We start from the raw sequence: 72,089 nt of genomic DNA, 5'->3' as shown, positions 1-72,089 counted from the left end.
TCCACTCCTCGTAAGGACCAGGAAGGTAAGACACGAGACATTAGATTAAACACAACTGCGAATATGGACAACCATCAGCTGTAGAATGGAATGATGACAATGAAAATTTGTGCCGAACCGGGAGTCGAAGAGGGATTTCCCGCTAATCGCGACAGGTTCGCCTTTCCTTTTAACTATCCGTGCGGGACTGACGGCCAGACGCAAACTTCCATATGTCGTCAACCATGTGTCGACAACCGGTACTCGAACATCTATCATGTATATTCCTGTACAGGTGAGACATTTTACTTCAGAGCCGCTCGCCCTGTGTCGGGGGATAAATACGATATTGCAGTTCCACTATTACACTGAAACGATGTAAAGTTGTCCAAAGGAACTTTGCATCGCATTCGGAATAACATTGGCACTGCAATATCGTACCCTCGCTGCATTTGCGAGTGGAACAGGAAAAGAAACGACCAGCAGTGGTACTGGGTACCCTCCGCCACGCACCGTACGGTTTCTTGTAGAGCTTGTTTATAGATGCAGATATAGATAAACGTGCAAGAAAGGTAACTGCAAAGAAGCTTTGAGTAACAGAAGAAATACTTCAATTCGCCGATGAAAGAAGGAAGCACAAGGTTTGAAACTTTGCTTAAAGTTTGTTGGAAGTCGCTAAGTGTTATTATTATCAAACACTGGGTGAGTATTATCTAGGTAATTTTCGCTACGTTTCAATCAGAAGCAGCCATTTCATTGTTTAAGATGTATGGTAGAATTAAATCATGTGATGCTTAAGGAACTAAATTAGGAAACCAGGCACTTAAAGTAATAGATGAGATTTGTTATTTGGGCAGCAAGGTAACTGATGACAGTTGAAGTAAAGAGGGTATAAAATGTAGACTGTGTTGGGAAGGTACCAGAGCTCCAAGCGCTAATAGAAAGCGCTGATGCTAAAATCGTTATAGGCACTGAAAGCTGGCTAAAACCGGATATAAGCTCAGCCGAAATTTTTGCGAAGAACCTAACTGTATTCCGAAAAGGCTAAACACTGTTGGCAGTAGTGTGTTTGTTGCTGTTAGAAGTAGTTTGTCTTGTCGCGAAATTGAAGTAGATAGTTCCTGTGAGTTAGTATGGGCAGATGTCATTGTTGGCAACCGGAATAAAATAATAATTGGATCCTTTTACCGAACCCCCAATACAGATGATACAGTTGCTGAAAGGTTCAAAGAAAAATTGAGTGTGATTTCAACCACGTACCCGGCTCATACGATTATATTAGGTGGTGATTTTAATTTACCCTCGATATGTTGGCGAAAATAGATGTTTAATTCCGGAGGTAATCATAAAACACCATCCGAAATTGTGCCAAACGCATTCTCTGAAAATTATTTCGAGCAATTAGTACCTGAGCCCAAGTGAATAAACGGTTGTGAAAACACACTTGACCTCTTAGCAACAAATAATCCTGACTTAACAACGAGCATCAAAACGGATACAGGGATTAGTGAACACAGGGTTGTCGTAGCAAGACTGAATATTGTAACCCCAAAATCCTCCAAAAATAAAAGAAAAATATACCTATTCAAAAAATCAGATAAAAATTCATTTGACGCCTTCAAAAATGGCGCAAATGGCTCTGAGCACTATGGGACTTAATATCGGAGGTCGTCAGTCCTCTAGAACTTAGAACTACTTAAACCTAACTAACCTAAGGACATCACACACATCCATGCCCGAGGCAGGATTCGAACCTGCGACCGTAGCAGCTGCCGCGTGGTTCCAGACTGAAGCGCCTAGAACCGCTCGGCCACTGCGGCCGACCACTTGACGCCTTCTTTAGAGACTATCTCCTTCCATATTAATAAGTGTAGACCAGATGTGGCTTGAATTCAAAGAAATAGTATCGGCAGCGAATGAGAGATTTATACCAAATAAATTAACAAACGACGGAGCTGCTTCTCCTTTGTACACAAAACGGGTCAGAACCGTGTTGCAGAAACAATGAAACAAACATGCCAAATTTAAACAGAACCAAAATCCCCAAGATTGGTGACCTTTTACAGAAGCTCCAAATTTATCGCGGACTACAATGCGAGATGCTTATAACAGTTTCCACAACAAAACGTTGTCTGGCAGAAAATCCAAAGAGATTCTGGTTATATGTGAAGTATGTTAGCGGCAAGAAACAATCAATGCCTTCTCTGCGCGATAGCAATGGAGATACTATCGAGGACAGTGCTGCCAAAGCAGAGTTACTAAACACAGCCTTCCGAAATGTCTTCACAAAAAAAGACGAAGTAAATATTCCAGAATTCGAATCAAGAACAGCAGCCAACATGAGTAACGTAGAAGGAAATATCCTCGGAATAGTGAAGCAACTTAACTCACTTAATAAAAGCAAGTCTTCCGGTCCATACTGTACATCAATTAGGGTCCTTTCAGAGTATGCTGATGCATTAGCTCCATACTTAACAATCATATACAACCGTTCACTCGATGAAAGATCCATAACCAAAGACTGGAAAGTTGCACAGGTCACACCAATATTCAAGAAAGGTAGTAGGAGTAATCCACTAAATTACAGGACTGTATCATTAACGTCGATTTGCAGCAGGATTTTGGGACATATATTGTGTTCTAACATTATGAATTACCTCGAAGAAAACGGTCTATTGACACACAGTCAACATGAGTTTAGAAAACATCGTTCTTGTGAAACACAACAGCTCTTTATTCGCATGATATATTGAGTGCTATTAACAAAGGATTTCAGATCAATTTAGTAATTCTGGATTTCTGGATGGCTTTTGACACTGTACCACACAAGCGGCTTGTAGTGAAATTGCGTGCTTATAGAATATCGCCTCAGTTATGTGACTGGATTTGTGATTTCCTGTCAGAGAGGCCACAGTTCGTAGTAACTGACGGAAAGTCTTCGAGTAAAACAGAACTGATTCTGGCATTCCCGAAGGTAGTGTTATAGGCCCTTTGCTGTTCCTTATCTATATAAACGATTTGGGAGACAATCTGAGCAGCCGTCTTAGGTTGTTTACAAATGACTCTGCCGTTTATAAACTAATAAAGTCATCAGAAGATCAAAACAAATTGCAAAACGATGTAGAAAAGATATCTGAATGGTGGGAAAATTGGCAGTTGACCCTAAATAACGAAAAGTATATGGTCATCCACTGAATGCTAAAAGGAATTCGTTAAACTTCGGTTACACGATAAATCAGCCAATTCTAAAGGCCGAAAATTCAACAAATACCTAGGAATTACAGTTACGAACAACTGAAATTGGAAGGAACACACAGATAAAGTTGCGGGGAAGGCTAACCAAAGGCTGCGTTTTATTGGCAGGACACTTACAAAATGTAACAGATTTACTAAGGAGAGGGCCTACACTACGCTTGTCGTCCTCTTTTAGAATACTGCTGCGCGGTGTGGGAACCTTACCAGATAGGACTGCCGGGGTACATAGAAAATTTTCAAAGAAGGGCAGCACGTTTTGTATTACCACGAAATATGGGAGAGAGTGTCACAGAAACGATACAGGGTTTGGGCTGGACATCATCAAAAGAAAGGCGTTTTTCGTTGCGACGAAATCTTCTCACGAAATTTCAATCACCAACATTCTCCTCCGAATGCGAAAACATTTTGTTGACACCGACCTAAATAGGGCGGAACGATCACCACGATAAAATAAGGGAAATCAGAGCTCGTACGGAAAGATATAGGTGTTCATTCTTTCCGCGCGCTGTACGAGATTGGAATAATAGAGAATTGTGAAGGTGGTTCGATGAACCCTCTGCCAGGCACTTAAATGTGATTTGCAGAGTATCCATGTAGACGTAGATGTAGAATTATACACAGTTCTTAACTGTAATACTTGTTTACTGTGTTATACCTTCCACATAAGATTATACCTCTTAGTGAGTATATTATGTCAGCAGTTTAAATTCGGTCACTGTTTATGTGAACACTGAAAATCAAATTTTTGATGTCCCTGCAAGCCGTTACATAGTCAACCGTGCCCCGGCACAGTCAAGTGGCTCTGAGCACTATGGGACTCAACTTCTCAGGTCATTGGTCCCCTAGAACTTAGAACTAGTTAAACCTAACTAACCTAAGGACATCACACACATCCATGCCCGAGGCAGGATTCGAACCTGCGACCGTAGCGGTCGCGCGGTTCCAGACTGTAGCGCATAGAACCGCTCGGCCACCCCGGCCAGCCCGGCACAGTCTTCTATAATGGAAGTCACGAACGATGGCGGTCGAGTTTAGCCTTGTTTCGCGCACGTCATTTTCTCCAATAGCCAATAAGCTTTCAGTAGTGTTCTGAGAGCTCTGCTGCGAACATCGTAGGCAGTACGAGTTATTTAGTGAGTTTTTACCATTTGTTGCGAGTTGTCATCGCTGACGGTGGTGGAGAGCGAGACATTCTGCGATAAACCAGTGAGAGAAATAATTTGCAGGATAAACGCTTTCTTCAGACGTAAAGCACGTGTATGCGTCTACCTGTCACTTGAAACTGACAACAGCCCCGTCCGTGCACTGGCCTGCGCAAACCACTAGCGTTCGTGAATCGGATTATAGTAACAGAGACGGTAGTTATTACATGAAGTAGAACGTTGTTTTATGCCCAGAGGACGGCACCCGATTGGATGAGCAAGGCCCTCTGCTGCCATAGTTTACGATTATGGTAGCGTCCAGAAAGACGGGCAGCGCTATCACTCGTAACAGGTGGTAAAACTATGCGAAGTCTTCCTCTGCGACTTTTGTTTTCGTGTGTACGAGCCCTCTGAGCATAAGAATGATCGTCTCAGCGATTTCGCGACAGACAGACTTAGTCCCTGACGACGACAGTGGAGAAAGTCTTCGAAAGTATGGGATTTTATCGGGATTTTACGCATCAAGTTACCCGAAAACATTTTATCCTTATGTTACATGTGCTTGCAGACTCTGCCGAAGACGTTTATTTCAGTCACTTTGCCAGGTGTCCAGAATTTAAGTAGCGCGCCCAGCGATTATAATTTTATTCGAGGTGTTATTGCCGGAGTTGGTCAATTTCGCCATCACGGATACGAGACAGTCAGTGCTTGTCGGGACCGGCCAAGTAGTTAAACAATGCCGTATCGCAATGTAAATAACGTTATCTGGAACATGGTAATGCTTCTGCTAGTGCTTGGTGCAATGTGCTTTTAATGTTCCGAAGAACAGGACGAAAGTATTTTTATAGAAGAGTACTGCATTCACTAACAAATGAGAATTATAGTTTCCTGCAGTGTACACGTCAACACTTATTACTCGTATTATCAAGTATCTGCCCCACCTGTGCGGCTTGCATCTGCTCACACCAAGCAGGTTGATACTGCAGTCAATGAAACTGTCCGAATCCTATCGGGATGTAGAAAGCCAACTCCCGCCGACAGACTCTATCCAATTGTTGGATTAGCTACCACCAAGATGTAGAGGGCGGTTGCTGCCGATGCCCCGTCATACACTATACTCATGCATGTTCTCACATGTGATGTAATATTTACGAAGAGATCTCCAGGGTTGTCTGGTTGCCCGGTTACAAACGATATCTATTAAGAACAGTTGCCAAGATAAGCAAATGTAGACATCACTTACGCCCCCCATCCACGGAAACTGCAAGAGTGTTGGTTCCGATTAATGCTACGACAAAACAACTTAAGCTGCCGTGCATACCGGCCAAGCCACCTGGGTTTGTTCAAATGTGTGTGAAATCTTATAGGACTTAACTGGTAAGGTCATCAGTCCCTAAGCTTACACACTACTTAACCTAAATTATCCTAAGGACAAACACACACACCCATGCCCGAGGGAGGACTCGAACCTCCATTCGGCTAATCCTGCGCGGCACCTTGGTTTCAATTGCCACGAAAGATCTGTACGGTTCTTAATCGAATGAGTACCAATGCTGGAAGATGTGCGGCCCCTTTCCACAAGTGGAAGAAAAAACTTCGCAACGTTGTGGCTGTGGTGCTGAAAAGCAGACTTTTCGTCATGTAATTCAAGAATGTCCTCTGAGGGCTTTCCATGGCGATCCAACAGAGTTCCTGTTGATTACAGAGGGACCAGTAGAGTATATTGGTGCCTTGGATATTAGTTTGTAGTTTGAGATAATTGTAATATTATTTGTTTGTGATGTAGCCATAGGCTAAATAAAATAAAATCCCCTGTACGAGCGTCAATCTGTACTCATAGATTGTCGAGTGAAATCTAGAAAGTGCTTTATTGTTAGGACTTAACCACTTGAGGAAACACAGGTGTCTAACAGCATCACCAAGCCTCCAGGTTGGACTAAAATGTGGAAACACCGTGGGAAATGCACGCTTCAATATAAATGCAGATGCTAGCCAATCCTGCACGTGGCGTTGTGAATTTTACCATGAAAGGCACCTGTGAAATGTCCTCAATACGTTGCAAGTGTCAGTCAGTCTGGGTCAGAACTGTGTTCTGTACAGTTGTGGGTGCATTATGTCAGACATAATGAATTTGAACGCGGCAAATTGCTGGTGCACGTATAGTTGTGCTTCCCTAACCAAGGTAGCCGAAGTGTTTGTGTTTGAAGATGTACCATATTGAAGATTGACAGCGCATACACGGAAACCAGAAAAACATTATCCGCCAGATTCATTGAAATTCCTGGCTAAGAGGCCGTGGTCGAACAGTAGAAATTCTTCCTCCTGACGTTTCGTTGCTAGCTGCGGGTAACATCTTCCGAGGTGAATCAACGACATGCTGCTGGGCCGTAGAGGTCCCATTTATACAGAGTGCATAGAGGGCGCCACAACTCGTCATGTGCTGTCGACAGTAAAACTATCTCTGACTAACGTCATGAATCTCGATAAAAGGTAATCGATTGTCACATCGTTGGTACAAAGTCGACTGCCATGTCTTATCTAACTTAAAGCCTTCTTTTCTGTTAAAATATTGTGGTGTTTGTAAATCTCTATTTCTTCTCTGTGCATACGTGCATAATAATGCGATATCTTAGCTAGCACGCTTGTCTCAATAAATTTTATTTCATGATCACCGTCTTCAAATATATGTTCCGCTACAGCCGATTTGTCGGAGTGTCCTTTTGTGTTCAGTTCGGCGGGTATTAACACTTCTTTTCTTTGTTCCAATATAAACCTTACCACAACTGCAGGGAATTTTATACACCCCAGGGGTTGAAAAGGATTCGCGAGCCCTGCCAGAATCAACGTTTCAGTTATCCCGCATTTATTCTCCGGTTAGGCGTTATTACGTGTTCGTACAACGCTTTTTCCGCGCTGTTCCGAGAACAGCGGTTGCTAACAGGGGACTGTACAACTGGCCATTAGTAGTGTAGCGATATGTCAAAAATTTGCTGTCAAAATTTCATTTTCTTGAATATACCGGGAAGATAATTTCTAATCTTCCTGTTAGTCGTTTATTTCCACAGTGGTAGCCTAAATCTACGGATTTCGCTAATAATCGTAACAACTCTTATCGTTTGCACACCCAATCAACCACATGAAGAAACAGCGATTGATATTCACCTGTTCGGGTTTATTCGGCTCAGCTCGTATAGATCACGTCCCCTTTTGTCTGCGGGAAAGTTTTTTATTTCTTGATGTGACGGCGCTTGCCCTGGCAGACACATCACGTACACCATGCACGCATTCAAAAATCAACTTAAGATTCGTTCAGAAATTAACTTAGGATGCGTTCATAAATGTTCTAAAACATCATATGAATAACTGATAGACCAACGTGCGCTTGATGCTAGGCGCTTTTGAAAAAAAAAAAAGTTTTTTCCTTCAAGAATATGAATTTGGCGCCCCTGAAATTGCCGCCCGGCGCAGATACCCCGGTTTGCCCCCCTCACACCCCCCCCCCCCCCCCTGATGCGGGCCTGCCAGTCCTACACATATCAGTCTCCAGCGAGCTGTGTGGCAGGAGATATCAGGGTACCCTCCTCCATGCACCGTGCGGTGGCTTGAGAAGTATCTGTGTAGATGGCAGATACATGCAGTCCTTTATACGACCAAGGAGCACCGGGAGCTACTTGCAGACACGGACCAGCGCCGGCGGCACGCAGGAGGCACGGAGGACAATTTGCGGTGACCGCGGCAATCAGCGTGCACAATGGCGTCTCGCAGACCGCGACAAAAGACTCGCCACGGTAACAATGAACCGGCTCTGGTGGCGGCGGCGGGGGCCGCGGGGAAAAGATTAGGGCCCCGGCGCCGCTGTTTTAATTTGCGGCCTGTCACCCGCACGGCTGCCTTTGTTGTTCTAAACGTCTAAACTGTTGCCGGCATTCTTTCCTCCGGCGCCGAAAGAGCCCGCCCCTTTCGTCGCTATTATTCTCCTTGTCCTCGCGGGCGTTTCTCGCCAAGTGGCGCTGTCGTTGGCGTCCTGGCTTGTGTTTCCTGTTTCCAAGACGAGAGGCGGGGGCGTAAGCACAGCGTGGCTTATAGGCTGCGAAAATTGCTCACACTTCCCCTCTGTTTATTCTCTGACGTCACGAACATACACAGCTGCCGCGCTAGCGGTACGCAAATTTTGTTAACCGAGGGCTCTTTCGAGAATACGTATTGCCAGGAGGTAACATATTATTACGCTTTTCCTGTTGGTGCATATACAGGGTGTTAAAAAGTGTCCAGTAATTTGAGGTATGCTGCTACTAATGGAAACAAGATGAAGAAGGTCCAATGAACAACAGTTCGTAAACTTATACTTTCTGAGATTTGGACAGCTTGTTCTTAGGAAAAGTATAAGTAACGTTCATCCACGGCAATAGATCTTTCTGTCCTTAGGCCTAGGATACCGTGTTGCTATCAAGCACGTGGAGTTAACTGCTTTTCAGTCTAAAATTTCCGGATTATTATTCAGTATGAATCGTGACTGCTATAAGAGGCTGCCACGAAAACAAGCAACTCAGGGTCATCTCACTGTCTTACGACACTGCCGGTTTGTGAGTATTCCAAAAGTTAGTAAAAGCTCCGAAAAAATAGTAGACCACTGTTTTTAGTCTGGAATTTGAAACAGTACTTTCCAGAAGCCAGTATTTTTTCCACCTCAACCAGAAAAAAAAGTAAAAACTACGTTACAAGAAATTTTGAATTTTGAAGAAATTTTCAACCTGTTGATAAAACATAACCACTGACATATTTCGATCGAAAAAAATATACGAACATTTCGAAAGTTTATATATGCATCTGATACATATTTTCTCGCGGAAACATAAAACTGTTTCGAGATAAAAAGTAAAATATTATAAGGAGTGAAACTCTTCCTCCTGTTTAACGAAAAATGTCGTCGCTAATGAACTGCAGAAACTTCCAGCGAGAAAGCTGTTAAGAAAACTACAAAATTAATTTTGGTAACATCTGAGACATCATTATTGTCTCCCGTGATTGCATTTTATTTCCGAGATGCTCCGTGCGCGAATACTTGCGTGCCGCCGCCAGAATTTTTGTTCCGACTGCTCCTCATAATGCGACCGAGAATATTTCCTACCTCCCGAAAATTTTTTATTTGCTGTTCTTACGGACCTCTCGCCAAGGCACTTAACTCCAAAATCGCCAATATACATCACAGAAATGTAACTGTAGATACTTTTAAGACGAATACTTCCGTTGAAGTGGAACGAAATATGTTTTTGGCTATGGTTCTGTGAATGCCAACTTTTATCGAAGTATACAACTAGACTGTTGTCCTCAGCAAGAAAACCGTGAATTACACACGGAACTTCGTATTTGCACCTGCCATATCTCTGCATTCCACTAAAATGTTTTGTACACCGTTACGCTTTCTGAATTCAAAACCAAATGAGCAGAGAAGAGAAAGACCGGAGGAATGGAGGAAAAGAATTAACTTGTTAACCGAGATCACTCTGTATTTTTCGCTCATCGGTCGTTGCGTCTAATACGCACAAACGTTTTGTTAAAAGCGTCAAATTCCGCAGATTTCCGTTTTCATTTATATCCCTTTTTTCGAGAATCGAAACAGATGATCACGTCTAGAGATTCTGCCGACGTAATTGCACTCTTTGTATGGAATAAAGTCTATTCCGAAATACCGCAAGATTACACACACTGAACATTCAGCTGGCGCAGCTCTGCCAGCAGTGTGGCAACAAAGCTATGAGGCGGGCGAATCACAACGCTTAACGCCTGTGGGCTGCATGTTGCGGGTGTGACCTTCAGTGTCTGATCGACTGCCACTCTCTTCATTGTTTTGTTGTTGTGGACAAACATTTTTCTTCAACTGTTCCCTTTCGTTTTCCGCACTTGTAGTGGACACACTTGTTAGCCCATTGTTTCGTGACTAGGCCTTACATTGTTGTGTAACGCCCTCGATATGCTGTTCGAGAAATATCCTGCCTGGCAGAAAAGTGAAGAACCTAAAAGTGGGGGAGGAAACGAAATGAAGCTTCACGGGTTGATGGGTATCTGATGTTACGCTATTACGTGCGATCTGGACGGACACATGAGCCACCTGTGACAGATCTGGGGATCTCGCTGGTCACGGGAGTACCTCAACAACACGCAGACAGTCCATAGAGGCACGTGACATGTGTGGACGAGTACCGTACTACTGAAAAATGCTACCACGATGCTGTCGCATGAGAGCTAACACTGGATGTCGAGTCACGTACAAGTGTGCCGACATAGTTCCCACAATCACTACCAAGTCTATGTTGGAGGTATACTGCTCACCACTTCACGACGCAAGGAGGGGCACCGTCGTTGGAAGTGTGGGATCTCTCCCCTGGTCACTGCCATACAAGCCGACGGTCGTCATCCGGAGTAGTGCAGAACCGCGATTCATCGCCGAACGCAATGCGACGCCATTCATCAATAGTCCATGCTTCCCTGTCACGCCACCACTCTAAAGGTAACTGTCTGCGTTTGGTGCTAACAGGAGGCTACGCATGGGACGGCTGTTCCATAGCCCAGCTACTACTACTCCACGTCACAGAATGTTGCAGGGAATCCATTACATTTTCTCAGACAGCAGGCGCAGTTATGAAGGCTTTGCGTCTGTGCTTTGTGCACAGTGCGGCGATTCTCCCCCTGTGGTGATCAGATGTGGTCGACCGGAACCTTGACGAAGAGTACGCCTGACCTCACCTTACCATACAGTCCAATACTGGGCCACTGTCACAACCGAATGCTCCTTATGTCTGGTTACTGCAAGATTCGACCAGTCGAACGAACAGAGGTCTCTTTCAGACCCTGTCAGTTGGTCATGTCTGTTTTCACGCAAGTGCGCGGCATCTACGTGTTGTTCAAAGTGGTCATCCATCATCTAACGTCGTTCGCGTGCCTTATACAGGGTGAGTCAGGAAGAAAGGTACATACATATTTCGATGGGTGATAATTTTAGCGATTCTGAACAAAAAAACGTCGTTTGAACATATGTCCAACAGAATCAGAGGAAAATAATGAAAACAATGGGGAACAGGACAAATGTTGACGGAGTGGGGTAGCGCAGTGCTTAGCACAGTAGACTCGCATTCCGGAGGACGACGGTTAAAACTCGCGTCCGATCATCCCGATTTAGGTTTTCCATGACTTCCCTAAGTTGCTTAAGGCAAATACCGGGATGGTTCCTTCGAAGGGGCACGGCCCCTTTCTTTCTCCATCCTTCCCTAATCCGAGATTGTGCTGCGCCTATAATGATCCCGCTGAAGAAGCGACGTTAAACACTAATCTCCTCCTCCTCCTCCACAAATGCAGATGATAGTGATCTAACACTGTTTGTTTAATTGTGTGTATTTCCTCGCAAAAGATCTTCAGAAAGTCCGCCGTCAATTGCAATGCATTTTGCAGCTCTTGCAGACAGCTACTGTGTAGCTGATCACAGCTCAGTCGTATGGGCAGCTGAAAATGCACGTTACTGTGGGCACACATTTTCAACGACGTTTCTCAGTGAACGTGTAGTGCGGTATTGTTGATGACCAACTCATCGGTCCAGTTGCTCCAGATAACCGTCTTAAGGGGTTGTTGTTGTTGTTGTCGTGGTCTTCAGTCCTGAGACTGGTTTGATGCAGTCTCCATGCTACTCTACCCTGTGCAAGCTTCTTTATATCCCAGTACCTACTGTAACTTACATCCTTCTGAATCTGCTTAGTGTATTCATCTCTTGGTATCCCTCTACTATTTTTACTCTCCACGCTGCCCTCCAATACTAAATTGGTGATCCCTTGATGCCTCAGAACATTCCTACCAACCGATCCCTTCTTCTAGTCAAGTTGTGCCACAAACTCCTCTTCTCCCCAATTCTATACAATACCTCCTCATTAGTTATGTCATCTACCCATCTAATCTTCAGCATTCTTCTGTAGCACCACATTTCGAAAGCTTCTATTCTCTTCTTGTCCAAACTATTTATCGTCCATGTTTCACGTCCATACATGCCTACACGCCATACAAATACTTTCAGAAACGACTTCCTGACACTTAAATCTATACTCGATGTTGACAAATTTCTCTTCTTCAGAAACGTTTTCCTTTCCATTGTCAGTCTACGTTTTAAATCCTCTCTACTTCGACCATCATCAGTTATTTTGCTTCCCAAATAGAAAAACTCCTTTACTACTTTAAGCATCTCATTTCCTAATCTAATTCCCTCAGCATCACCCGACTTAATTCGACTACATTCCATTATCCTCGTTTTGCTTTTGTTAATTTTCATCTTATATCCTCCTTTCAAGACACTGTCCATTCCGTTCAACTGCTCTTCCAAGTCCTTTGCTGTCTCTGACAGAATTACAATGTCATCGGCGAACCTCAAAGTTTTTTATTTCTCCTCCATGGATTTTAATACCTACTACGAATTTTTCTTTTGTTTCCTTTAATGCTTGCTCAATATATAGACTGAATAACATCGGGGAGAGGCTACAACCCTGTCTCACTCCCTTGCCAACCACTGCTTCCCTTTCATGTCCCTCGACTCTTATAACTGCCATCTGGCTTCTGTACAAGTTGTAAATAGCCCTTCGCTCCCTGTATTTTACCCCTGCCACCTTCAGAATTTGAAAGAGAGTATTCCAGTCAACATTGTCAAAAGCTTTCTCTAAGTCTACAAATGCTAGATACGAAGGTTTGTCTTTCCTTAATCTTTCTTCTAAGATAAGTCGTAGGGTCAGTATTGCCTCACGTGTTCCAATATTTCTACGGAGTCCAAACTGATCTTCCCCGAGGTCGGCTTCTACCAGTTTTTCCATTAGTCTGTAAAGAATTCGCGTTAGTATTTTGCAGCTGTGACCTATTAAACTGATAGTTCGGTAATTTTCACATATGTCAATACCTGGTTTCTTTGGGATTGGAATTTTTATATTCTTCTTGAAGTCTGAGGATATTTTGCCTGTCTCATACATCTTGCTCACCAGATGGTAGAGTTTTGTCAGGACTGGCTCTCCCAAGGCTGTCAGTAATTCTTATAGAATGTTGTCTACTCCCGGGGCCTTGTTTCGACTCAGGTCTTTCAGTGCACTGTCAAACTCTTAACGCAGTATCATATCTCCCATTTCATCTTCATCTACAAGGGAGCATGGTATCAAAATGTGATACCACAATACCTAAAGGATATTTCTCTGGCAATACGACGTCGTATGTAGTTTCAGCACGACTGACGTCGATGATTTTCGAACAGCTATATGTCTGGTACGGTTAAGATAAGGGCGTTCGTTCATTTGAAGCTCTTTTTCTTCAGAGTCACCAGTACTATCACCCCTCAAAGTGTGTAACAACACCAAAGACGAACGGTAGCGCACTCCGGATCCCGTTCTACCCGTCACATAGAACTGCAACTCTTAATCATTTAGATCCCCGCCGATGGTGTGAACGTGTACGATGTTACTTTAACATCCGACCGTGTCTTATGGGTGCTTCATCTTTTTTGTCGACACTGTAATACTTGAAGCTTAGGCGCTGTTGTATGTCTGTGCAAGCGCTGAAGTACTGCGCCACGACAAATTCACGCGAGCCAACCCCAAGGAAACAATCAGTGACCCCCTTCAGAGCGGACATGCGGCCGTTGGGGAGGCCCCGTAATGAAACATTATCGTCGTTTCCGGGAATGCAGCAACGCCCCTCAGCGGCGGACACCCTCTCTGCGTCGGGGCAATTTCGTTCTTACGTCTGGGGCGCGCAAAAATATCGGCGCAGTGTCCTTGCTCGGCCGCCCCCCTGCCGCCGGTTAAATACGGGCCCAGGAGCTCGGCGGCAGCGTCCTCTGTATAGCGCTCATTTCCGTCCGGCGAAGGATATTCAATTCTGATTCATCACCAGCAACAATCAGCCGTTCTTTCTGGCGCTCCTGATATGAGGGGAACTCTTTTCTGTCGCAGCGTCGCTCCCTGTCTGCCCTCTCTCGCAATCCCCCTGGCTCGCACTCTCTTTTTTTTCCCTCCTCTCCCCTGCCTCGCACGCCGTGCGTCGCAGACGAGAAAATTAGGCAAAAGCCTAACCCCATCTAAAAACTGATATGAAAACGAAATACGAATCGGAAATGCGCAGGAAAATGACAATCACTAATTGATACCTGATGGCTGTTCTCAGGACGGGCGGCGAAAAAGATCGAGGGCGCTCGGCCAGGGGTTTGGGGGAAGCGAAAACTGAAGTGAGCGGAGGAAATCCTTCCAATTTACGAGCTCCACGCTCGCCGGCCCAGCCTATCTGACGGCTGATGCAGCTTCCTGTGCACTCGTTGTCCGCCGCTGGCGAAAATAGCGCCCCCGATTTTGTTTCCTTTTGGCTGCTTCTGTTATTGGAAAAGAGATTACAAAAGAAAACAATTTTAGTTTTGAGTCGAAGCCGAAAATGCTCAGTATACAACCCCGTGGACAAATCAAAACCAACCGAAAGTAAATCTTACACCGCAGAGCTATCTCTACGCTCACTGGGCTGAGAGCTAATCGCGGCTGCTGCCCTGCACTCTCAATACTAAAAAATTCAAGCACTTATGAATACAGAAATTCAGACGTTGAAGATATTAATCATTTCATCTCCGCTTGTTCTGAGTTCCAGCGACCTACAGATCAAGCCTTCTCAGAACTGAAGAAGCTTAGGGCATTAAAATTAGTACAGTCCACCGTGGCAGAGTACTACAGCAACAAGTTTCTAATTATTTCATAATAAAAACAATCATGGTTAAGAAATTATTTAATATCAATGACGCATTTTACCCTTTTGGGACATCATCAGATTGTGTGGTAGCCACATGAAATAGGACATGGAGGCAACAGTATCATTCCCTACAAGGACAGCTGGCCTTCTAATAAAAGATTGTTAAGGCAATTCTTACGAGTCTGACAACTTTTAATTATCATTTTTATAATTTTATCACGATATATAGAGATCGTGCAATCGCCATTTTAGTAGTTAATTATAAAACTGTGCCCGCATCTCGTGGTCGTGCGGTAGCGTTCTCGCTTCCCACGCCCGGGTTCCCGGGTTCGATTCCCGGCGGGGTCAGGGATTTTCTCTGCCTCGTGATGGCTGGGTGTTGTGTGCTGTCCTTAGGTTAGTTAGGTTTAAGTAGTTCTAAGTTCTAGGGGACTTATGACCACAGCAGTTGAGTCCCATAGTGCTCAGAGCCATTTGAACCATAAAACTGTTTGCATTTCAGAGTAGTGACTTCACGAACCTGTTTGTGAGCACTTTTTGTAGAGAAATATTTAATTAGTACATCTATGGTTGGAAATTAAAAAACTTTTCCTTTTCTGCTAAAAGTGGAGGAATATTGTTTGGTTACTTAAAAGTATTATGTTCATTTCTATGTTTAAAAATAGATTCAGTCTTTTTGTAATTGTTCATAGCGAAATAGTGTGATAAAATGGTTCTGAGCACTATGGGACTTAACTGCAGAGGTCATGTCTCCCAGAACTTAGAACTACTTAAACCTAACTAACCTAAGGACATCACACACATCCATGCCCGAGGCAGGATTCGAACCTGCGACCGTAGCGGTCGCGTGGTTCCAGATTGTAGCGCCTAGAACCGCTCGGCCACAGTGGCCGGCAAATAGTGTGATAGTTTAAGGTTGCATAGCGTAATTGCGTAACCAGTAAGCACGTGAATATCGCCAAAAGACTACGTGCCGAAATACCGTGGCAGCAGTTTATTGACATCCGGCAGTTCTCTCGAGAATTCATAGAATATTGTAATTTTCGATAGCTTAATTGTGTACTCACGCCGAAGGCCAAGTAAAAAAGTAAGATAAGTAAACTTTGACGATGCTCTCCATTTCTTGCTATATGGTGCTAATCTTTACACCTCTACGTAACTACTGTGCAAAACATCCTCTGCAATCTGTTTTGTATATTCTAGTTTTGACGCACTCCTACTACTTATTTCTCCCTCAAATGCTCATTCCTGGGTGCGTACCATATGTTCCACTAACCTGTCCCTTCTTCTGCTCAGCATCTTCCATAGGATTCTTTCCTCACTTATTCTTTTTATTCGTACTTTTATTTGTTCACATAATTTGTAACATTTTTCGGTAACACCACATTTCAAACGCAGTTCGAAGCGCCTCTTCCTCAGTTTCACATCGATATCCGACAATAGCAGAGGTCTTTTATTGAAGAAAGCTTTTGCTAGTTTACAGACGCGTGATTTGAGCTGGAGGATTGGGTCTTGTATCTGCCATTTGTTGATTATTCATCTATCAAAATAATGAATTAGGAATTAAATGTGACAAAACTGACAATGAATTCGAGTTATTCCATTAAAGAGAAAATTTGACAAACAATGATAATCTTATCTCAGTAAAATCTTTGCAAATCTGATAAAAGTGTCTGGTGTAAGAAGCTACTACTCAAGTAAATGAAACAATTACAATCGTGAAGTTGGTGTGTGAGAGTCACAATTGATATTAGCAAAGAAGGGAGTGAGTTGAACCTGTGGTTGGAACTGAAAACAAACTGGTCATTGAATCTGAATGCAAGTCTTCAAAGTGACGCTTGAAGCCACAACATTCTATAAAATGGCTTTAATGTGCCTAAGCATCATCTCACGGTTGCAGATCAATTTCACCATGGTAAATTGTAGTTGGAGGATGAAGTGGATGCAGAATCAGTCATTGGCAGCACACCAACGAGCGTCGCCAATGGCTAAGTGCAGATCAGCCTGAAATCTCTCTAAGTCCCTCGATACATCTTCTTTGGCCATTTTGGCCTAGCAGAGACGAAGTTAAGCGGTGGAGGCTCTAGGCGAAGAAGCGACAAGAGATACCTACAGCCGGCCGGGGTGGCCGAGCGGTTCTAGACACTATAGTCTGCAACCGCGCGACCGCTGCGGTCGCAGGTTCGAATCCTGCCTCGGACATGGATGTGTGTGATGTCCTTAGGTTAGTTAGGTTTAAGTAGTTCTTAGTGCTAGGGGACTGATGACCTTAGAAGTTAAGTCCCATAGTGCTCAGAGCCATTTGAACCATTTTTAGATACCTACAGAAAAGTAATTTTGTGCGAAGTCTTCGCTAAAAGGAAAACTAGCATTCATTTTCGCTGTTTAGCGTGTTTGTATTGGCTGGGCTATAAATCTTCGGAATGCCGACTGGTAAAAATGTTCCTTAGAAAGCGCTGCATCCTTCCCTGGGCCATTCAAATGGTTCAAATGGCTCTGAGCACTATGGGACTCAACTGCTGAGGTCATTAGTCCCCTAGAACTTAGAACTAGTTAAACCTAACTAACCTAAGGACATCACACACATCCATGCCCGAGGCAGGATTCGAACCTGCGACCGTAGCGGTCTCGCGGTTCCAGACTGCAGCGCCAGAACCGCGCGGCCACTTCGGCCGGCCTGGGCCATTCTTTAGGCAGTTAACCAGTAACACGCGTCTTACCATTTAACACTGAAAAAAGGCGTATGACTTTCTTTCCATCTCTCTGATCAATGAGGTGAACCCTGGACGGCACACTCGAATTTCTCCTTTTAATCTGGCAGTTCTTATGTTGCACAAACAGTTGGTTTTTGCGAAGTCAACGTTCGGCGCTCAGTCTCATGCCTTCAAAGCGTCCCAAAACTGCGGATCCCCACTCCAGTTTTGATGTACCTTCTACAGTATCTGTTTTCCGTAGGAAACACAGCTTTCTCCGCTTTGTGCACAATAGTGCCATTTTGGACTTCACTAAAAACAGTATTCCTTCTCATTACATTTCTGGGTTGCAAAAATGCTCGCTTCTGGGTCCTTGTGCACAGGATATCTTATCTGACTTTGCTGCAATGCCTCGGATGCCCAGCAGTGGCAGTAACAAAAATCTGTACAGCGGCCTGCAAGCCACTGATCTGGCCGCCTCCCGGCACCCCATCCCCAGGCCATGCCACAGCGCTGTCGCCTTGTCCCACTCTGATTTCAACGTCCTCTCATTTATATAAGAACACAAATTACAATAAAAGAGTAAATTACAGTAGTCAGCTACCGACCATCACCAGTACTATTACACATCACGTATCTCGCTGTTGATTAATTATTCCAATCGAGTTGGTCTTTGCGTTATGATTTTACTTACGTTACCAGATGGATTCCGAAAAAAACCACCACATAGCACTTTCTTTGTCTGTATCAATATAATTCTGGTATGGTATAGGTCACAGTAGAAAGGAAGACGAGCTGTAGTATAGGTAAAATGATACGGAAAGTCTGCCAGCACCCGCGGCGTGCTTATAAATATAATTAAGCTTCAAACTCACGTGAGAGGTCATAAGAGATGGGGCACAAGTACGGTTTGGAGAGGATGAAGAAGGAAGTCGACTATGTCCTGAAACGGGTCGGAACTTCTATGACGTCGCAATAAGCCACACTAGTGGCCACAGCCAAAATCCGGGTCCTCTTGGGTCTGGGAGGTGTGCGAGACAAATTACTGGGAAGTACTTCTGCATAAATTTAATTTGAAATGTTTATTGGTAGAGCTGGATTAAATCTCTGCAGTGCTACGTTACCAAGTCAATATAAATAAAGGTCGCCAGCCTCTCTTTGACCTGCCAGACAGTGTTGAATTCTCACTACTCCAATGTCAACAATAAAAGCCGTGTAGCAGTCCAACTACTACCAAAATGAAAGATTCCGAGTCTGACCACTGGACTAGAATATGTACACCACTAACAGTTCTATATACTCTATCCAAATTATATTATCAATTCCCACAGATGATCACCATAACGACAGAAGAGGACTACACTTCAAAACCGATAGAGGAAAAGCCACACTTAATTTGCAAGGAAACGAATGAAATTTATTGGATCCATTTAGAAGTAGCCACGTCCACCGCAAGTATCCAACATCACCTCCAGCTAGCTGATGACTACGCGTTCTGCTCTGCTGAAACATTTAACTGAAGAAGTCATCACTAACCCGCAACACTCGCAGGGGGGGGGGGGGGGAAATGGCTCTAAGCGCTATGGGACTCAACTTGAGAGGTGGCATGAGCCCCCTCTCATATTTCTATCTTACGATTTTCCTCTCTAATTGCATGCAGTGAAAAGTCGCTATTCCTTCACACGCGGACTTCCCACGCCGCGTCTCTCGTCACCCGGGTGGTCCGGTGACAGGCGGGCTCTGCTGATCTGGAAAGGGTTAAGCCAACGGGTGTGAAGAAGTCGAGTGAATGCTTTGCAGACGCCGACATTGTCAAAAGACACGCCCGGAGGGGTCTGAAGTAGCGGCTGGGCTAGAGGTTCCGTTACTTCGCAGAAACTTAGCGAAAACACTTTCTGGCGGGCTACCAGCGAGGCGTGGGAATGACTTGTGTACCCAGGCAGTTGTGGCGGTAAAATTCCCGCGCTTTCTGCAAAATAGTAACTGTGATTGGCTTGCTCAGGGCATAGCTCCGTGACGTAGCAAAATCAGCTCAGAAATTGGCGCCAAGAATCTCCATTGGTGGAATGGTAGTGCTCCGGCAATAGAGTGGAATTTTCCGCCGGTTTTCGAGTTGCTGATTGGAACGTTTAACCACGGCCACTGTCGTGGGGGCGGGAATGTTGTGTGTTCCGCCTGTACGGGTGCTCTAGGGAGTCGGCTCTCGCTTTTCGGTCGAGGACGTCGAAGCAACCAGCCATCGCCTCCGGTACGCCAGATCGTGTTCTGGCAGTTAAGAAGACAGTTTGGTAATGTATGTCCGCAGCACCGGCAGATAGGGATTTTCCTAGGTGATAATCAGAGCTCAGCAGAGCGCGCCTGTTCGTCTTTTTCTAATTTTGTTCTGTCTTGGGTAGCAGCAATTAATGTGGGGTTAGCTGTGTGTCTCTCTTAAGATTTGAGTGGCAAGGAATTGGCTCCACATACCACTTCGTCATAAACCTCACAATCTAGTTTAGGGACAACTTCACCTTCACAGCGTTTGTTTGAGTATCCAATTTGAGCCAATTTGATGTATTATAAATGTTTCGTGTGTTTTTGTTTATTATTTTGTGTTTAGTCTTAATAAATCATATTGTTATTTTGGACAGAACTTTCATTCTGTTAATCGGTAGAGCAACCCATCATTTCTCACTACGTTAATGAAACCTTCCTTTATTTAACTTATTTATCAAATTAAATTATTGCAGGTGCCAAACTCTTTTCTACTCCACTTGCAGGGTTGATTAGTTCGCGTATATTTTTTAATCCATGTGCAACAGCAAAAGTCGGAGTTAGAATAGGGGGGGGGGGCTTAGAGCATCATTTACATATGTAGATTCTAGAAGAATTTAGTGTTAAATACACTGCTTGCCCCGGCACCTCGCAAACTGCTGTGGTCATCAGTCCCCTAGAACTTAGAACTACTTAAACCTAACTAACCTAAGGACATCACACACATCCATGCCCGAGGCAGGATTAGAACCTGCGACCGTAGCAGTCGCACGGTTTCGGACTGCGCGCCTAGAACCGCGAGACCACCGCGGCCGGCGGGGGGGAAAAAAGTACAGGATAGCGCATGAACAAAATTCGACGCCCGCGCCCAGGAACGCACTTTCGAATGCTTTGTAGGTTTTCAGTAGCAGAAAATTAGTCCCGTTAATCACGAAGGATCGTCAGCTCCATACTTTTGAAATAACAAGTACCTTAAAGCACTAACTCCGACCCAGAGGGCTCACAACAGTTTGTCATGGGTACCAAGATGCAATGGAATTAAGTACCCTAAGGAAGAAAGGAAGGAAGGAAGTTTGGATTTAGCGAAATCTGGGTGGCCGAACGAGGGTTTCAACCGTCGCCATCCCGAATGCGAGCACTGATAGCTAACCACTGGGCCACCTTGCTCGATATAAGTATCCTAAAACACATTTCGTTAACTTAGGCCTAAATTTCCGTTATTCTCGCCAGTAACACTGCCCAAGCGCCAAGTTGCACGTGGTTCAGAAAATAATACCTCTGTAATACCTCCATCTGTTGATGAGCATACCGCGGCTCGAAACCTATTTAACGATACAATAAATCGTATGAAATTAAAAATGCAACTGATTGCGTACTATACACACACAAACCGCCTCTTCCGTAATTTGCTGTAACGGTGATCGGTGGTGGCTGCAACGGTCTTTAGACTGTGCTACTTGCTGGTGACATAAACCAGGACTACGACAGACACTTGTAGTCAGAAGACATCAGCGGCCCCCTCCCCTCCAACCCTCGCCCGGGGGAAGGCCGCGGCGTGACGAACGGGAAGTGACAATGCAATCAGGCTATTCTGCAGCCGCTCCCAACGGACGCCGACGCCAGCACGTATCACGTGTCCCGCGCCGCTTCTGACGGCGGCGTGGCGTGGGGGCGCCGCCGGTTGCCACCACACCTCACACAATCGCTTCTAGACAAATAAACTCCACGGGGACTCCCAGGAACCAATCTGTAACGGCGAGAGAAGTTCTAGAGCCACACTGGAATGGCGTTTCAGTCAAAAATATGATTTGGCAGAGGAGATTTTGGAGATGGAAACCATTAACAAAAAGGTTTCGGTTCTTGCTGTGTCAAGTAGAAATTAATTATTATTCCAGGTTTCGAGAAACTCCACTACTGGCGCCATCGCCCCTATTCTGTTAATTCACGCCCCCTAAAAATCACAAAATGTATAAACTGACGGGAAAAATTACAACATAAAAAATAGCTAATGTGAAGTAATGAAATTTCGGGATGCATCTGCCTACGTAACGTATTTAAGTGATTCAAGTATTACAGGATAACATAAGCGCGAGATAAAACATTGAAAATATCTGGTAGATTAATAACCGGTGTAACCACCAGAATGTTGATAAAAATGCAAACTGTTAACGCTGTTTGTGGATGACTCTAGAGTTGTCGTCGGATGATGTCCCGTTTGTGCTCTATTGGAGACACGTCTGGTGATCGAGCAGACAGGGCAACGAGTCGACATCCTGTACAGCATGTAGGATTACAACAACGGTATGCGGGTGAGTGTTATCCTGTTGAAAAACACCCCAAGGAATGCTGTTCGCGAATGGTAGCACAACAGGTCGAATCAGCAGATTGACGTACAAATTTGCAGTCAGGGTTCGCGAGATAACCATGACAGTGCTCCTGCTGTCATACGAAATTCTGCTGTCATACGAAATCGCACACAGACCATAGTTCCAGGTGTAGGTCCAGTGTGTCCAGCACGCAGACAGGTTGGTTGCAGGCCTTCAACAGGACTCCTCCTAAACAACGCACGGCCATCACTGGCACCGAAGCAGAACCAGCTTTTATCCGAAAACACAACAGTCCTCCACCTTTGCCTCCAATAAGCTCTCGCTGGAGGACACTGAAGTCGCAAATGGTGGATTGGGGCCAGTGGAATGCACGCTACATGGGTTCTGGCTCGGAGCTGTCCTTGAAGTAACCGATTTGTAACAGTACATTGTGTCACTGTGGTGGCAACTGGTACTCACATTGCTTCCGCAGATGCAGTACCATACGTCACAACCGTACGCCGAATACGATGGCCTTTCTTCTCGATAGTGCCACGTTGCCGTCCAGAGCCCGGTCTTCTTGCGACCGTACGCTCTCGTGAGCACCACTGGCAGGAATCAAAATACAGTGGTTACATTCCTGCCAAGTCTTTCTGCAGTGTCGCAGAAGGAACATCCAGATTCTTGTAGCCGTATTATAGGACCTCGTTTAAACTCAGTGACGTGTCGATAATGGCGTCTTTGTCGCCTTAAATGCATACTTGACTAACATCAACTCACCACGCCCAATATCAAAGGTAAATAACCCTCACGACCGTTACAGCGTGTATTTAAAGCAAACCTGATTTATACCCTCATAGTTGCGCTCCTAACGCCACCTTTATGCGACTGGCTTGAAAAATGAACAAACTTTACATTTCAGATGTAGAAACCGGCATTTCAACTTCCGTTTACGTATTTTTTTTCCGTTGGTGTATTTGCTACCGCTACTAGGTGTTTTCAAGGTCTACATCTACATCTACATCTATACTCCGCGAGCCACCTTACGGTGTGTGGCGGAGGGTACTTATTGTACCACTATCTGATCCCCCCTTCCCTGTTCCAGTCACGAATTGTGCGTGGGAAGAACGACTGCTTGTAAGTCTCCGTATTTGCTCTAATTTCTCGGATCTTTTCGTTGTGATCATTACGCGAGATATATGTGGGCGGTAGTAATATGTTGCCCATCTCTTCCCGGAATGTGCTCTCTCGTAATTTCGATAATAAACCTCTCCGTATTGCGTAACGCCTTTCTTGAAGTGTCCGCCACTGGAGCTTGTTCAGCATCTCCGTAACGCTCTCGCGCTGACTAAATGTCCCCATGACGAATCGCGCTGCTTTTCGCTGGATCATGTCTATCTCTTCTATTAATCCAACCTGGTAAGGGTCCCATACTGATGAGCAATACTCAAGAATCGGACGAACAAGCGTTTTGTAAGCTACTTCTTTCGTCGATGAGTCACATTTTCTTAGAATTCTTCCTATGAATCTCAACCTGGCGCCTGCTTTTCCCACTATTTGTTTTATGTGATCATTCCACTTCAGATCGCTCCGGATAGTAACTCCTAAGTATTTTACGGTCGTTACCGCTTCCAATGATTTACCACCTATGGCATAATCGTACTGGAATGGATTTCTGCCCCTGTGTATGCGCATTATATTACATTTATCTACGTTTAGGGAAAGCTGCCAGCTGTCGCACCATTCATTAATCCTCTGCAGGTCTTCCTGGAGTACGTACGAGTCTTCTGATGTTGCTACTTTCTTGTAGACAACCGTGTCATCTGCAAATAGCCTCACGGAGCTACCGATGTTGTCAACTAAGTCATTTATGTATATTGTAAACAATAAAGGTCCTATCACGCTTCCTTGCGGTACTCCCGAAATTACCTCTACATCTGCAGATTTTGAACCGTTAAGAATGACATGTTGTGTTCTTTCTTCTAGGAAATCCTGAATCCAATCACAAACCTGGTCCGATATTCCGTAAGCTCGTATTTTTTTCACTAAACGTAAGTGCGGAACCGTATCAAATGCCTTCCTGAAGTCCAGGAATACGGCATCAATCTGCTCGCCAGTGTCTACGGCACTGTGAATTTCTTGGACAAATAGGGCGAGCTGAGTTTCACATGATCTCTGTTTGCGGAATCCATGTTGGTTATGATGAAGGAGATTTGTATTATCTAAGAACGTCATAATACGAGAACATAAAACATGTTCCATTATTCTACAACAGATTGACGTAAGCGAAATAGGCCTATAATTATTCGCATCTGATTTATGACCCTTCTTGAAAATGGGAACGACCTGCGCTTTCTTCCAGTCGCTAGGTACTTTACGTTCTTCCAGAGATCTACGATAAATTGCTGATAGAAAGGGGGCAAGTTCTTTAGCATAATCACTGTAGAATCTTACGGGTATCTCGTCTGGTCCGGATGCTTTTCCGCTACTAAGTGATAGCAGTTGTTTTTCAATTCCGATATCGTTTATTTCAATATTTTCCATTTTGGCGTCCGTGCGACGGCTGAAGTCAGGGACCGTGTTACGATTTTCCGCAGTGAAACAGTTTCGGAACACTGAATTCAGTATTTCTGCCTTTCTTCGGTCGTCCTCTGTTTCGGTGCCATCGTGGTCAACGAGTGACTGAATAGGGGATTTAGATCCGCTTACCGATTTTACATATGACCAAAACTTTTTAGGGTTCTTGTTTAGATTGTTTGCCAATGTTTTATGTTCGAATTCGTTGAATGCTTCTCTCATTTCTCTCTTTACGCTCTTTTTCGCTTCGTTCAGCTTTTCCTTATCAGCTATGATTCGACTACTCTTAAACCTATGATGAAGCTTTCTTTGTTTCCGTAGTACCTTTCGTACATGATTGTTATACCACGGTGGATCTTTCCCCTCGCTTTGGACCTTAGTCGGTACGAACTTATCTAAGGCGTACTGGACGATGTTTCTGAATTTTTTCCATTTTTGTTCCACATCCTCTTCCTCAGAAATGAACGTTTGATGGTGGTCACTCAGATATTCTGCGATTTGTGCCCTATCACTCTTGTTAAGCAAATATATTTTCCTTCCTTTCTTGGCATTTCTTATTACACTTGTAGTCATTGATGCAACCACTGACTTATGATCACTGATACCCTCTTCTACATTCACGGAGTCGAAAAGTTCCGGTCTATTTGTTGCTATGAGGTCTAAAACGTTAGCTTCACGAGTTGGTTCTCTAACTATCTGCTCGAAGTAATTCTCGGACAAGGCAGTCAGGATAATGTCACAAGAGTCTCTGTCCCTGGCTCCAGTTCTGATTGTGTGACTATCCCATTCTATACCTGGTAGATTGAAGTCTCCCCCTATTACAATAGTATGATCACGAAACTTCTTCACGACGTTCTGCAGGTTCTCTCTGAGGCGCTCAACTACTACGGTTGCTGATGCAGGTGGTCTATAGAAGCATCCGACTATCATATCTGACCCACCTTTGATACTTAACCCAGATTATTTCACATTCGCATTCGCTAATAACTTCACTGGATATTATTGAATTCTTTACTGCTATAAATACTCCTCCACCATTGGCGTTTGCCGGCCGAAGTGGCCGTGCGGTTAAAGGCGCTGCAGTCTGGAACCGCAAGACCGCTACGGTCGCAGGTTCGAATCCTGCCTGGGGCATGGATGTTTGTGATGTCCTTAGGTTAGTTAGGTTTAACTAGTTCTAAGTTCTAGGGGACTAATGACCTCAGCAGTTGAGTCCCATAGTGCTCAGAGCCATTTGAGCCATTGGCGTTTATCCTATCCTTGCGGTATATATTCCATTCTGTGTCTAGGATTTCGTTACTGTTCACTTCCGGTTTTAACCAACTTTCCGTTCCTAATACTATATGCGCACTATTTCCTTCAATAAGCGATACTAATTCAGGAACCTTGCCCTGGATACTCCTGCAGTTTACCAATATTACGTTAACTTTTCCTGTTTTTGGTCTCTGAGGACGGACGTTCTTTATCAACGATGCTGATGTTCTCTCTGGTAAGCCGTCAGGTATTTTATCGTTTCGCCCAAGGGGGGGTCCCTCTAACCTAAAAAACCCCCGTGTGCACGCCACACGTACTCTGCTACCCTAGTAGCTGCTTCCGGTGTGTAGTGCACGCCTGACCTGTCTAGGGGGGCCCTACAGTTCTCCACCCAATAACGGAGGTCGATGAATTTGCAACCATTATAGTCGCAGAGTCGTCTGAGCCTCTGGTTTAGACCCTCCACACGGCTCCAAACCAGAGGACCGCGATCGACTCTGGGCACTATGCTGCAGATATTAAGCTCAGCTTGCACTCCGCGTGCGATGCTGGTTGTCTTCACCAAATCAGCCAGCCGCCGGAAGGAACCAAGGATGGCCTCAGAACCCAAGCGGCAGGTGTCATTCGTTCCGACATGTGCTACTATCTGCAGCCGGTCACACCCAGTGCGTTCAATAGCTGCCGGAAGGGCCTCCTCCACATTACGGACGAGACCCCCCGGCAAGCACACCGAGTGCACACTGGCATTCTTCCCCGACCTACCCGCTATTTTCCTGAGGGGCTCCATAACCCGCCTAACGTTGGAGCTCCCTATAACTAATAGGCCCGCCCTCTGTGACTGTCGGGACCTTGCCGGAGAATCGGCCACTGGCCCAACAGGCGAGGCATCCTGTGGTGGCTCGGAAACGATGTCATCACCACTAGGAAGCACCCCGTACCTGTTGGAAAGGGGTAAGGCAGCTGCCACGCGGCCAGATCCCACCTTCGCCTTTCGGCCAGGCACACGCGAGCCCACCACTGTCCGCCATTCACCCTGGAGTGATGGCTGACCGGTAAGATGCTCACTGCCGGAAGACGCAGCGACATCAGGGGTTCCATGTGATTCCAAGGCCACCGAAGTAGGCATAGGTCTCACCACAGTTGCCCCAACGCCACTACGAGCCGACGCCTGCGCCTCGAGCTCGATGAGCCTAACAGACAAAGCCTCCACCTGCCCCCGAAGAGTGGCCAATTCTCCTTGCGTCCGCTCACAACAACCACAGTCCCTACACATGACTATGTTTACCCTACTCTATACGGTGACAAATTCCCAAGATAATCTTCTGATGAGCTACTCTGATAATCAAGAAACACTCACTGAAATACGAGACGCGAAAACTACGCTAGGTTTTCCCAGAAAAACTATTTAAAAGCTAAGCGCAGCAAATAAGTACAAAATAAATTTCTCTCCTAACGATCAAGAACTGTTAGTTTCTATGCAGAGCAGATAAACACAAATAGAATCCCTTCCTTAGTGGAAGGTCGTAAACAAAATGCAAAATAAACGCTTTATACAAACAGTACTCGCTGCTGCTGGTGCTCTCGCTCTGGCTGTCACAAGACAACTGCTGATTCAAGTGACTAGTGGCTAACGGCCGCGAAACAAACAAAAAACGGTTTTAGGGCGCTTTCTGTTCTAAACGATCAAGAAAACACTAAGAAATCTAACACGAAAACTACGTAAAGTTTTATCAAGAACTGTTAGTTACTATGCAGAGCAGATAAACACTAATAGAATCCCTTCCTTAGTGGAAGGTCGTAAACAAAATGCAAAATAAACGCTTTATACAAACAGTACTCGCTGCTGCTGGTGCTCTCGCTCTGGCTGTCACAAGACAAGATCTTACGAATCAGCTGCGCCTTCCCATGGATGACTGCAGCAGCTTCCTCCGGCTCTGGGTATGTATTAAGTGCAGCGCCAATACGGTGTTAACGTTGTACTGCTCCACGTAGCACTTTAAGTACCTCGGTACATCCGCTATGTCTATTAAAATTTCCAGGGCGCAAAGGGCTCTCCACTGCCTCCTTGATTACAGAATCTATTAGGTCTTATGGCAGAAAATGCCTTGTCAAAAAATATTGTGTGTCTGTCTACACTACACATCGATCGAGGTGGCACAGTGGTTAGCACATTGCACTCGCATTCGGGACGACTACGGTTCAGTCCCGTGTCCGGCCATCCTGATTTAGGTTTTCCGCGATTTCCCTGGATCTTTTCAGGCAAATACCGGTATGGTTCCTTTGAAAGGGCACGGCCGATTTCCTTCCCCTTCATCTCTAATACGAGCGTGTGCTCCGTCTCTAATGACGTCGTCGTCGACGTTAAACACTAATCTCCTACTTTACACTACATCTACGCGACTCCTTTGCAATTCACACTTCAGCGTTTGGCAGTCGGCTCACAGAACCACCTTCACACTGTGCTCGTCCGTTCCATTGTCGACTAGCAAGTGGGAAAAATGAATACCAAAATCTTTCCGTGCGAGCTCTTACGCCTCTTATTTTATTACGATGTAGGTAGGAGTCAACAAAATATTATCACAGTGGGAGGAGACACTTGGGCACTGAAATTTAATAAAACGATCTTGCCTCAAAGGGAAACAGCATCGTTTTTATGATTGCCATCCCAACTCGCATATCACATTCGTCTCCCTCTCTATACTACTTGAGGATAATATGAAATGAGCTGCCCTTTCTTGAGTTTTTACGATGTCCTCCGTCAGTCCTATCTGGCTGGGATCCCAGACTGTGCAGCACTACTGCAAAAGACGACGGGCAAGACTATTGTAGGCGTCTTGCATCTTCTGAGTATTGTACCAATAAAATGCAATCTTTGGTTCGTCTTCGTCACGAAATATTCCATGTAAGTTGTTCGTAATTGTAATCCCTAGGTTCTTAGTTGAATCGACAACCCTTAAATTTCTGTGATGGAATGTGTAACCGAAATTTGACAGAATTTTTTAGTACTCCTGTCGAGGACTTCACACTTTTTATTGTCCAGTGTCAATCGCCGCTTTTCGCAATATTCAGATATTTTGAGTAAAGCATTTTGTAATTCGTATTGGTCTTCTGGCGGTTATAGTAGGCGGTAAAGGACAGCATCATCCCAACAATCTAAGAAGGCTACTCACGTCGTTTCCTAAGTCGTTTGTATAACACTTCCTCGGGGAACCACTGATATTTCTGTTTCACTGCGAGCGAGGTGGCGCAACGGTTAGCACACTGGACTCGCATTCGAGAGGACGACGGTTCAAATCCGTCTCCGGCCATCAAGATTTAGGTTTCCCGGGATTTCCCTAAATCGATCCAAGCACATGCCGGATGGTTCCTTTGAAAGGGCACAACCGATTTTTCCCCATCCTTGACACAATCCGAGCTTGTGCTCCGTTTCTACCTCGATGTCGAAGGGATATTAAAGCCAATCTTCGTTTCTCCGAAGGCTTCCCGTCTGCTACTACGAGCTGTGACTTTCCTGACAAGAAATCACAAATTTAGTCGCACAGTTGAGACGATTCTCCATAGGCACGCAATCTGATAAGAACACGCTTGTGAGGAAGGGTGTCAAAACCCCTCTGGAAATCTAAAAATATGGAATCAACTTGAAATCCCTTTTTGATAGACCTCATTGCATCGTGCGAATAAAGAGCCAGTTATGTTTCACCATAACTCTGTTTTCTGAATCCTGCTGGTAGCATGTCAACAGACTGTGTTCTTCAAGATATTTCATTAAGTTAGAACACAGTATCTGGTCCAAAATCCGACGATGACAACAATGATGATGGATTACCTAATGACGTTCGCGCTCCAATGCATAAATATATATCGTACAGGTTAACGTTTTATCTGATGTGTCTATTTCATCTTCCACTACACACTGACATTACCTCCTTATGAAAGAGAACGTTCTGAATATTTCCTGCCATGGAGCTTGGTCGATTTATTGTAGTCAACAATTCGATGCCACAGCCTTCTATCTGAGACGGATATGATTATTGTTTGCATAGGGTGTACCAATATATCATAAAAATGTATTTGGAATATCTTTTCTTGAACATAAAGCGTCGGCGAAGTAGCGATATGCTTCTGTGTCCTGTTTAGGATTGGCAGGGGCAAGTCACGAAGGGATGCAGTCTATGCTACGTAATTTGCAGTGTCTAGTGTGTATAATTTCATGGTATTACACGCATTTCTCTGTAATCCCTCGTGAGTGCGGCTGTTAGCTATGCCATTACAATGCTATTCTCCGTGCAGTTCTCGTTTATCGCTATTACATGTCCGTTGGAGATATCTTAACAGATTCATTTGCATTGATTTCTGATTCTTTTTCTTCTTGTATTAATGCATTTTTTTCTTCGAAAGCCTGGCGTAATCTTAAAATCTGTCCATCAAGGCCATAAACAACTAACATTACGTACCGTGCTCTAGCCGAGACAGTAGGCAGTCACATTGGAATCACGTGCACCATATGCTAAAGTCTGACATAAAAAGAAAAGGATAAAGCTGACATCAACAGAGAAGATGATTATAGCTCCACAAAGCTTTGTTAGGCGTAATCCTGTCATATTCACAAAATACTAACATGAATTATGTACAGAAGAATGGGGCTACCAGTAAAAGTTGATGGAAGGACGATTAGTTTGCGTTCTGGAGATATTTTAGAAGATATTTTCGCTTTAAGCTGAATAATGTATTTGTAGATTTACAAAAGTCATTTAATAATTCTATCTGGAATACGCTCTTTGACATTCCCAAATTATCAGCGATAAAATACGGCAAGTGACGGGCTACCTTCAGCTTCTACACACTAAGGTTACGAGAACCGAAGGACATGAAAGGGAGGCAATCTGTACGTTGAGCAAGCTTTGTTAAGGAGAAATTTGGAAAAGAAATTAAACTACAGGGAGCCAAATAAAGATTTCAAGGTTTGCCAGTGACACTGTAATTCTGGAGGAGATCCCAAAAGACTTGAAAGGTCAGTTGAAAGGAGTGATTTGTGATTTGTAAAACTGTTGTAGGATAAATAATAACAAGGATAATGAAGGACAGTCGAATTAATTCATGCGATGCTAAGGGAATTAGACTTGGAAAAGACTGAATGTACTAGGCGACCAATAAAATAAGTGTCCAAGGCAAAAGTAAAGTAGATATAAAATACAGACCGGCAATAGCAGGAAAAACGTTACTGAAAATTTAAGTATTAGGAACTCTTTTCTTGCAAGTATTATTCTGGAGTGTGGCCTCATATGGAAGTGAAAAGTTACGATAATAAGTCCACACAAAAGGAGAACAGAAGCCTTTGAAGCGAGTTGTTACAGTCCCTACCAGTCGCTGAAGATGAGATGGGTAAAGCGAGGAACTAATGAAGAGGTACTGCCTCGGATTAGGGAGAAAAAACTGTTTCGCACAATTTGACTAAAATAAGGGATAGGTTGTTGACTTAACTCGTTCCGAGGCATCAAGGAACAGTGTGAATTGGCGAATGGAGGGTAATGCAAGGGATTAGCAAGGCTTGAATGTAGTAAGTATATTCAAACGGATGTAGGTTGCAATAGAAATGCTGAGATGAAGTCACTTGTATGGGACAGACTAGTGAGAAGATCAGTCTTCTGACAAAAACAATCATATTTGAGCTTGTATGCCCTCAGCCTCCTCCGAATAGTGAAGTGGCTCATCCACGCAATTTCAGGTGGATCTACCGCTTAAAATCAATTTAAAAATTTAAAATGCTGTCATATTTTACTCAATAAGAGGTATAATCTCACGTTAAAGGCTTAATAACAGTGAGTCAAGTATTAAACGTTCGAAACTGTATACATATCTTGAAGTAGAGTAACTCACAGCTCGGAAATATTGAGAATGCGAGCAGTTAGCGCTTTCCAAAATCTCCGACCTGTTTGAAACTTTTTCTCGCTGACAACTCCTACAAGAAAGGAAGAAAAGGTTATCGATTACTACATTTTCGCTCTTGATGAAGTAAAACTTCAGCACCAGGCATGACGTTTAAATTTATTATTTCTCTACTACTCATTTCATTCGCTATGTATTTTGTAGACAGCAGCTCTATATGCTACTGCACGTACGATGAAAATTATATCACTGTACGACACATCGTGAATGAGCTACAGAATGTCATAAACGCTGAGGTGCGTAAAACGTATGTTTTATATTGGGAGTTCGATTCTTTAAAGAGTCTGTAATGAGGAGGTTGCTGGTTAGTATCCGAATCATCCAATTTGTTTTTCTATTTTTATTTATTTTTTCGACAGCGTACAGATTACGTTCTTACGTAAAATTTAACTCAGTTACAGAGCGATAAGGTTGCGAGAAGTGCCGCGCAAGGATGAATTTTTACTGGATTAGGCAACGCTGCATGTGACGCAGAGGCGGGTCGCGGTTGCCGAGTTCCATCCCGGCTCATCAAACTTTCAGCAGAACACGCCTGAGGGCGCGTTCGCACAATAAAAGCAGACGCCGGTCGGAAACGAATTCTTCTTTAGGGAAAACAGAAAACGCGTTAAAAATATAGGCCAGGCGGCGTCCCCGAAGGCTGGGGGGCGGCGGCCAGGCCGGCCGTGTCCGCAAAGGGCCATTCTTTTAATGCCGCGCGCTCAAATATTTATGCTGAGCTGCATTTATTGCGCGGGCTACAAAGCGAGTTAGAAGGCGGCCCCTGGGGACGGGGCGCTGGCAGGGCGCGTCGCGGTCGCCTCGCCGGCCCACCTCCTCCTGCCACACTGCGCTGCGGCCGTGCAACCACCCGCGCCCGTCGGTTTGTCAGTCAGTATTAGGGAGGCCGCTATTATGTCATGATACAACGAATTACACACTGGAGCCTGGTCGGTATAAAAGCTACGTGGAGCACTTGTGATTTATGCTGTGGTTTTCTAGACACGATGAGAGTGTGCACTGTACACTGCGCAACAGAATTTATGGATCACTTTTTCGAAACCCCGTAATTGCCATCTATTGCGGCCCTAAGTTTCAAATTTGGCTCAAAACTGCCTACAATCTTCCTCTGCATGACGCCTTACGACGTCACTCTCGGGCTCAGAGACGCTTCAAACAGCAAGGTATCGAGATATGCGGAAGAAAGGCCATGGCTCAGAAGTACATGTAAGCTGTAACGTGATTTAACGATGTCACATTGGCACGATATTTCACCACATTTCTGCTCAACGCTTAGGTGGGCGCGTTACGGGAAGATGTTCTTGACAACTCTGACACTGCTGACAACCTCGGACATTTCAATCCTTTTTTAAAGACGTTGTAGGGCTGCATCCCCATTGCACGTGACCGCACCGCTTTGGAGTGCAGCGTGATCGCAATTTTTACTCTCGTGTGCAGAATGGAACCACTAGGGACCATTCAAAACCATTCAACAAAATCTGAGCCTGATCTGAAGCAGTGAAGCGTACCTTCGCTTTTTCAGCCCTCCTATTTTCTGACCCCCTGCGGCGTGATCAAGCGGGATTTTAACATCAACAGGTGTGTGAAAGAAATGGCACAGCGTTCCTCCTTGACCCCCAGTTCGGCAAAACCCTCAGTGCCGGCCGCGCACCTTTCTTGAGCACATTGGAAAAGTACCTTCAGAAATTTCGACGCTCTGGGACCTGAAGGTATACAAATCACATCCAAGACTTGTCGAAGAAGTTGCCTAACCATCAGCCGCTAGAGCATCCTTCTTCGCCTCTCATATACGTGGGTTGTTGGGAATGTAAGCCCGATCGGCCACGAAATGGAAACCACTATGAAAATCAAAAATTTTTTATTCGCAACAGTTAGCCACGACTACAAGCTACCTCTCTAAATAGTCTCCGCTCCGACTTAGACATTTGTCGTTGTACAAACTTTCCAGTGACATTTGTCATGGCGTTGTACTTTCCAGTACCCTCGTCACAGAAAGCAGCCGCCTTTGCTTTCCGCCAATTCAGTACACTGGTATGCCTTTCGTTGTTTGTGCCAAAATGTCATCTTCGTAGCCAGCGGTTTATGTGAGCAGAGATGAACATCGGAGGGAGGCAATTAAGAGCTCTATTCTCGGTGATCAAACACTTCCCATCGGAAACACTGCAGGAGTGTCTTCACTGCCCCTGCAGAACGCGGCTGAGAATTGCCTTGAAGAAAGAAACGCATGACAGCTATGTTATGTGGGCTGCATAGCTTCAGGCGAAATCTCTCACCAGGCTCTCGTACTTGGCGGGAGACGCTGTTGGTGTAGGCATCTCTACGTGCTCACGGTGCTCTCAGAACTGCAAAGAGTGACGTGACGCGATCGATGGGCACACTAGAGACACTGCCCAACCCGTATATGCAGAGCTTCATCGGATTTCCCCAGTCGTTTCGATTTCGCGCCAAATTGGACCTTACTTTCCGAATACGCCTCGTAATTCATTTCCACTTTTGTAATTTTCTCCCCCTTCCCTTGTTTCAGTCCACAGCTCAGCTCCATACAGAAATGCATACTCCACCACATTAAGAGATACTTTTCGTAGTGTCCTGCCGAATAATATTATTCCACATTATCCATGCAAAGCCTTTGTAACTCTGTTCCCCATTGCTGTTCTGGAACTAATAACCTTGTTTCCCATTTAATTATTACTTTTGTCCTTACCAGCCTAATCTACTTTTCTCTCAAAAATGGCTCAAATGGCTCTGAGCACTATGGGATGTAACATCTGAGGTCATCAGTCCCTAGAACTTAGAACTATTTAGACCTAACTAACCTAAGGAAATCACACACATCCATGCCCGAGGCAGGATTCGAACCTGCGACCGTAGCGGTCGCGCGGTTCCAGACTGTAGCGCCTAGAACCGCTCGGCCACTCCGGCCGGCCTTTTCTCTCACTTCAAATCTTGTCATTGCTTCTCACAATTGTAGTCTAGGGGATTTTAATACGCTAAACGAAAACTGTACTACAAAATAAATGGGGGAAAATCACGTCCACGACGATATTCACTGATGATGATGTTGCCTGTAGGGAAGTCACATCAACGCCAGAAGGCTAGCGATATGCAGGAAGAACTGCAGAGCATCGACAAATATTGCAATAGCTGGCAGCTGGCAATCTTTCCAAAACGAAGTATCCACTTCTACATACCACTTTGGAGTGAGAAACTTTTTTTCCTTTATGAAAATAATGTTTTGTGAAACGCTGTCCATTGCTATTAACTCAAACCTTAACCCAAGAACTGCCTTCTGACACTATGAGATACGTAACAAACAATAATTGTGTGGCGTGGCTCCGTGCGGTTTTTTCATTTACGATGCAAATCGTTGTAGTCGGTTAGGTGGTACTGTTTCTTCAATACCAATATATGTTGCACAACTAAAACAGAAAGAGTACAAAGTTGAGAGAGAAAATATTTTTCCGACCGCTTATCATCCACTACTTTCCTATGAAATCAGCTGTCAACTGTAGTGAGCTCTATGTGAGGATCGTTTTTCTTCGTTTCGATATTTTTGAGAAGGATAACTTAAAATTCTTTTAGGTCGCGATCAGTGTGAAGTTTAATAATTACGGAGTCCCGGTTCTTGGGAACTCTTACTGCAGTATTTCTTTGTGTGTTTGTCGGAGGGAGGGAGTGGGTATGAGTAAGACAAATGCGTTATCATCTTATTATGTGAAACGTTTCAGACTTCCCCAGGCTGAACTTTATTGGTACTGATTATTCATACAACCTGCACTGCCTGACGAAGTAGCTGAAGACCCAGGAGGGGAGAAGGAAACGAAATGAAACTTCACGTGTTGAGAGGGTATGTGATAACAATATCGATTCAAATATATTAGGAACTTGACAGTTTGAGGACACACATCAATATGACGTTGCACTCCTATTGGTCAGGATGCATGCACTAGTACAGCTGGGAAGGGTGTCTTGAGAAAACCTGGCCCACAAACGTTCAAATTGGTTCTTGGTGTCCTTGATACTGACACAGGGACGGAATTGACGTACGAAATGTTCTATCGGGGACAGACCTGAGGCTCTTGCTGGCTATGGGAGTACCTTAACATCACTCAGAAGCTCCATACAGACACGGGCATTGTTCTGTTCAAAAATCCACCTCCATACTGTCACATGAGAGATAACAGATGAGGGTGTAGATGTCCGTGATGTACCATTGTGCCGTCAAAATTCCCTCAATCGGTACCAGCCGTCGTGACTTACAATCATACTCGATGGCTTCCCACTCCATGACGCCGGGAGTAATACCACTGAGACTCTCCAAAACGTTGGAGGAATTGGACCTTTAGTTACGTCGCCTCCATACTTGCCGTTGATGGTCATCCGAGGTAGTGCGGAACCGTGATTCGTCACTGATCGTGAGCACAATGCCATTTATCAGCAGTCCAAGCTTCCAGGTCACGGCATCGCTCAGCCGCACACGTGACTGTAATTTCCTAGGCCGCCAGCTGCCGGTCTATGACCAATGGCGCGGAATGATGCAGAATGTCGCAGGAAGTCCGTTATTTGGCTTCCGATATCAGGCGCAGATGTCAAGCGTTAGGTTGCGCTTGGTGTACAATACGGCAAACCTCCCGTGTTGTGGTAGAATGTGTTCGATAAATCTAGATACTGAACGATTCAGGAGCCTCGAAAATGGAGACCCTCAGTGAGGCCCTTCTCAAACTTTGTCAGTCGCTGATAACGGTGTGTGATACATACGACCCTAACACAGTCTGGTGGCCGTTCCATCTGACAGAGAGAACTGCAGTTCTACATACCCAGCGACGGAGCGTACGTGTACGAAGGTAGACTGATATCAGACCATGTCTTCCACGCAATTCAGGTTGGATATATGACACATTCCATCATTCCTAAACAGGTCATGTACGTTGTATGAATAATCAAAACCACTGAAGTGCAGCCTGAGGTAGACCTACTCTATAATCTTTCAAGCAATAAAACATATTGCGGTGGCGTGCCTCAGAGAGGCCACCGTAGACAACTATGGAGAAATTAAAAAACAGTTATTCTTAACGACTTTCTAGTGAGCTTCTGCAAAAAGAATAATCGAACTCTGATCACTCAGCGACATCCTGCAGTGAGTATGTCCTACATTTACGTCCGGGAAGAGAGCTATTCAACTCATCGTAAGGATTAACATAGTATCAGAAATCACGCACTTCGTTTTCAGTAAAAGTTTTGTTCACTCACGACGGATAATTGTTACAAAAATGTCCACTTTACCTGTTTCAGCAAGTCACTTACTACTAAAAATGTGCTATGATACGTTTCGGAAGCGAAAGAAAATAGCCTTACATTGACGAACATCGCCATAAATAATGTACTCAGGTTTACCAAAATACAGGTCAATTTCTTGCATAATGTGATGAACAGAAACTGAAACTTCTGCTGCAAGGGTGGCTATTGGAAGGGGAAAACTCCTCGAATACCATATTTGATGGCTACCCAAAAATCTTCACTTAATTACGTTAGTAACAATACGACGTGAAATTTGCCTGGATTTTAATTAAGATGTGGTCATATTTGCTGATTTCTTCATGACCATAGAACTACGAGAGCTATTCGGAAAGTAACTTCCGATCGGTCGGGAAATGGAAACCACTGTAAAAATCAAAAAGTTTTATTTGCAGTAGTTAGCTACACCTTACAGCTAATTTTCTACATAGTCGCCTCTCCGACTTAAATATCTGTAGTAGCGTTGTACCTACTTTTCAATACCCAAGTCATAGAAGGCAGGCTCCTGTGATTTTCGCCAAATCTCTACCCTCGTGTGCTGCTCGCTCTCAGTGTCAAAACGTTGTCTTCATAGCCAGCGGTTCACGTGAGCAGAAATGAAAGTCAGGACGAGCCAGTTACGGGCTGTGTTGTCGATGATCAGACACTTCCCATCGAAAAAACTGCAGGAGTGCCTCCGTTGCCCTTGCAGTGTGCTGTCGAGAATTGTCATGAAGAAAGAAATGCGTGACAGTTGTGTTATATGGGCTGCACGACATCAGGCGAAATCTCTCACCAGGCCCTTATACTTGGTGGGAGACACTATTTTCTAGGCATCTCTACGTGCTCATTGTACGCTCAGAATTGAAAAGAGCGACGTGATTCGATCGACGGGAATACTGGAGACACTACCCGTCACATATGCGCAAAACTTCATCGGATTTTCACAGTGGTTTCCATTTTCCGACCGATCGGAACTTACTTTCGAATAGCCCTCGTATTTTCCTTAGCTCTGGACTTAACTTTTTGTTAATGTTCATATTATACATGTGGAGGCCAAATGACTTGAAGAAACCTCGAATATGAACATATTCGTAATAAGCAGCGATCACAGCTTAATAATTTGCCGTTGGAGTTCAAATCACCGTCCAACCGTGCGAATTATATTTTTCGTTGTCTCCCTAAAAATCCAGTGTATTATTGAGCCCTTGAAAAGAATACGGCCGAGTTCCTCTCAGATCCTTGTCCATTCCGAGTTCGTACTCCACCTTTACTGGTCTCGACGTTGGCCAGACATTAAACCACAATCTTTCTTTCTACCTCTTTCTTTCTTTCTCCATCATCTCTCCACTTCTTCATCAGATGCTTCCATTGATTTAGTAGCCCAGTCTTTGTTATTGTACAGTACAGATAAGTGAAATGGAAGGGAACAACTAAGAAGGATGTTTCAAATTTTTATTTTTCAGTTGATGTGGAAAGAATATGACAGTTTCATGCAGCAGCAGAATTTGCGATCGGGTTTTCAGAGAGCAGAGTGCCGTTATAGGTGTCGCTATTTTTGTATGTTTTCTCTCACGTTGGTCAGCTCCTACTGAGATGGCACAGGCAGTTGCTGTCCTTATGCTTGTCAACGTGACAACGAGCTGGTTGTTGCCGTTGGAATGGCAAAACAAACTATTATAATACAAAATACATAGAAAAGAGTTAGAGGTAGAGGCCGCATACCGATAGCTTAGAACAATGCAGCGCAGCAGCTCTAAAATGACAAATTCTTTTGCTCAGTGAAGCGAGTCAAAGACTTTCACACATGAAAGTAACTAACACACAATAAATAATTACTTAACGAAAAGAATAATATTGTAAGCCAAACACTATACAATATGAAACTTCCTGGCAGATTAAAACTGTGTGCCCGACCGAGACTCGAACTCGGGACCTTTGCCTTTCGTCGAGTCTCAGTCGGGCACACAGTTTTAATCTGCCAGGAAGTTTCATATCAGCGCACACTCCGCTGCAGAGTGAAAATCTCATTCTGGAAACTATACAATATCATTGAACAAATAACATAAAAATGCGAGGGCTCTTTTTTTTTCTTTTTCAAAGTCTGATTATTGTTGATATTGTCTTCAGTCCTGAGACTGGTTTGATGCAGCTCTCCACGCTACTCTATCCTGTGCAAGCTTCTTCATCTCCCAGTACTTACTGCAACCTACATCCTTCTGAATCTGCTTAGTGTATTCATCTCTTCGTCTCCCTCTACGATTTTTACCCTCCACGCTGCCCTCCAATGCTAAATTTGTGATCCCTTGATGTCTCACAACATGTCCTACCAACCGGTCTCTTCTTCTTGTCAAGTTGTGCCACAAATTCCTCCCCAATTCTGTTCAATACCTCCTCATTAGTTATGTCATCTACCCATCTAATCTTCAGCATTCTTCTGTAGCACCACATTTCGAAAGCTTCTATTCTCTTCTTGTCCAAACTCTTTATTGTCCATGTTTCACTTTCATACATGGCTACACTCCATACAAATACTTTCAGAAACGACTTCCTGACACTTAAATTTACACTCGATGTTAACAAATTTTTCTTCTTCAGAAACTCTTTCCTTGCCATTGCCAGTCTACATTTTATATCCTCTCTACTTCGACCATCATCAGTTATTTGGCTTCCCAAATAGCAAAACTCCTTTACTACTTTAAGCGTCTCATTTCCTAATCTAATTCCCTCAGCATCACCAGACTTAATTTGACTACATTCCATTAGCCTCGTTTTGCTTTTGTTGATGTTCATCTTATATCCTCCTTTCAAGACACTGTTCATTCCGTTCAACTGCTCTTCCAAGTCCTTTGCTGTCTCTGACAGAATTACAATGTCATCGGCGAACCTCAAAGTTTTTATTTCTTCTCCATGGACTTTAATAGCCACTCCGAATTTTTCTTTGGTTTCCTTTACTGCTTGCTCAATATACAGATTGAATAACATCGGAGAGAGGCTACACCCCTGTCTCACTCCTTTCCCAACCACTGCTTCCCTTTCACGCCCCTCGACTCTTATAACTGCCATCTGGTTTCTGTACAAATTGTAAATAGCCTTTCGCTCCCTGTATTTTACCCCTGCCACCTTCAGAATGTGAAAGAGAGTATTCCAGTCAACATTATCAAAAGCTTTCTCTAAGTCTACAAACGCTAGAAATGTAGGTTTGCCTTTCCTTAATCTATTTTCTAAGATAAGTCGTAGGGTCAGTATTGCCTCACGTGTTCCAACATTTCTGCGGAATCCAAACTGATCTTCCCCGAGGTCGGCTTCTACCATTTTTTCCATTCGTCTGTAGAGAATACGCGTTAGTATTTTGCAGCTGTGACTTATTAAACTGATAGTTCGGTAATTTTCACATCTGTCAACACCTGCTTTCTTTGGGAATGGAATTATTATATTCTTCTTGAAGTCTGACGGTATTTCGCCTGTCTCATACATCTTGCTCACCAGATGGTAGAGTTTTGTCAGGACTGGCACTCACAAGGCCGTCAGTAGTTCCAATGGAATGTTGTCTACTCCCGGGGCCTTGTTTCGACTCAGGTCTTTCAGTGCTCTGTCAAACTCTTCGCGCAGTATCGTATCTTCCATTTCATCTTCTTCTACATCCTCTTCCATTTCCATAATATTGTCCTCAAGTACATCGCCCTTGTATAGACCCTCTATTATACTCCTTCCACCTTTCTGCTTTCCCTTCTTTGCTTAGAACTGGGTTTCCATCTGAGCTCTTGATATTCATACAAGTGGCTCTCTTTTCTCCAAAGGTCTCTTTAATTTTCCTGTAGGCAGTATCTATCTTACCCCTAGTGAGATAAGCCTCTACATCCTTCCATTTGTCCTCTAGCCATCCCTGCTTAGCCATTTTGCACTTCCAGTCGATCTCCTTTTTGAGACGTTTGTATTCTCTTTTGCCTGCTTCATTTACTGCGTTTTTATATTTTCTCCTTTCATCAATTAAATTCAATATTTCTTCTGTTACCCAAGGATTTCTATTAGCCCTCGTCTTTTTACCTACTTGATCCTCTGCTGCCTTCACTACTTCATCCATCAGAGTTACCCATTCTTCTTCTACTGTATTTCTTTCCCCCATTCCTGTCAATTGTTCCCTTATGCTCTCCCTCAAACTCTCTACAACGTCTGGTTTAGTCAGTTTATCCAGGTCCCATCTCCTTAAATTCCCACCTTTTTGCAGTTTTTTCAGTTTTAATCTACAGCTCATAACCAATAGATTGTGGTCAGAGTCCACATCTGCCCCTGGAAATGTCTTACAATGTAAAACCTGGTTCCTAAATCTCTGTCTTACCATTATATAATCTATCTGATACCTTCTAGTATCTCGAGGGTTCTTCCATGTATACAGCCTTCTATCATGATTCTTAAACCAAGTGTTAGCTATGATTAAGTTGTGCTCTGTACAGAATTCTACCAGACGGCTTCCTCTTTCATTTCTCTCCCCCAATCCATATTCACTCACTATGTTTCCTTCTCTCCCTTTTCCTACTGTCGAATTCCAGTCACCCATGACTATTAAATTTTCGTCTCCCTTCACTACCTGAATAATTTCTTTTATCTCATCATACATTTCATCAATTTCTTCATCATCTGCAGAGCTAGTTGGCATATAAACTTGTACTACTGTAGTAGGCATGGGCTTCGTGTCTATCATGGCCACAATAATGCGGTCACTATGCTGTTGGTAGTAGCTTACCCGCACTCCAATTTTTTTATTCATTATTAAACCTACTCCTGCATTACCCCTATTTGAATTTGTATCTATAACCCTGTATTCACCTGACCAAATGTCTTGTTCCTCCTGCCACCGAACTTCACTAATTCCCACTATATCTAACTTCAACCTATGCATTTCCCTTTTTAAATTTTCTAACCTACCTGCCCGATTAAGGGATCTGACATTCCACGCTCCGATCCGTAGAACGCCAGTTTTCTTTCTCCTGATAACGATGTCCTCCTGAGTAGTCTCCGCCCGCAGATCCGAATGGGGGACTATTTTACCTCCGGAATATTTTACCCAAGAGGACGCCATCATCATTTAACCATACAGTAAAGCTGCATGCCCTCGGGAAAAATTACGGCTGTAATTTCCCCTTGCTTTCAGCCGTTCGCAGTACCAGCACAGCAAGGCCGTTTTGGTTAATGTTACAAGGGCAGATCAGTCAATCATCCAGACTCTTGACCTTACAACTACTGAAAAGGCTGCTGCCCCTCTTCAGGAACCACACGTTTGTCTGGCCTCTCAACAGATACCCCTCCGTTGTGGTTGCACCTACGGTACGGCCATCTGTATCGCTGAGGCACGCAAGCCTCCCCACCAACGGCAAGGTCCATGGTTCATGGGGGTAGGCAAAGTCTGATTAGTCGCGAAATTAAAATCACAGTGAATATCCTGCGAAGCTTTAGGCAGACGTGTTGCGCAGTGTCCTCTAGTATGCCAGTCGCTCGCGTCACGTCGCACTTGTCAGTTCTAAGCACGCAGAGAGCACGTAAACATGCCTAGAACAATAGATTCTCCCGCCAAGTTTGAAGTGCGTGATGTCGTTCTTCATGCTGAGGGGAGCAATGCAGCCGAAATTCGTCGACGAATGAGTAATGTGTACGGTGAAACTTTGATGAGTGACAGTAAAGTGCGGTTATGGTACAGGAACTTTGAAGAAGGGCTTACAGACGTTCATGAAGCAGGCGGGCAGGATAGGAAGCGAGTGTCAACCGATGATCTTGTTGAGGGAGTGGACCAGGCGATTCGAGAAAATCGTCAATTCACAGTTTCCCTGTAGAGTGATTCGTTTCTCGAAATTTTGTGTTCAAATCTCTATTGTATCGGAGTAAGATACTTCAATTCCGCAAACTCTGTGCGAGATGGGTTTCCAAAATCCTCTACTATGCATTGACTTTTCACTCTCTTCACTCATCTCTCCCCAATCCCCTCCTACACCTGCTCGACATTACATCTTCAACTTCATCACTAATCAAAATGGTTCTGAGCACTATGCGACTTAACTTCTGAGGTCACCAGTCGCCGAGAACTTAGAACTAATTAAACCTAACTAAACTAAGGACATCACACACATCCATGCCCGAGGCAGGATTCGAACCTGCGACCGTTGCGGTCGCTCGGTTCCAGACTGTAGAGCCTAGAACCGCACGGCCACTCTGGCCGGCCATCACTAATCCTTCATTTCAAGTACATATCAAATACATATTAAAGTAATTAAAAGACACAATACACTTACGACAAACCACAGATAAAGAGAAAATTTTTAGATAAAGTGATAACCAAAAATAGCGGTTACGTTGGCAATGCTGTGTGTTTTTGTGTAGTCAGGGACACGTTTATCCAGAAGCATGCAAACGAACAAACAGTGCCAAATGAGGGGATACATAAAAAATGTGCTCATAGACGACACTTCCTGATGTCAGCGAGAATCGGAAATAAATTTCGTAACTACACTCCTGGAAATGAAAAAGAACACATTGACACCGGTGTGTCAGACCCACCATGCTTGCTCCGGACACTGCGAGAGGGCTGTACAAGCAATGATCACACGCACGGCACAGCGGACACACCAGGAACCGCGGTGTTGGCGGTCGAATGGCGCTAGCTGCGCAGCATTTGTGCACCGCCGCCGTCAGTGTCAGCCAGTTTGCCGTGGCATACGGAGCTCCATCGCAGTCTTTAACACTGGTAGCATGCCGCGACAGCGTGGACGTGAACCGTATGTGCAGTTGACGGACTTTGCGCGAGGGCGTATAGTGGGCATGCGGGAGGCCGGGTGGACGTACCGCCGAATTGCTCAACACGTGGGGCGTGAGGTCTCCACAGTACATCGATGTTGTCGCCAGTGGTCGGCGGAAGGTGCACGTGCCCGTCGACCTGGGACCGGACCGCAGCGACGCACGGATGCACGCCAAGACCGTAGGATCCTACGCAGTGCCGTAGGGGACCGCACCGCCACTTCCCAGCAAATTAGGGACACTGTTGCTCCTGGGGTATCGGCGAGGACCATTCGCAACCGTCTCCATGAAGCTGGGCTACGGTCCCGCACACCGTTAGGCCGTCTTCCGCTCACGCCCCAACATCGTGCAGCCCGCCTCCAGTGGTGTCGCGACAGGCGTGAATGGAGGGACGAATGGAGACGTGTCGTCTTCAGCGATGAGAGTCGCTTCTGCCTTGGTGCCAATGATGGTCGTATGCGTGTTTGGCGCCGTGCAGGTGAGCGCCACAATCAGGACTGCATACGACCGAGGCACACAGGGCCAACACCCGGCATCATGGTGTGGGGAGCGATCTGCTACACTGGCCGTACACCACTGGTGATCGTCGAGGGGACACTGAATAGTGCACGGTACATCCAAACCGTCATCGAACCCATCGTTCTACCATTCCTAGACCGGCAAGGGAACTTGCTGTTCCAACAGGACAATGGACGTCCGCATGTATCCCGTGCCACCCAACGTGCTCTAGAAGGTGTAAGTCAACTACCCTGGCCAGCAAGATCTCCGGATCTGTCCCCCATTGAGCATGTTTGGGACTGGATGAAGCGTCGTCTAACGCGGTCTGCACGTCCAGCACGAACGCTGGTCCAACTGAGGCGCCAGGTGGAAATGGCATGGCAAGCCGTTCCACAGGACTACATCCAGCATCTCTACGATCGTCTCCATGGGAGAATAGCAGCCTGCATTGCTGCGAAAGGTGGATATACACTGTACTAGTGCCGACATTGTGCATGCTCTGTTGCCTGTGTCTATGTGCCTGTGGTTCTGTCAGTGTGATCATGTGATGTATCTGACCCCAGGAATGTGTCAATAAAGTTTCCCCTTCCTGGGACAATGAATTCACGGTGTTCTTATTTCAATTTCCAGGAGTGTATAATCACATCTCAACACCTTCCATAAGGGACTGTTTTTAGATCCAGACAGCAAGCAAAATCATAAATACGTTTCATTGCGGATCGCTGACGACGTTTTTATCAATAAAACGACCAAAATAGCTACTTTCTTGACGCTGCACTGGCACACAAATGGAGAGTACATCTATACCTTTCTAGCACAACTGTCATGACAACGTGGAGGGTATTAAAAGTCTATTTTCGATTCGGAATCTCATAACAATACGTTTAACAAGTTGAGTATCATATCAGCAGATGTTTCAACCGACTCCGGTCAAACATTGGAATAGAATTAGTAATTATGATGCGTATACTTGCTTTACATTTTCTGTACAGAATGTTATGAAAGCGATCGGGAAGCACCATACTGCTAAAAGCACTACCGGTTTTAAAGAGGTGAGAGTGTTGTACCCGAAGGACAGTGTTGGTAGGAACACTTGACGTTACCTGATCAGTACTTCAGTTGATTTTATTGTGGGACATGCGATCGTGTTTTGCGCAGTGTTCGTGACTATTACGAGTTCTACGTAATTACGTACCTTACAACACATTTAAGCAGTTTGATAATATTGTTAATTCTTCAGTTACAGAGTTTTAAAACTAGTTACATTACGCGTGGACGGTTAATCCATACATCGTTAGTGGTACACCATCTTGTACCGTGAAACAGAAGGTCGTTTTGTCTTGGAACACGTGATTTTTACGAAGGAACTAAGTTTCTTTAATGTCTCAATAGTTTGTCCTCTCTCGAAAATGGAAATTTTTGGTAGTTCCCTATAGCTTCTATTTCAAAATATTTTTAACTTATAATTGATTTTCGAAAATAATTCTTCTTAATTTATTTCACTTGCTTATTATTGGTATGTAGCAGAGTAATAATGAAAGATACAGACTATTTAAACAGCACTGACAAGAAATTTTCGATTTAAACACTTTAAAATTTGAATGGTATATCTGTTCTTAGGTACATGGCAAGATATTTTCGATTGAAACACTTTAAAATTTGAATAGTATATCTGTTCTTAGGTACATGACCGTGTTTTCAAATTTGGAAAAACCGTTCTTCTCCGGAGTAATTATTGTAATATCAGAAAAAGACTACAGCACTCATTAAGGAAACGCTATTATTTCAAAATGGAATAAGAAAATGTATTAAACTTCTGTTACAGGCTGGCAAGGGGCGAAAGTTTGAAAAGTTCTCCAAGATCGAACGCTCTCTCCTAAGCGGTCCAATCGTAGGAGGGACTTTAATGACCACACACAAACAATTCACTAATAATCGTGACTGAAAATCAACAGTGATTTACGGCTCTCCTGAATTACAAGACATCGCGTGCTGTTCTCTATATTGCTCGATACGTCATTTCATAGGACGAAGCTGCTGAACTCATTTTATTTTCAGAATATTTGCCGATCAAAGTAAGCATCTCTCAAAACATCGTTCAAGCAAATAAAAAACAGAAAACATAACGAAAGAGGACGAAGATCAGTACAAACCTCCGTTCGAGGTGGCGTAGATTCATAGCAGTAAACAGAACCAGTCATGACGTGAAATTACCTGTAATAAGAAAGTGCAAGTTAAAGGAATATCACATATAAAATATTGATATAAACAGTACATTAATAAAAAAAAATTGTTACTGGAAATAAAACCTGTCCAAGTAACAAGATCACAGCAACAAAAAAAATCAGCTATTTAAGGAGACGGGTGAGGAGTGGATGGATTCGCTGAAAGCAGTTACAATTCTTTTGGGATAGCGTACGCGTGCCCGGCCCGCAATTGATTTCAATCCGACCTGTGGAAGAAATTCGCGGGAGAGAGCGAGGCGTTCACGTCGTACTCCACACATGTCGCATTTTATTCTGTTTGGCTTCTGTATAATACAGACGATATATAATAAGTTCAAGCGGTTTAGACTTTCAAACTTTTTAAAATGAACTAAGAAATGTTGGCTGCTAGAGAAACAAGCCATGCCTAATGTCATCAGTCGGCAGAAGCATTTTTTGACAAATATTTCAGAAAATGCACGCTAACAGCGTTGGTGGATATTAACAAACCAAATTTCAAGCGCTGCATAACCAACCTGTGGCCAAAAATCGCGAAGTTACTCCTAATTGCTTGTCGACTGATAGTGCCTGGCTCATCACCGACTTTTGTTTTTCTGACCTTACTCGTATTAACGTTAATAAATAAACGTTTACATTTATTTACACATCGTGAACATTGTTCCCCTTACTAACGGCGTTGTAGAATTTTGATATGGAAGTCTTTAAGACATCTACTGTGATACGTCGTAGGTAAAAAACAGTGTTCACTACACGTAGACGAATGTAAACGTCTGAAGAAGAGATGAACATAAAATGAATTTTCTCTAAAAAAGCGAGTTTTGAGACATAATTTGCTAGCGTAGCGTGCCGTGAAAGGGGCGCCATGCATATCGGCATGACCCCATGAACATTGACGAACCGTGTGTTATAGCTTTGATTTTGTGCGGTAGGAGTGCTGTTGTCACGTCACCTGACGACCAGGCCCGCGAGCTTTCGCAAGTGGGTGTATGAGGCCCGTGGGACGCCAAAGGTTGCCTATCCTGCCTTATCTGATAAAGCAGTTCGAAAATTGCGGTGGTGACCAAGAGACAGAAAAATATAGCATTCAACAGCAGGCGGGTAACCATAAATTGATTACGGTCACCACACGTTCTGAAACCAATTTCCACATTTAAGTAATTAGTCGCGTTCATTCAATTAATACCCATTTGGCGGGTTGCCCATTCTAATTCCTTCATGGAGAGTGCCTGTGTAGCAGTAGATCAAGAAGTCGCATACAACAATGACGTAATATCTGCGTTACAATCCCTTATCGTAAGAGGTGGTGAACTGGCAATCTGATGTGGGAATTACGTTCGTTGTAACACTCGCTGCTGAAACTTCATTTTACTTTGTTTCTGCTTCTCATTGTGTCATTACTTATGACAGCACGCCCGTAACAATACACTGCAAATCAATTATCGAGAGTCACCCATGTGCAACTATACACGTTACACGTCACTGTCACCCATGTGCAACTATACACGTTGCACGTCACTCACAACTGCGAGTGGAGCTGTGGGATACTGTGCGTGCGCGCTTTGTGTGTGTGTGTGTGTGTGTGTGTGTGTGTGTGTGTGTAAGAGAGAGAGAGAGAGAACCGTTAGAGGTTGCTGCATACGAGATGGAACGCGAAGAGCTACTGATTCAGATAAGTGTGAATCTAAAAATCCCCCTGAAAACAGGCATCAGCAGTCTAAATTGTCACTTTTTCTCATTTTCGGAAAAAAAACTGTTCACGGTTCATTATGATCGACTCTCAGTTAGTAACCTGCAACGCAGGTTCCCCTCCCCCCCCCCCCCCCACCCCTCTCTCTCTCTCTCTCTTACACACACACACACACACACACACAAAGCGCGCACGCACATGTCATGTGGGTCTTACTTTTATAAGGAGCAGCTAAGTACATTAAGGCTAGGCGCAAATTGAGACGCGTATAGCGCGTGTGGCGCGACGCAGCGCAGCGCGTGTTTTTGTAACATCACAGGTTCAAATGGGACCGCGCAAATTGCGACGCGACGCGACTGGGACGCGACACGCGCCTGTGCCAGGTCGCGCGGCGTTGTGGTTGAGGCACAGTTTCTCGCGCCGCGCGTCGGGCTTGCCTCGCTAGCACCGTGGGAAATTTGAGGCGGGGAGCGGAAAAGTAGCACGGCCATATGCTCACATCGGAACGGCGCATATGAGCAGTGGTAATATTGCCCATACGATAAATTTTTCCTTACTGTGTCCTGAATTTTATTGCCTTTGGGTAGTATTTCGTTTTTCGCCATTTAAACGCTCCAGCTTTCTTCGTTAGCACGTTATACTTTTCTGTTACTTATATGTGCATAGTTTTGTTTTGTTTTTCTTCTGTCAAGAAAAATGTATACTTCAGTAACTGATGAGCCATTGGCCACTGGAATTGCACCATATGGCCCCCCGATGTTTTCAGATCGCAAGAAGGGACAGAGGGTAGTGAATAAGGAAGCAAGGAATATTATAAAATCATGTGATTAAGAATCAAGGCAGGAAAGAAAAGCAAGATTATCTTCTCGCTGCCTAGTAAGCTAGCGTATCTGTACGATCTGTTACAAAAATTTAGAAATGGATGATCTCCACATGTGTGATCTCTTTGTGCATCTGGTAAAAAGCGTCCAAAATCTCAAGTATAGAAGTTTCACTGTGATTACTCTGATGTGGATGTAATAATGTAATACGACACACTGTACTACATGCATGTGAACAACATATTTCCACCGCAAGCTAGAAACAGGCGAAAAGCAGTCACAAATAACAATGTTTTAATTGGTTCGCCGTGATGAGAAAAAGCATTTCAATTGTTGCATGGGCATTATCAGCATTAATAAACTAATTATACAACAACAGGCTACACCAATGAAGAAAATGGTCGGTATTATTACGAAAGTAGGAATATACTAAAAGAGTGTTATGATTAGATATATTTAATTTGTTGAAATGTGCTGCTGACAAAGGCAGATCTACTTTCAAGGCAATGTTTCTCGAACTCCATCTCACAAGGCACACATGGCTAGCTTGTGCATTCCTGTCGCGCGCATTATCCTTCGCTGCTGACAATACACTCACCATTGTGTTGTGCGACATATCAATTGTTTATTTTTCTCAATAACAACTATTTTATTCGCGATCACGCATTGTCAGTTTGGTAAGCCCTAGGTGAGTAAACAGAATCTGGCATGTGCCTATCATTCCGCCTGAAGGAACGCTCGTCATTATTTTAATACTGCTCAGATCAAGAGAAGGAATGAAATCCTTTGGTAAGTTTCCATTCCAGTCGCTCAGTGTTAAACATACGATGGGTTACGGGGATTCCACCAAAATTCCAACAGAATTGCCAATCTGTTTTTGTGTGAGTTGTTAACCTTTTCTCATTCGAAGAAGCATCACCATTTATGAGTAAAGGCCACATTTCTCTTGGTGACTGGTTTAATTGTACTTCCTTTGTCACAGTGTAATTTGCCAAACTCATCTCATATCAGCTATTGAGACAGAATTCCGAAACGGAGGGCCTCATTAAACAAGTAACTGGCAATCACAGAGCTCAACAGCTTACGAAAAACCTTGTAGTATCGGTTTGCAGTAACATAAAAGAAGAAATTTCATGTTTATTTTCATACTAGGAAGCTCTTGTTTCGCTAGCTGTCGATAACTCTTAAAAAATTACAGTCACTGGAGTGAAATAAATAAAAAAAGAAGTATAAGTAGTGATATATCGCCATGGATAAGAAAGTTTCGTGTGTTTAATAATTGGCAAAACACTCTCCTCGTTTCGATGTCTCGAGCGGTTTAGGAGATACGAGAGATGTTGCGAGTATTTCATTCTCGCGGGCGTGAGATCGGAAGTGACCGCGCTACATGGGATCCATTTTCTCGAGATCGGAGGCAGATAGAGATCTCCTCCCAAGTCTGAACAAAAATTCAGCATGTTAGCTGATTTTCATACGCAGCAACATATGGTGTAACACGCACCAAACGCAAAATCATAGCGACCCCTAATTTTCGTTGCAAACTTTTTGAGTTTTGCGTAGTGTCTCACTAAAATGTGTACATCACAATAAGAATGGTCATTAGCGAGGTGATGGGCACTTCGTGAAGAAGCTGACATATAACGCTACAAGTAAGACAAAAATCATATATTTTCAGAGAATAGTTTCTGTAAAATCGTTTGAGAAAGATAACAGGTTGCGCGCGCTTCGGTTCAGTCAGTGCAGAGCGTCGCCAGTCGGCGCGTGCGAAGTATGGTGTACGCGTCGCAATGTGCGCTGGACCCGCGCGACCCGTGCGGCAAGTGCGTGTCTCGCTGTAGTCTAGTGTCACGTCACACGTGCTATACGCTTCTCAGCGCGCGTTTTTTTAACATCACAGGTTCAAATGGGACCGCGCAAATTGCGAGGCGACGCGACACGCGCCTGCGCCAGGTCGCACGGCGTTGTGGTTGAGGCAGTTTCTCGCGCCGCGCGTCGCGGAAAAGTAGCCCAGCCATATGCTCACATCGGAACGGCGCATATCAGCAGTGGTAGTATTGCCAATACGATAAATTTTGCCTTACTGTGTACTGAATTTTATTGCCTATGGGTAGTGTTTCGTTTTTCGCCATTTAAACGCTCCAGCTTTCTTCGTTAGCACGTTATACTTTTCTGTTATTTATATCTACATAGTTTTGTTTTGTTTTTCTTCTGTCAAGAAAAATGTATACTTCAGTAACTGATGAGCCATTGGCCGCTGGAATTTGCACCATATGCCTCCGTGATGTTTTCAGATCGCAAGAAGAGACAGAGGGTAGTGAATAAGGAAGCAAGGAATATTATAAAATCATGTGATTAAGAAACAAGGCAGGAAAGTAAAGCAAGGTTATATTCTCGCTGCCTAGTAAGCCAGCGTATCTCTAAGATCTGTTACAAAAATTTAGAAAGGGATAATCTCCACAAGTGTGATCTCTTTGTTCTTGTGGTAAAAAGCGTCCAAGATCTGAAGTATAGAAGTTTCACTGTGATTACTCTGATATGTATGTAATAATGTAATACGACACACTGTACTAAATGTATTTGAACAACATATTTCCACTGCAAGCTAGAAACAGTCGAAAAGCAGTCACAAATGACAATGTTTTCATTGGTTAGCCGTGATGAGAAAAAGCATTTCAATTGTTGCATGGACATTATCAGCATTAATAAACTAATTATACAACAACAGGCTACAAAAATGAAGAAAATGGTCGGTATTATTACGAAAGTAGGAATATCCTAAAAGAGTGTTATGACTAGATATACACTCCTGGAAATGGAAAAAAGAACACATTGACACCGGTGTGTCAGACCCACCATACTTGCTCCGGACACTGCGAGAGGGCTGTACAAGCAATGATCACACGCACGGCACAGCGGACACACCAGGAACCGCGGTGTTGGCCGTCGAATGGCGCTAGCTGCGCAGCATTTGTGCACCGCCGCCGTCAGTGTCAGCCAGTTTGCCGTGGCATACGGAGCTCCATCGCAGTCTTTAACACTGGTAGCATGCCGCGACAGCGTGGACGTGAACCGTATGTGCAGTTGACGGACTTTGAGCGAGGGCGTATAGTGGGCATGCGGGAGGCCGGGTGGACGTACCGCCGAATTGCTCAACACGTGGGGCGTGAGGTCTCCACAGTACATCGATGTTGTCGCCAGTGGTCGGCGGAAGGTGCACGTGCCCGTCGACCTGGGACCGGACCGCAGCGACGCACGGATGCACGCCAAGACCGTAGGATCCTACGCAGTGCCGTAGGGGACCGCACCGCCACTTCCCAGCAAATTAGGGACACTGTTGCTCCTGGGGTATCGGCGAGGACCATTCGCAACCGTCTCCATGAAGCTGGGCTACGGTCCCGCACACCGTTAGGCCGTCTTCCGCTCACGCCCCAACATCGTGCAGCCCGCCTCCAGTGGTGTCGCGACAGGCGTGAATGGAGGGACGAATGGAGACGTGTCGTCTTCAGCGATGAGAGTCGCTTCTGCCTTGGTGCCAATGATGGTCGTATGCGTGTTTGGCGCCGTGCAGGTGAGCGCCACAATCAGGACTGCATACGACCGAGGCACACAGGGCCAACACCCGGCATCATGGTGTGGGGAGCGATCTCATACACTGGCCGTACACCACTGGTGATCGTCAGGGGACACTGAATAGTGCACGGTACATCCAAACCGTCATCGAACCCATCGTTCTACCATTCCTAGACCGGCAAGGGAACTTGCTGTTCCAACAGGACAATGCACGTCCGCATGTATCCCGTGCCACCCAACGTGCTCTAGAAGGTGTAAGTCAACTACCCTGGCCAGCAAGATCTCCGGATCTGTCCCCCATTGAGCATGTTTGGGACTGGATGAAGCGTCGTCTCACGCGGTCTGCACGTCCAGCACGAACGCTGGTCCAACTGAGGCGCCAGGTGGAAATGGCATGGCAAGCCGTTCCACAGGACTACATCCAGCATCTCTACGATCGTCTCCATGGGAGAATAGCAGCCTGCATTGCTGCGAATGGTGGATATACACTGTACTAGTGCCGACATTGTGCATGCTCTGTTGCCTGTGTCTATGTGCCTGTGGTTCTGTCAGTGTGATCATGTGATGTATCTGACCCCAGGAATGTGTCAATAAAGTTTCCCCTTCCTGGGACAATGAATTCACGGTGTTCTTATTTCAATTTCAAGGAGTGTATTTAATTTGTTGAAATGTGCTGCTGACAAAGGTAGATCTACTTTCATGACAATGTTTTTCGAACTCCATCTCACAAGGCACACATGGCTAACTTGTGCATTCCTGTCGCGCGCATTATCCTTCGCTGCTGACAACACGCTGACCATTGTGTTGTGCGACAGATCAATTGTTTATTTTTCTCAATAACAACTATTTTATTCGCGATCACGCACTGTCAGTTTGCCAAGCCCTAGGTGAGTAAACAGTATCTGGCATGTGCCTATCATTCCGCCTGAAGGAACGCTTGTCATTATTTTAATACTGCTCAGATCAAGAGAAGGAATAAAATCCTTTGGTAAGTTTCCATTCCCGTCGCTGTGTTAAAAATACGATGGGTTACGGGGATTCCACCAAAATTCCAACAGAATTGCCAATCTGTTTTTGTGTGAGTTGTTAACCTTTTCTCATTCGAAGAAGCATCACCATTTATGAGTAAAGGCCACATTTCTCTTGGTGACTGGTTTAATTGTACTTTCTTTGTCACAATGTAATTTGCCAAACTCATCCCACAGCAGCTATTGAGACAGAATTCCGAAACGTAGGGCCTCATTAAACAAGTAATTGACAATTACAGAGCTCAATAGCTTACGTAAAACCTCATAGTATCGGTTTGCAGTAACATAAAAGAAGAAATTTCATGTTTATTTTCATATTAGGAAGCTCTTGTTTCGCTAGCTGTCGATAACTCTTAAAAAATTACAGTCACTGGAGTGAAATAAATAAAAAAGAAGTAGTGATATATCGCCATAGATAAGAAAGTTCCGTGTGTTTAATAATTGGCAAAAGTCTCTCCTCCTTGTGTGCTATCATTCGCCAAACTTTCGTTTCTATGTCTCGAGCGGTTTAGGAGATACGAGAGATGTTGCGAATATTTTATTCTCGCGGGCGTGAGATCGGAAGTGAGCGCGCTACATGGGATCCATTTTCTCGAGATCGGAGGCAGATAGAGATCTCCTCCCAAGTCTAAACAAAAATTCAGCATGTTAGCTAAATTTCATACGCAGCGACATATGGTGTAATACGTACCAAACGCAAAATCATAGCGAGCCCTAATTTTCGTTGCAAACTTTTTGAATTTTGCGTAGTGTCTTACTGAAATGTGTACATCACAATAAGAATGGTCATTAGCGAGGTGATGGGCACGAAGCTGACATATAACGCTACAAGTAAGGCAAAAATCATATATTTTCAGAGAATAGTTTCTGTAAAATCGTTTGAGAAAGATAAGAGGTTGCGCGCACTTCGGTTCAGTCAGCGCAGAGAGTCGCCAGTGTGCGCGTGCGAAGTATGGTGTACGCGTCGCAATATGCCCGTGCGGCACGTGCGTGTCGCGCTGTAGTGTCGTGTTATGTCACACGTGCTATACGCTTCTCAATTTGCGCCTAGCCTTAGACAGTCAGACGCGTGAAATGGCATCCTATTGCCCTTATGTTACGTAAACTTCAAATTGTCGCTAGCCTATTGTCGTTCTATTAGTTTGTTGATGAGTTATACGAAGTGTGAACATAAACATTATCGCCAGTTGTTAGGTTCAAAACATGCTGTATCACTGTTTTGAGTTCCGGGAAAGCACTTGGGATACACGTTATCATGACAGAAGCTGCAAGCCAAGCCACCAGAAAGACAATCTCGCGGAAAGTATCGCATTGAGATTACTGTTTTCGTAGAGGTGATGCAAGTTTCAAGTCCAACTTTATTCATAATCACAACTGAGGTTCTAGCCTATCATAAAGAAAAGCTTCTTTCTTTGGTCGACACAGTACAGACTGGAACAACGGCCCCCGTCGCATAATTAAACCACACAGACTGTACATCATAGTCATCCGTTAAGATTTATTATTGTTCAAATTAATATGCCTTCGTATATTATTGCCCACATATCGAGATTATTTGAAAGGAAATTCTGAGTATACTTCATAAGATTTGTAAATCGTACCCAATGACCACCACCATTTCTTATACAGGGTGGAGGAACATTGTGTCACGAAATTTTAACCCTGGATAGCTGATGCCAGTAGGAACCAAAATTACTAATGCTGTGTAGGTCGACAACGCACAATTTTTAAACTATGGAAACTTGGCGCCACGCGCTCCGATTGTTCGCAGGATTGCCCTGTTGCCGGATGCTCTGGACAACGCATGACCGCGAATGATTTGCCTGCCGCAGATCAAGATGTATCCAAGGCAGCCCACATGCTCGGTGGTAGCGCGCCAGACTTGAACTCTGGGGGCCTGGGGCGAATCCGCCGGGATCCCGACACACCCATTGTAGTTTCATGATTAGACGTACCGGGAACAGACCTGTCAACAGCTGTTACTTCGCCTACAGTAAGTCTTTTACAAATTGTGTTGGCCCTGAAAAGGACCTTTTCCGTAGCTAGGACATTGTTTACTTAGGTGCTCGAATTGGCGACCCTCTGATGCGACACAAGCTTGTTAATGTCGAACGGTATCTTGCCGAACTCTTTCAAAGATTCCTGGCATTGCACTGATGTGATTGGCGGCATGTTGAATGCGATCCATTAATTCCTCTTCGTTTCTAGGTGTGTCGCGTCTGGGTGAGTGAACTAGAACCTACACGAGTTCTCACAGGAAAATGTCCGGTGGCGTGAGGTCTGGTGATGCGGAGGTCATGTCCTACGAGTACCTCTGCCAATTAGCCGGCCGTCGAAGAGTTCATTGAAATAACAGCGCACAGCACGACTGTTAAGTGCGGCCGCTCCATCCGCTGTAACCACATGCGTAGCCCTATGTCCAGGTAGAGTTTCTTGCATTAGGAAACGACTGACAAGAACAGAGGAAAGGAATACAGTAGACGAAGAATGGGTAGCTTTGGGAGATGAAATAGTAAAGGCAGCAGAGGGTAAAGTAGGTAAAAAGACGAGGGCTAGTAGAAATACAAGAGATATTTAATTTAACTGATGAAAGGAGAAAATTAAAACTGCAGGAAATGAAGCAGGCGAAAGGGAATACAAGAGTCTAAAAAATGAGATTGACTGAAAATGCAAAATGGGTAAGCAAGAGTAGCTAGGGAACAAATATAAGCATTTAGAAGCTTATATCACTTGGGGAAAGATAGACACTACCTACAGGAAAACGGAAGAGGCCTTCGGAGAAAGAGAACCATCTGTATGAATATCAAGAGCTCAAATGGGAAACGAGTCATAATAAAAGAAGGGAAAGCAGAAAGGTGGAAGGAGTACAAAATGAATATGTACTTCAGGACAATATTATAGAAAAGAAAGACGACGTAGATGAGACGAGAGACATTATACTGCGAGAAGAATTTGACAGAGCACTGAAAGACCCAAGTGGAAACAAGTCCCCAGGAGTAGACGATATTCCGTTACAACTACTGATGACCTTGGGAGAGTCAGCCATGACAAAACACTTCCGTCTGGTGAGCAGGTTGTATGAGACAGGCGAAATAACGTCAGACTTCAAGAGGCATATAATAATTCCAATTCCAAAGAAAGCTGGTGAGGACGGTGGGAATATTATCGAACGATCAGTTTAAAAAGTCATGGGATGCATAATACTGACACGAATTCCGAACAGAAGAATGGGAAAACTGGTGGAGGCCGACCTCGGGGAAGACCAGTTTGGATTCTGGAAAAATGTAGGAACACGTGAGGCAATACTGACCCAACGACTTCTCTTATGAGACAGGTTACGGAAAGACAAAACTACGTGTATAGCATTTATAGACTTGTAAATAGCTTTTGACAATGTTGATTGGAATACGCTCTTTGAAACTGTGAGGGCAGCAGTGGTAAAATACCGGAAGGGAAAGGCTATTTGCAACTTGTACGGAAACCACACGGCACTTGTAAGAGTCGAGGGCATGAAAGGGAAGCAGTGTTTGAGAAGGGAGTGAGTCAGGATTGTAGCTTATCACCGATGTTATTCAGTCTGTACATTGAGGAAGCAATAAATGAACCAAAAGAAACATTTGTAGTAGTAATTAAAGATGACGTAATTATGTGGAGAGACAGCAAAGGACTTGAAAGAGCGGTTGAGCAGTTCCTGTATATCAAATTAAATATTTAGTTTATGTCTTGAAATGAGGATATGAGACAAACATCAACGAAAGCAAAACGAGGATAAGGGAATGTAGTCGATTAAATTAGGTGATGCTGAGGGAGTTCGATTAGGAAACAAGACACTTAAAGTAGTAAAGATGAGTTTTGCTATTTGGGCAGTAAAACGTAGGATGGCAATGGCAAGAAAAGTGTTTCTGAAGAAACGAAATTTGTTAACGTCGAGTATAGATTTAAGTGTCAGAAGTCTGTTGTATTTGTATGGAGTATAGCCATCTATGGAAATGAAACATGACGATAAATAGTTTAGAGTAGAAGAGAATAGCAGCTTATGAAATGTGGTGCTACAGAAGAATGCTGGAGATTGGAAGGGTAGATCATGTAACTAACGAGGTACTGAGTAGTATTGGGGAGCAAAGAAATTAGTGGTACAACCTGACTAGAAGAAGGGATCGGTTGGTAGGACATGTTCTGAGGCATCAAGGGATCACCAATTTGATACTGCAGGGAAGTGTGGAAGGCAAAAATCGTAGAGAGAGAGCAAGAGATGAACACAGTAAGCAGATGCAGACGGATGTAGATCGCAGTAGGTACTCGGAGATGAAGAGGCTCTCACAAGATAGAATATCATGGACAACGGCATCAAACCAAGTCTTCGGACAGAAGACCACAACAACAACATGTTACAAATACATATTATATCTGCGGAAAATTTCCATTTAAGCATTCCTAGTCATGTAAGGGGCATAAACTATAATTCGTTATACAAGTAAACAAAATACTAGTGTTCTGTAAGTAAACAGAGCACCCGCAGATTGGGTCGTGGAACACCTTCCGTTTGCTCTGAAGGTGGAAACTCTTTGTCCTTATCAGAAAATTAAACACTGCAAAGCGAATTGCTTTTCTTTTAACCTTAATGTGCAGGCTATTTCCTTCAGCGATTTCATATTTAATTACATACTCCAAGCTCCTTATAGGGTGTTATGCAGAAAATAAAGTTAATATGAGAGACTTCGTGCTGTCATCCGCAAGTTAATAACTGTCGGATTTTAAAACGCTATATTTTCAAAAAATTAGTGAACCAAAAGCTAATTGATCTGAAGATTGCTACATATATTACGTATGCTTCCAACGTAAGAAAATAAAAACACATGTAAAACACTTTATTTGAAAAATGACCAAAGTAGAAGATAAGCTTACCTCATTAGTTTCATTAATCGACACTGATTGCCAGCGGAACTGAGGTTCTCATTGCCCTTTTCCTGATCTTGCAATGGAGAAAACCGTACGTACTAATGCAGCGTAAAATTTTACGAGACGCAGCATGACACAATACTTGGGAGACTATGCCAAATGTATCATGTCTCAAAAACAATTTCTTAGCAATGATGTAAGCGCTGGACGGTACCCATAGATTAGGAATATCTATGGAATGTGCATTCAGATGCACAGAACAGGATCTTCGTCGCCAACAGGAGTGTCTATGTCGGGCGCATAGGGTACTGCTCATGTAACCGGTATCAAACGGTAAATGCCCCGTGACTTAACAGTTTACATTTTGAGATAAAGACCGAAACTTTATTTACGACGTATTTGTCCCCTTTAAGACATTTGTCTATTAGCGCCAACGACGGTGGAAAACTGTTGTAGCTACGGATGTAATTCGAAATACTTGAGAAAGGAGTAACAGATACTTTTCATAGGGAAATACCACAGTCACGTGACTATAGGTACAGTGTATGCTGGTGACAAAAATCCTGATCTGCCCACATGAATGTTTATTCCATATATATTTTTATTCCATAGATATTCTTACTCCATGATAATAGCGTAAGATATTACATTGTAAAGATGGCCTTAGTCTCTGACGACAAATATTCTAAGAGAACAACTGATTCACAATAGTGTTACGGGAATTAATTCATCGTTGAATTTGTGGAGATTAAATGCATTTATTTTAACGAAACCAAGATTGTTTCACGTGGTACGTTCACAGTCAGTAAAACATGAATAAAAGTCTGTCGGCTGTATTTAGTTTTCCTATTTTTCTTTTCGACACACATTTCGGAGCAAAATCTCCATCATCAAGGTTTTAAATATCAACATGACGCTTTACGTCTTGGACTGGGGAAGCAGTCACACTTGCATGTTCCGAGAAACTGTTTCAGAAGTGCCCCTTGGCGAAATTCTTTAAGACTGATCGTTTTTTATTGCACATATACAGTCGCAAAGGTAGGAAGAAAACTATGTGTACAATAAAAAGCAAACAGTCCCGAGGAATTTCACCAAAGATCTGTTCAAAAAGCGTTTTTAATGCCACAGAGGGAAGGAACTGGTGTACATACAGCAGTAAACTTATCATTGACATAGCTCATGAAATAACTGAATGCTCTCGAAGAAATAAATATATTTATTTTCTTTGGATTAAAGTTCACGCAGGTATTATGAACAATTTGCCAAACAGCTGCTGTATCGGGAGTCTATCCAGTATCCAGATATCCAGTTACTTTTTTTTTTTTTTTTTTTTTTAAATTTGTCGTAAGTTCTTATGGGACCAAGCTGCTGAGGTCATCGGTCCCTAAGCTTACACACTACTGAATCTAACTTACGCTAGGGAGGACTCGAACATCCTACGGGGGGAGCCGTGCGGTCTGTGACAAGGCACCCCAGACCGCGCGGCCAGTTACATATCACCGCTTTCTTACATCAAGTAAAAATGAAAGTCAGATTCAAATGGAAAGAGGAATGGGAAACATCATCTGTAACTAAAGGAAAATATTACGATTGGATACAACCTCACATACGCAGCTTACCGCAGTTCCACAACATGTCTACATCGCAGACCTCTTTCTACCATCACGAGGATGAGATTTAATCAGGGCAGCTTTCCTTCTCATTTCTTTCGTTTATAATTTAGGAATTCAAAAGCCTTTGACTGCAGCAAATCAGATGCTGGGAACATCAATCATTTACTCTTTGCCTATCCCACGTGCCCTTAATATACACAATTCCTCTCAGAACTTAGAAATCTTAGGTGTCCATTCCCAACAAGCATTACTAGTCTTTTGATAAAGAAAGATAGAGCATTTTAAAAATCTGACCACAGAATTATAAAAGGATACAATTACAATTTTTAGGTGTTACTTATAAAATCGATTATATCTGATACAGTCGTATCTTTACAAATTTGACTTTTTTAAACAGAAAAATTTAATTAATACCTCTATGTTCAGAAATTAAGCTTGTCTTTGTGTACCCAGTAGTGACGAAACAATGCTTAGTTATTTTAAAGAAATACGTTCAAATTTCAACCGTTTGTAGCTCTTAATGGCTAAATAGTGTTCTGACGCTGAGGGCCAAATACAGAAACAAAAATAAAAAAAGTTTCAACTGAAGCAGTTTCTCACAACATGTAGGTGCGATGCTTGACCAGTTCAAGACGGAAAGCCTTATGTGAGGTCTGAGAGTCCTGATGGTAGAGTTTCGGTCCGAAACACGTATTGGAAATAAAAATCTAAAACCGAAATACAGCCAGTCGACGGACTGAAAGTGTATTTAATTTTCTGCAAAAATTCACCACAAGATACCATTGTAATTACTGTAGCAGTTAGTACAATTTCCTTTTTGGTAGGAACAACACCATTTATACAGGACATAATGGATCATGCATACGAGGTATGATCAAAAAGTAACGGGAATTTTTTTAATTTCGCGGACTTTATACATTGAATTTTCAAATTTTCTTGTCTTGCTGTACAAAGGTTCCTGATGTACGTTTGCATTTTAGCTGTTCCGAATATCTAGTTTATTGTTGACTATCGGAAAGCTGATATGTGTTTTCCAGTGGTCGGCGAATTTTTACTTCTATGGATCAAAGAATTCGCATAAAATTATGTTTGAAAAATGGAATAAACTGCAGCACTGAACTGGAAATGTTATCTGTGGCTTTTGACAAATCTACTACGAGTAAGACAACAGTTAACGCGTGGCGTAAATGTTTCACAGAGGGTCGAGAAGAGTTGAAGATGCCGTCCACCCAGGGCACTGTGGAAGCAGTAAAGAAAATGGTTCTGGAAAATCGCCGAATCACCATCAGAGAGGTTGCTGACAATGTTCGTATATCCTTTGGCTCATGCCAAGCAATTTTTTCAGATTTTTTGGCATGACACGTGCAACGGCAAAGTTGGTTCCTAAACTATTGAATTTCTACCAAAAACGACGTCGCGTAGACATAGCTCGGTAATTGATGAATGAATTCGGCAACGATGCAGAACTTCGAAAGAAGGTTATAGCAGGTGAAGGAACATGCGTATAGGGTATGATGTCGAAACTAAGTCTCTATTGTCTCAATGGAAACTGCCTGAAGAACCAGACCGAAAATGGCTCTGAGCCCTATGGGACCCAACTACTGCGGTCACCAGTCCCCTAGAACTTAGAACTACTTAAACCTAACTAACCTAAGGACATCATACACATCCATGCCCGAGGCAGGATTCCAACCTGCGACCGTAGTGGTCGCGCGGTTCCAGACTGAAGCGCCTAGAACCGCTCGGCCACCCCAGCCGGCAGAACCAGACCGAAAAAAGTCGACAAGTTCAATCACATGTGAAGGTTCTTCTCACTGATTTCTTCGATTACAATGGGATAGTGCTTTGTGAGTTTCTTCCTTACGGTCGTTCAGTCAAGAAGGAATAGTAGCTGGAAGTTATGCGCCGCTTGAGTGAAGCAATCGGAAGAAAATGAAAAGAATTATGACAAAACCGCTTGTTGAAATTGTATCACGATAACGCTCCCGCTCACACCTCAATACTTGACCGTGATTTCTTTGGCAAAAAAAAAAAAAAAAAGAAACCTGTTGTGTTGTCTCAGCCATCGTATTCGCCGGACTTGGCCCCATGCGACTTCTATCTATTCCCAAGGCTGAAAAGAACCACGAAAGGACGTCGTTTTGCCACCATTGATGAGATAACAACAGAACCGCTAAAGGAGCTGAACATCATAACGAAAAGTGAGTACCGGAAGTGCCTCGAAGTTTGGAAATAGCTCTGGCACTGCTGTATTATGTCTAGGGAGATTACTTTGAAGGGGACAAAGTTGATGTTGGTGATGAATAAATAAAGATTCTTTAAGAAAAACAATTAATCCCGTTCATACGTCGTAAGCAACATCCTGTTGGCACAGGTTCTAATCGCAGCTAGGCAAGAATGTACAGTATGATTTCTATCACATGAAGAAGGGAAGGAAGATTAGAATTTAACATCTCTTTGACAAAGAGGTCATTAGAGAAGGAGCACAAATTCGGATCAGGGAAATCAGCTGCATTCTTTCAAAGGTACGATCCCAGAATTTGTCTTAAGAGATTTACGGAAATCTGGTAATCCTAAACCTGGATAACCTGACGGGAATTTGAACCGTCGTCCTCTGGAATGCGAGTCCATTGTGCTAACCGCTGCGCCACGTCGCTGGAGCTCTTCGACGAGTCCAACAAAAAATTGATACACTGGTTCACAGGCAAGGTAACCTAAACGCGACAGAAGCAATGACTGCGATTCAGAACAATCCTGCGGTGCAATAAACTTAACAGTAGGGTTTAGTTCGTGTCGGGAGCTATGAATATTTATTCGAGTGGAAAACTGTTAGCATGGAGGACGAGGAGAATACTCGACAGGATCATTTCAAACGGACTGCAAAGCCGGCGCGCTGTGTTTGTAGTACAAATTTGCTGTCGTTGTGATAACAATGTAGCCAGAGTTGCACAAAAAGCTTGCAGCCAGTGACTGGACCGGCAGCATTAAATTCCATCCCGGCGCGTACGCCGGAGCGGGCCGTTGGCAGTTTTACGTAATTAAAAACGAGTCCCGCGAGGAATAAAGATGATCGTCTCAAAGTAAACACACAACAGCTGTAATTTTATTATTTCACGAGCGGCCGGCTGGCGGGCTGCGTGCGGTCCGATTCAAATTTGTTTAGCGCTCGGCGGCGGGCTAGGTCACGCTGGCCTTTGACGCCCCGCCTGGTAAAATTTGCTTTCTGCCGACTTTGCCCGGCCGGAGAATATCCCGTTTGAAATGACTGCTAAGATCCGCCGCAGCGGCGGGAAAAAAAAAAAAAAGCCGACGGCGCGCCTATACGCGCTAAACACGTGTGGCGTTCGCGCCGATTCATGAATATTTCTGTGTCGCAAAAACATACTGCAAAATTAATTAACACTTGCATATCTCGGAATGAATTTAAAATTGTTTGACGGAAAGAGGGGACGGGGTGGCGAAAAAGAGAGGACGGAGCCGTGTCGCGCTCGGGAGTCTTCTCCTTTGCGCCGCTCTTCCTCGCTCCCCCCCCCCCCCCCCTCCTTCTCCCTCTCTCTGTCCCTTTTCAGCCGCACGCGCTTTCATTCACTCGTCGAGCCCGCTCGCAATTTTCTAGATCAGCAGTTTATACACAACCCTTTGACTCCGGCCGGCGGCCGGGTCCCGGCGTCAGCCTTTTGCCTGCGCGCCGCGGCGAGCACACCTCCCCCAAAGCACCTTTCGCCGCAGGCAAAGCCATTTACGCTACCTTTCCCTCTGAATCCGGCGCTCATCTTATTCAAACGTCAATCCGGCGACGGCGTGCCCTCGCGGGAAAAAACGGAATTGATAATTAGCGTCAATGGCGAAATAGAAAATTCCATTTGGCCGCCGCGACGCCACACCCCCTTACGCTCGAGCCGCGACGGCCGCTCGCGCAAGGAGCAGGTGGCCGATTGTTGTGTTTGGCGAGGGTGTTTAATTTATTTGGTGCGTCCGAGTGGAGGGCGTTAGCCGGCCGGGGCACGGCACGACGGCGCCGGACACGCGGCCGCAGCACCACCGCCAGGGCCCGCACCGCTCCGGGGCCTTTTAATGATCGCGGTGCATTTAAAATTCCATTAAATTCCGCGGGGAGCTGTCTGGCGGGCCCTCTTACCGCCCCACTTCTGCCTCCACCGCGTCCCTAGCCTCGGTGGTCTCCGTTGTGTCAGCAACCGGGAAAGGTGCGGTCAGACCCAGTGGAACGTCGCTTGCCAGGACCGTAAAAATGGTCTGCTTGGAACAGACGAATCAGTGGTACGAAGGGACTTCAAAAAGTAAGTTTCACGTAACATTGAGGTGACAGAAGTCATGGGATACCTCCTAATATCGTGTCAGATCTCATTTGTGCAGCGTAATCCAGCAGATCGATGTGGCTTGGACTCATCAAGTCGGAAGTCCCTTGCACAAATACTGAGCCACGTTGCCTCTATAGCCGTCCATAATTGCGAAAGTGTTGCCACTGCAGGATAACGTCCCATAAATGCCCTTTAGGATTCATGTCGGGCGATATGGATGGCCAAATCATTCGCTCGAATACTTCAGAACGTTTTTCAAACCAATCGCGAACACCTGTAGCCTGGTGACATGGCTCGTTGTTGTTTGGGAACATGAAGTCCATGAATGGCTCCAAACTGTCTCCAAGCAGCCGAACATGACCGTCTCCAGTTAACGATCGGTTCCTGTGGAGCAGACAACCGAGTGCATTCGATGTAAACACGACTCACACCATTATGGAGTCACCATCAGCTTGCACAGTGCCATGTCGACAACTTGGGTCTGCGCCGCACTTGAATCCCACCATCCGCTGTTACTATGCTTCCATGTGTCAGTACCGCTTAATAAGTGATGGTACTGATCCCCCGTGGTACACAAAACGGGTCAGATGGCTGTTGCAGAATCAACGAAAAATGCACGCCTAATTTAAAAGAACGCAAAATCCCGAAGATCGGCAAAGTTTTGCAGAAGTTTAAAATATAGTGCGTGCTTCAATGCGAGATGCTTTTAATAATTTCCACAACGAAATTGTCTCGGAATCTGGCGGAAAACCTAAAGAGATTCTGGTCATACACAAAGCACAACAGTGGCAAGACACAATCAATACCTTCACTGCGCGACAACAACGGCGAAGTCACTGATGACAGTGCCACTAAAGCAGAGTTATTAAACACGGTTTTCCGAAACTCCTTCACCAAAGAAGACGAAGTAAATATTCCTGAATTCCAATCAAGAACAATTACACTCCTGGAAATGGAAAAAAGAACACATTGACACCGGTGTGTCAGACCCATCATACTTGCTCCGGACACTGCGAGAGGGCTGTACAAGCAATGATCACACGCACGGCACAGCGGACACACCAGGAACCGCGGTATTGGCCGTCGAATGGCGCTAGCTGCGCAGCATTTGTGCACCGCCGCCGTCAGTGTCAGCTAGTTTGCCGTGGCATACGGAGCTCCATCGCAGTCTTTAACACTGGTAGCATGCCGCGACAGCGTGGACGTGAACCGTATGGGCAGTTGACGGACTTTGAGCGAGGGCGTATAGTGGGCATGCGGGAGGCCGGGTGGACGTACCGCCGAATTGCTCAACACGTGGGGCGTGAGGTCTCCACAGTACATCGATGTTGTCGCCAGTGGTCGGCGGAAGGTGCACGTGCCCGTCGACCTGGGCCCGGACCGCAGCGACGCACGGATGCACGCCAAGACCGTAGGATCCTACGCAGTGCCGTAGGGGACCGCACCGCCACTTCCCAGCAAATTAGGGACACTGTTGCTCCTGGGGTATCGGCGAGGACCATTCGCAACCGTCTCCATGAAGCTGGGCTACGGTCCCGCACACCGTTAGGCCGTCTTCCGCTCACGCCCCAACATCGTGCAGCCCGCCTCCAGTGGTGTCGCGACAGGCGTGAATGGAGGGAAGAATGGAGACGTGTCGTCTTCAGCGATGAGAGTCGCTTCTGCCTTGGTGCCAATGATGGTCGTATGCGTGTTTGGCGCCGTGCAGGTGAGCGCCACAATCAGGACTGCATACGACCGAGGCACACAGGGCCAACACCCGGCATCATGGTGTGGGGAGCGATCTCCTACACTGGCCGTACATCACTGGTGATCGTCGAGGGGACACTGAATAGTGCACGGTACATCCAAACCGTCATCGAACCCATCGTTCTACCATTCCTAGACCGGCAAGGGAACTTGCTGTTCCAACAGGACAATGCACGTCCGCATGTATCCCGTGCCACCCAACGTGCTCTAGAAGGTGTAAGTCAACTACCCTGGCCAGCAAGATCTCCGGATCTGTCCCCCATTGAGCATGTTTGGGACTGGATGAAGCGTCGTCTCACGCGGTCTGCACGTCCAGCACGAACGCTGGTCCAACTGAGGCGCCAGGTGGAAATGGCACGGCAAGCCGTTCCACAGGACTACATCCAGCATCTCTACGATCGTCTCCATGGGAGAATAGCAGCCTGCATTGCTGCGAAAGGTGGATATACACTGTACTAGTGCCGACATTGTGCATGCTCTGTTGCCTGTGTCTATGTGCCTGTGGTTCTGTCAGTGTGATCATGTGATGTATCTGACCCCAGGAATGTGTCAATAAAGTTTCCCCTTCCTGGGACAATGAATTCACGGTGTTCTTATTTCAATTTCCAGGAGTGTATATACAACCTCTCGCTCAGAGAAAGTTACGTACTGCTCAAGTCACACCAATAGCCAAAAAGGGAAATGGGACTAATACGCTCAATTACAGGCCCATATCACTAACGTTGATTTGCAGTAGGGTTTTTTGAACATATACTGTATTCGAACATTATGAAGTAACTCGAAGAAAACGATTTATTCATACATAGTCAGGACGGATCCAGAAAATATTGTTCTTGCGGAGCACATCTATCTCTTTATGCTTGTGAGGTAATGACTGCTATTGACAGGGGATGTCAAATTGATTCCATATTTTTAGATTTCCAGAAGGCTTTCGACACCGTTCTTCACAAGCGTCTTCTAATCTAACTGTGTGCCTATGGAATATCACCTCAGTTGTGCGAATGGATTTGTGATTTCCTGTCAGAAAGGTCACATTTCGTAGTAATAGACCGAAAGCCCTCGAGTAAAACAGAAATAATACCCGGCGTTCCCCAAGGAAGTGTTATTGGCCCTCCATTGTTCCTGATCTATATTAACGACATAGGAGACAATCTGAGTAGTCGTCTTAGATTGTTTGCAGATGATACTGTCATTTACCGTCTTGTGAAGTCATCAGATGATCAAAACGACTTGCAAAATGATTTAGATAAGATATCTGTATGGTCCGAAAAGTGGAAATTGACATGAATAACGAAAAGTGCGAAGTTATTCACATGAGTACTAAAAGAAATCAGCTAAATTTCGATTACGCGGTAAGTCACAAAAATCTGAGGGCTGTAATTTCAACTAAATACTCAGGGATTACATTTACAAATAACCTAAATTGGAACGATCACATAGATAATCTTGTGGGTAGAGCAAACCAAAGACTGCGATTCATTGGCAGAACACTTGGAAGGTGCAACAGGTCTACCAAAGAGACTGCTTACACTACGCTTGTCCGCCCTATTCTGGAGTACTGCTGTGCAGTGTGCGATCCGCATCAGGAGGGACTGACGGATGACATCGAAAAAGTACAAAGAAGGGCAGCTCGTTTTATATTATCGCGAAATAGGGGAGATAGTGCCACAGACATGATACGTGAATTGGAGTGGCAATCATTAAAACAAATGCGTTTTTCGTTGCGACGGGATCTTCTCATGAAATTTCAATCGTCAGTTTTGACCCTCGATTGCGAAAACATTCTATTGGCACCCACGTACATAGGGAGAAGTGATCATCACGATAAAATAAGAGAAATCAGGCCTCACACAGAAAAAATTTAAGTGCTCGTTTCTCCCACGCGCCGTTCGTGAGTGGAACCGTAGAGAGCCAGCTTGAAGATGGTCCATTGAACCCTCTGCCAGGCACATTATTGTAAATAGCAGAGTAATCACGTAGATGTAAATGTAGATGTACCACCTCACAGGCGTCATAGCAACGGAACTGTGAGTTTACGTGACACACCAATATCAGTCGTGGGGTATCTCTATGAACCAATTGAGCACGTCCTCTAAGCCAAGCCTCTAGCGGCCTTTGCCGCTGCAGTACAGGAGGGCTGGTGGCAGAAGCTCAGTCCATTCGCGCTCGCAGCCACATCGCATTTTGGGACGCAAGGCAGATGCTGCCTGGTCGCGGCTCCGTCTCCATCGGCTGTGCTGTAGTACAGAGAGATTTTTCCTTGTGGACATTGTGATAGCTGGACTCTGTGTCTTACTGCTTTATTTGTAACGAGTCTTGGTACAAGGTAAGCAAATCTTATGTTTGCTGTCTTGCTTGTTCACTAATCATTTCTGGCTGTAGCTTTCCTACGACGACGGTTGCCGCACCACTGCTAGCTCCCCGCCTCTCAGAAGAGATGTGTACGAAGTCTTAAACAGTACCTGCCAACTGAGGTCGGGACTCATCTGCCCAGGTAAGGGTTTTCCCTAGGGTCCAACCGATTTGGTCCCGAGCCCAGGAGAGGCGCTGCAGGCGATGTCGTGGTCTAGTCGTCTGCTGCCACAGCTCATTAACGCCAAATTTCGCCGCACTGTGCTAACAGATGCGTTCGTCGTGCGCCCAACATTGATTTCTGCGGTTGTTTCACGCAGTGTTGCTCGTCTGTCAGCACTGACAACTCTACGCAAACGCTGCTGCTGTCGGTCGTTAAGTGAAAGCCGTCAACCACTGCGTTGTCCGTGGTGAGAGTTAATGCCTGAAATTTGGTATTATCTGCACATTCTTGATACTGTGGATCTCGGAATATTGAATTCATTAACGTTTCCGAAATGGAATGTCCCATTCGTCTAGTTCCAACTACCATCCTCGTTCAAAGTCTGTTAATCCCCACCGTGCTGCCACAGTGATGTCGGAAACTTGATCACATGAATCACCTGAGAACAAAATAGCTCTGCCAATGCACTGCCCTTTTTTTACCTTGCGTGCGCGATACCACCGCCATCGGTATACGTGCATATCGTTATTGTATGAGTTTTGTCACCTCAGTTTATTACGTCTAGCCAAGCAACTTTTCTTGAATGCTGCACCACCCGTCAAGGTGACTCAAAAACACACACTATTTTTCATTGTAGTCACTAAATCTCTTTGATTAATGGTCGGAACATTCTACCAACCGTTCAGTTCCTCAACGGTAGAAATGCGCTCTTTGGTCACGGAGCCATTCGAGAGCCGCTGCGTGAACGTACTCGCTATTGGAAAATCTCTTCCCCCGAAAAGTTCGTTTAGCTCGCCGAAAAGTTGGAAATCTCTTGGTGCAAGATCTGGGCTTCCCGACGGACATCACCAGCGACTGTGAGGCCTTGGTTCAAATGTTGGCACCTTTTCAACACGGCTGGACGCGGTATTGCATTTGGTCCGCATACGGCCAAACTTTCACGGTGACCCTATGTGTAATTTATAAGTTTTGTCCACAAAAACGGCGCTGTCCCGCGTACTTTGGGTACGTTGCCGCGCCATTTCACTCCCACATTGTGATGTACCTGTGAAACGTATTGCAGTAGAATGGTGTCTGCAGGAAACTCAGAAAATGTGCTATCTTCTTAAAATCCGCCACTGCGGCCTAATGGTCTTTGCGTGCGACGATATCAGTATCTTCCTTTTTGAAGTCCACTAGTATTATACCTACAAATGGTACGTAAAATGTCATATGACTGAGCGATATTAATTTACTTGTCTATGTTGATTTGTGGATTCTTTAATACATCGATTTACACGCAGGGGTTGAAGCAATATTGGAATATTATTAAGGAACGGATAGCATTTCTATGAAGAAATGATGGGAGATACCTCACTACATGGAACTCATTGCACCAGGTGAGACGCATTTCCCTAAATAGAAAATTAATGTTATCATTGTTATTCAGCAACCAGTCTTAAAAACCCACCTCGAGATCACTAGCGTACGCATGTGCGTTGGCGCTCGAAGCGGATGCAAACCGGCTCGAACCCTGGTGGTGGATGAAATTATCACTGCCAGTATTTGATCGGGAAGAGGAGGAGAGGTAAAATTCCTGATACCCATTCTCTGCATCGAGCCTGGGTGTGTAGCAGTAAACCGGGTGACTCAGAACTAAAAAGTCTTGTGATCGATTCCTGGTCCGATTACGGATTGTTTCTGTAGTGGACTGACAAGGCAGCCAGTCCACAGTGACGGGTAGCCGAAAGGGCACACGTACACACACGCCGACTGGCGCGAAGTCTGGAACAGGATTCGTAATGAATGTGATAAAGAAAAGAACGTAGCTACTAGAACACTTAACTTTTATATCGTCCTTTGGTATACAGCATTCTTGATGATACAAGTGAGACTATCTTGAGATACATGCAATGGTACAAATGGCGCCTTGCTAGGTCGTAGCCATGGACTTAGCTGAAGGCTATTCTAACTGTCTCTCGGCAAATGAGAGAAAGGCTTCGTACGTGTAGTCGCTAGCAATGTCGTCCGTACAACTGGGGCGAGTGCTAGTCAGTCTCTCGAGACCTGCCTTGTGGTGGCGCTCGGTCTGCGATCCTGACAGTGGCGACACGCGGGTCCGACATGTACTAATGGACCGCGGCCGATTTAAGCTACCACCTAGCAAGTGTGGTGTCTGGCGGTGACACCACAGTTTCAGTCTTCATTTAACCTAGCCTTCACTTCTCAAAGGTGCGGAGATTGTCCAGAAACGCCACATGGTTCGGATTCCGTGTTAAACTGTAGGTCGCCTTACCCTAATTGAATAATTTGGGTAAATTAAGCCGCGGTGGTCGAGCGGTTCTAGGTGCTCTAGTCCGGATCCGCGCTGCTGCTACGGTCGCAGGTTCGAATCCTGCCTCGGACATGGATGTGTGTGATGTCCTTAGGTCTAAGTAGTTCTAAGTCTAGGGGACTGATGACCTCATATGTTGAGTCCTATAGTGCTCAGAGCCATTTGGGGTAAATTAGGGAGAAGCAAGTCCCCACAATGGCGTCCAAAACGCGCGCTAAAAACGGTATTTTGCTGGGGCTCATACCTCGAGTTCTATCAGCACTGACAGGTACGATCAAGTGTTTTGGATAGTCCGTGAGCTAAGGACCAGTTGTAAACTCAAGAGCACGATCGTCTTACTCTAACTATCCTACAGTGCAGTGTCAAAGTTTGAATATTACACACTTTCTCTAGCTTAGGCAAATGGAGCAAGTCGCTTGGTTCTGTTTGATCTACGTGTGGTCTATGGTGCGCCTTAAGTAGCTTATGGAGGCACCAATTACACTCCTGGAAACGGAAAAAAGAACACATTGACACCGGTGTGTCAGACCCACCATACTTGCTCCAGACACTGCGAGAGGGCTGTACAAGCAATGATCACACGCACGGCACAGCGGACACACCAGGAACCGCGGTGTTGGCCGTCGAATGGCGCTAGCTG

This window comes from Schistocerca nitens, chromosome 8, assembly GCF_023898315.1.
Source record: "Schistocerca nitens isolate TAMUIC-IGC-003100 chromosome 8, iqSchNite1.1, whole genome shotgun sequence".
Classification (NCBI taxonomy): Eukaryota; Metazoa; Arthropoda; class Insecta; order Orthoptera; family Acrididae; genus Schistocerca; species Schistocerca nitens.
This window is presented reverse-complemented; position numbering follows the sequence as displayed.